Source organism: Ananas comosus, linkage group 18 (assembly GCF_001540865.1).
Source record: "Ananas comosus cultivar F153 linkage group 18, ASM154086v1, whole genome shotgun sequence".
NCBI lineage: Eukaryota > Viridiplantae > Streptophyta > Magnoliopsida > Poales > Bromeliaceae > Ananas > Ananas comosus.
The window spans coordinates 5,325,954-5,388,992 of record NC_033638.1 but is presented as its reverse complement, the minus strand read 5'-3'; the positions used below and the strand labels follow the sequence as shown (position 1 = coordinate 5,388,992).

Here is a 63,039-nt window from a genome sequence, read left to right as displayed (position 1 = left end):
GTTCGAGCGTACGTGCGTCGTAGTAGCCCCGTTGGAGGCCGGGCGAGTGCATGTTTCCTCTTCTTCCGATTTCTCGCCGTCGTGGATTAGCGTTTCAAGGTGGGTTGAAATCTACCAAAATCGTCAGTTTTCCTCCTAAGCCAGAGTTGACAGCATGTATTTTTGATTTCGTATATCATGTTTAGTAGCTCGATTCGTCGATTTGCATTGTTCTTAAATGAAATCTGAATTGGAGCTTTAAATGCTAGTTTTATTATACATGTTGGATTTGGATTTGACTTAATAGAAAACTATAGGTTCTATATTGTCATTTTCTGAAAACTAACAGATTTAGCTTTAGGAGCTGTAGTTGGTTTATATCGCCGCAGTTTGTACGCGGTGGATATACAGAATAGTGTAGAATGAAATTACGCTCGTGCTGAGATACCAAATTTATTTTTACAGTAGTGTATAGACTGTTCCGGACTGTCGGATGCTGTCGCGGTTGCCGGTGGACCCAGATTTATATATTTTGCATCAGATTGTGCCGTAGGCATGTGAGTTATGGTTGTTAGACCAGTTAGACCCTTCTATTTTGACTATAACCTGTGAGAGCCTGATTGAGCTCGGCAGAAATACGCTTGCATTTTCAGTTGGGTAGAGCCCACTAGTCCCACTCCGGAGTCAGGCTTTGTACTTTTGCATTATTGTCGTTGTGTCCTGATTGGACTCGCTCTTCACTGACGACCCAACGTGGTGATAGTTAGTGTAGTTTCGACAGGCGGGACGGGTGTGCTCACAGTCCTTAGTGAGATTGGATCAGAGATTGCATATTTATCTACAGATAGTTAGTTTTGGATCGTGATAGTGTAGTGGCATATAGCTGTAGAATTGTTCCAGCTTTTTTTTTACTATCCTTGAGTATACTTCTGTAGATTTAGTGGGTGAGCCGTTGAGCTCGGTAGTGGTACCCACTAAGGATTACTTTTTTTTGTAGTAGTTCTCACACGCAGTTGTTAGCACCTTTTTGCAAAGACATCTTCTTCGGCTGCTGCTGTTGCTGATTCTGATCGTGAAAAGGGAGTCGCGAGCTAGATCCCTTCCAGTTTTGTTGCTGCTTTAGAGGGGTACCAGCTATAGGTAGTTTTGGATTTTTGGGTCATGTACATACTGATGTTTGATCCTCGCTGGAGCGAGTGATGTTGTATTTGGAGACTATATATGTATAGTGAACCCGATGTTATTTATATATATTTATCGTTCTATTAGTAGCTCTATACTACTAGTTGTAGTTTTATATGATTATAGGTACAGGTACAGCTATCGCTTCATATACAGAAAAAATTTCTTTGTATACGGCGGATTTATCGGCGTGTTCGAAAAAACGAGTAATCGGGGGCGTAATACCAAACAGACAAAAAAATTTTAAAATATTTTAATAAATTTTTTTTTCTCGAAAAATTAATTTTTACGCTTTTCGGACGAACCAAACAGCCCTAATTGATTTACAGGCTGAAAAACTTTTAGTTGAACTCCAGATAAGATAAAAATTACTTTTTAGCTATCATTTATTTTGTAAAATATCGATGGCCTTGGAAATTGTAGTTATTTTATCCTTTTAATTTATTTTATCGGAAGTTTTATACTTGTATATAAAAAGGTTTTTTCTTTTTCTTCTTCAGATTGATTTCGTCACTGTTTAGGCCGATGTCAAATACAATATTTTGTAAAAGTAATGTTAAGAATGCCAATTTAATTTACGATATATCAAACAATAAAAGTAAAAAATTTATGCTCAAAAATGAATTCATCTCTCTCCATTTTCAGAGAGCCAACATCCACTCCTTTTTTAGTTTATTAAAAAAATTTTTTTTCTTCCTTCTAGAGAACTTGATGGGTGGCTATTATAATTCCAAGGGGCTTTAGCTTATATATCCTTTACTACTATCAAAATTTTCAAATTTATCCCTCAATACTCAAAATATTCTTTAAAATCCAACCCCATTAGCAAAATCTAGAGGAAAAAAGAACATTTGAGTAAATTTTTTAAAAGAGGTATATTGGTTATATAGGAGTAAAGAAGATATTTAAAAAATTTTGAAAGCTACATTAGATATTATCCCTTATTCAAAATATTGATTTTATAGAAAAATTAAATTAGAAATAACTAGTACATTCTTTCACGTGCCTGAGGGGATGAAGGGAATTATACTGGATGAAAAATATAATGGAACTAAATAATGGAATAATAAATGAGAAAAAATTTAAAAAATAATATATGTGTGAATCAAAAATAGACCTGCTTACAATACAGGAAGTAGAGGGCTGACTCTGATTAAGTGTTATAAAAAGGCCCAGGAATAATCTTAACAGCAAAAAGTACATATTTTGTTTGTACCATTCTTATAGTGAGATCGCTAAATCTGTCATCCATCATGTATAACACTCAAAATCTTAAGCGATATTGACAACATATTTGATGGTCTCATTGTAGGAAACAACAAGTAATGCCAAGCAATACCGATGCAACGATAACACCAAGGAACAAAAGGTTTATGCAGAGACTCCCTATGGTGAGAAACTAGACGAGCAATACTACTTATACATCCTAAAAGGAGTGTAAATCTTATATCCTCTTAATCCAATGACCAATAATATCTCTGTATTTTATTAACTTTTTTTTAATATTAACAATCCATTAGATTTTGTGAATCTAGGATGGGAAGTGTAAGATCCACACACCCTCTTGTGGAAATATAATTTTCCACCACCTTCAAATACTGCACATTAAATGTCGCATCATCAAATTTTGAGGTGACTAATCTGCAGGACTTTGCGAACTCTCTAATTTAATTCAGCATTTTTGTTTTTCCAAAGTATAACACTTGCTCAAAACAACATTATTTTATATAAAAAAAGTTGATATTTAAGTTGCTTGCATCACTCTATGTTACTTTGGATTTAACCAAAAAAAGCATCATTTTTAGAGAGGGGGAGAGATATAGAGAAAGAGAGAGAGAGATGAATGACTAAAATGTTTTATTCTCGCTTTACTCCAAAATTTTATATGTTGAACTCTTTTTTATTTTATCCCCAAATTACATAGGAGTGGAGCTGTTTTATTATATTTTGCAATTTGTAGACAAAAGTCACTTTTCTGGGGCAAAAAAAAAAAAAAAAAAAAAAAAACAACACCAGTCAAAATACCCCACTTTTACAAAAAGAAAAACTGGGTTGACCAAATAGCTCATTTTTACAAAGTTTCCAAATAAGACTTTAGGGGACGTTTGGACTGACAAAACTAATGTACTGATAGATCCAATGAAGTTTAAGTTTGTTTAATTTAAAGTCAACTTTTTCTTTAGTTGTTTGTACAAAAGTTTTTAATTATTTTGAAAATAAGATTTTACCACCTCTATTGTTTATTTTTCTGAAGCATTAACTATCATACGTATTTTTGGCGTTGCTAGTATTTGTTTTATCATAAATCACAAAATCTTAATATTTTATAAATGTTTAGATACATATTTTATTAAATAATTCTAAATGGATAATATTTTGTAATTTGCCAGATAAGTTAAGAGTTGAGGAAATTAATTTTGCTTTCATATAGGTGAAGTAAAAAATAGAAATAGTCAAAGTGAAATATTATGTGACTTACCATACATGTTTACATTTACGTCAAAACAAACAATAAAAATTAGGGATAACTGCCTGTATACCCTCAAAACTTTAAAAATATTTGCTTTATACCTACTTTTTTTTATTTCAAATATACCCTTCACATGTTCCTCCTTTATTCAAAAATGCCCCATCAGTTACCACCTATTAAGTTATCTTGAGTTAAATGTGAATTAAATGCTTATCAGAGTTAAAAAAAAAATAAAAATCAAAATAGCTCGTTTGCCGTTATAACGTAAGAGTAAACAAGAAAACTTGGTGATGGTAGAAAGAAACATTTGAAAAGACAAAGAATCAAAATATTTCCTTTGTTCCAAACTTAAGGGCAAATAAAAAAAAGTTGGCGATTGTGGAAGGATGTATTTGAAAGGGCAAAATAGTAATTTCACAGAAATAACTGCCGTTGCTAATAGTTTACCAAGAGAATTTAACTCCAAAGATATATTTGAAATAACTTGAAACGTTAAATGACTATTTTTAATATTAGCTTTCTAAGAATGATAAATCAGAGAGTCGAAAACATTTCGAGGTATATAAACAATTGCCGTTAAAATTTATCACTCGGTGCGAAGATACATTTTTCACACCTGACTTCCTTCTTCGATCATTCTCACACCTGACTTCCTCCAATCCAAGCATACAGGTGTGACTTCCTCCAACCCAATCATATGCTCCCAGGTCCCAGCTGTAGCATCATACCACACAACCATGCAACAACCCCACCTCCACCCTACTCCCAAAATATATTTTGCAGTGTAATTGCTTATAAGAAATAAATCGTTCATCAAACCCATCCAAAGACTCTTATTTTTGCTAGTATTATCAACCTTTTTTTAAGTACTAAAAACTATTAAAAATATTTCAAAACCTTGAAATTGAATAGTTTAGCCGCATGATATACACCCTACTTATAATAAGATATAGGGGCAGCATTTTTCATTTTGCAGCCTACACCAGGTGAAGCACTTTATTTAGAGCATTATTTTCTCACATGTCATCTCAATCACCATCTAGATAGGTTGGGGGCAAGAATACACTCCTAATGGAATATATACAGGTTAGCATTTTCCTTTTTCTTTGAATTTGTTATTTAACAAAAAAGAAAAAAATCACTAGAACTCTTGAGGAAAAGAGGCTACAGTAAAGCGGGATTATTCTCAGCTACAAGAGCAGAACAGTCAAAAGTAAAAAAAAAATAAAAATAAAAATAAAAATAAAAAATAAAAAAAAAGAAAAATAAAAAGAAAAAGAAAAAGAAAAATCCAATTTGCTAAAAGGCCTGAAACTATATACTGGGAATAAAACAAATCAAAATCATCAAATTGTGCGTGAAAGCTATTTGTGAGCAAGAATCATCAGGGAGCAGCATGAAAACATGTTCACATAGATTTCGAACAAAGAGATCAATCTTTCTTGAGACAACCCTGCTGTTCTACAAAATAGCTTAATATCAAAACTATGGAAACAGGAAAAAAAAAAACAAAGAGAGAAAGATATAGTAGAAATTCACAGGACAGACTAAATGTTCACTTACAACAAATTTCAAAAACAATCAGCAACCCAACAAAGAGAACTGGTTCACTCAGATCATAACTAAAGACATTTTATGGCAAGGCGAGGGGTCTTCAGCAGCCCGGTGGAAGAGAATGCTGCAGACAGGTCAATGAGAACCTAATAGATAAACCCTATCAACTACTAGAAGGGAGAAACTTTCTATGCTGAAAACGCCAGGATAATGTATACAGCAGAGAGGCGGCGCTAGCAACTTATAATCTTAAGCTCTGCCTTGTCTTGATCATGCGCTTCAGTGCCGCAAGCCAGAAGTTGCACTCGTCCCAGTCACTCGTCGTCAAGAGCACCTGCCGCCAAATTTACATTGGAAGAGTAAGTTACAAGAATGTCTTGGTGAACTAGAGGTTTTAACAAAAGGAAACCTGAAGGAGAATATATATTTGCTGCAGATACATGGCATATATGGTTAGTCTAGAAACAATAGGGTACGCACATTTAATGGTTTAGCCCATGGATTGTATGAGCCAGAAAGAGCAGGAAAATGTTAAATGAATGCTGGAGGGATGCTTGTACTACAGTATTGCGGATTACACATAGAGCAGCAACAAATACTGATTACGGATATATAGAGATACATCAACTACTATTAGCCAAAACAAATCTGGCACAGCATCTATGACAAACATGGGCGAGAAACGAAATCCTAACAAAATCCTATTGAGGAAGTTTAGAATGCAAACATATATAAAAAGTAACTTGTTATATAAAGTCTAGCATAACAATGGTAACTTGGCCGTAAATATATTGTGTGCTTCACATTACATGTCCATAAGTAGCAAACTACACACAGTTTTCAAATGTCAAAAGACAAAGAATAAATAACAACATATTCCCTCCTAAAGTTTCCAGTGTTGTGTCAGAACCCACAATCTATAGGCCAATCAGTTCATTGAAGTGGAGAAGACAGAGTCAGGACGTATCGAATTTAAAAACTTAAAAAACTCTGAATACCCTTGTAGGCTTCATTTCATTCATTCAAGAATCTTGCTAACTATAATCAGTCAGAAAGCGACAGCATAAACAACAGAAATCAGTAAGCATACCTGGAGATGCATTGCAGCAGCAAAATCCCCAGCATCAAGTGCACTGCACAGCTGAATGAGCTTTGATGCAGCATTTGGAGATATGTCCCCACTGTTAAGTTTTGCAAATAATGACCCGATTTTCCTTGAATTATCCTCTATTTCACGCTTTTTAGCTGGATTAGCTTGCGGTCCACCAAGAGCTTTTGAGGTCTCATCATACAGTCTAGTCAACGTAGCAATAACAGGTCTCAGCTCAGCTGTTAAGTAGACAAGCAATTCATGTCAGTAACTTTATTTACTAAAGAAATGCTGGATAAAGAACTACATCATCTAGAGTCACAAAGTGACTAAAATACAATCATCACGACGCGCAAGGTGAAAAACTTTCCTCTTCCCAAACAGTAATCATTACATTTATAACAGCTAATACGATATTTACTCATAAATATCTTACTACAATAGTTCCTGCATAACAGCTAATACAATATCTATCAATAAATATCTCTACTACAATAGTTCCCACACTTTATTACCACTTCAATGGAATATCAAAACCTTAATACATCAGTGAGATAATAAATATTCTACACTGATCTGCAGGAATGCATACAAAAGTAATCATTAATTAAATTTGCTCCGGTCATTTTCTATGAAACAGGCTTTGATCAATATGGAGCAGTTTTGAGGGGCCTCAGCAGGAAGAAGTTCAATATCTTAAGACAAGGTTCTCTGTACCCATCCTGTCACTTTTCTCTACAGCACGCTATGTTGTTTGTCCACCTTATAACAATCTTCTGGTTGACAAAAAAGGAAAAAAATACAAGGGCAGAAATGGCGACAAATTTGCTGATAATACAACAAAGTGCTAACTACAATTTGTGTTTTATATTAGCATTTGATGACATGCTTAGATGTCCACCTTTGACAAGAACACCTCCGTGTTACAGACTAAGTGAACTTTAAGATACAATTACATAGGAAAAAAGGAGAAGCATTGAATTCCAAAGTTGCTCGCGTCTCAAGATGTCTTCACTAATGGAACTGGGGTCCACCAAGTAGATTAAAAAAAATTAAAATTAAAATTAAAAGAAGAAAAGAAAAAAAGAAAAACTCTTATGCCGTAGGTTAGTCTCAGCAGGTAACAACATTAGACAACATTATATATCACAGTAAAACACCATATGTTGAGCAAAAACAGTATGAGCCTATCTGAGCATTTGAAAAGTTACCAGCCACATTTGATGTATCTACTGTCTGCACAGTAGGTGGAGGAGCGGGAGGGGCAGCGACTGGTTGTTGCGGCGATGGCTGAGTCGGACTAGAAGGTTGTGCAGGGCTCAAGCCGGGTCTCTGAGGAAACCCTTGATTGCTAACAGGCATAAATCTAGATACTGGATTAGTTGCAACAGCTTGTGGGAACTTGTGACTAGGAACAGGTCCCGCTAGAGATGCACCAGCACTATGAGGAGCAGATACAGGTGGTCCAGGTTGGTAGGTGGCACTTGTGACTCCCTATTAGCAACATCGATAAATTACATCAACTATGAAAGGGAATAAAAAGGAAACAGCATATACAGTAGATTGCCGGTGATATACACACTGGATAAAGTTGAGCACCCAAGCTGGGTTGCTGATACTGATCCGCATTTTTGAGACTGGGCAAGCTTGAAGGGACAAAGGTTTTTACAGCAGGCTGTGGTGCAGGAGGTGGTACAAAAGTTGGCTGTTGGTAAGAAAAACACAAAATAGAAAAAAAAAAATCAATCCAAGATGTAGCAATGACAGAACAAAACAGAAACAACTACGCTGCAGCGTATTGTAGATAAACAGATAAAACTGATTGCACCATTAATAATATGAAAGAGTGCAAACAGCAGATTATCTTATGTAAACAAAGATAAGTATGCATTGTTATAAGATATAAGAACACATGCACAGAATATCCAAGTTAAAAATCAATCAACTATTTGAAGAAACTTTCTCAAGCATGTACAAGATTGATTTGTTTATTTGGACAATACTGAGTTGCACCCACCTTCCATGGCAGATTTGAACAAGACGTTATAAATTGACTAGGTGTTACGACATATTTAGTATTTTATTCTATATTAGGATATTATATATTACGATATATTTAGAGTAGGATTATATGGTATGATATATGATTATATGGTATGTAATCCTGGTTGTATTATTACTATACTAGGCATTGTTACTATAGCAGACTTATCTCTTGTACTATATAATTCATCAATAGAACCCAAGAGGGTATGCTCTTTACCCTTCTTTCATGGTATCAAAGCGGGAACCCTAATTTGGGGATATCGATGCATAGCCATCATCCACCACAAGTCTCGCCTTCTTCCATAGGTGATTTTTTCTTTTGGTATTCTATCTCTTTTTATCCTTGGGCTTTTATCTCCTCGAGGCTGCTACAGTACCAACACAACAGTACTGATACAGTACCGGCACTACAGTACCAACGCTATAGTGCCGATGCTACAGTATCATCACTACAGTAATTTCAGCCTCTATAGTTTGCTACAGTAATTTCAGACTCTTCGAATTTCTTCTTATCTCGTTGGTGCCACTTCCTGGTATTGTCTGGTTTGATCTCAAGTATCGCCAGTTCATCTCGGGTTCAACTCTGACTCACTTTTCCTCTTTCCTCTGGATTTATGATTACTTGATCATTTTTTTTCGGATTTGTCTCTCTCATGGTGGATTTTTTTTTTCTCTTGGTGGTATCATGTCTTCCTCTTCGGACCTGCCAGTGGTTAACATCAAAACTCTCATACCATTTGAACTCACGAATTCCACATCTGGTGTGGAAGCAAATCTTTTTTAATATTTTGGAGAGTTTTGGTGTTACTTCACATGTGGACGAAACTAGTACTATACCGCCTCACACTATCGAAACTTCTGATAAGAAAACAAGTGCAAATCCGGAATATCAAAATTGGAAAAAGAAAGACACCACTATACTCTCGTGGATTAATGCCACCCTTTCTCTTAGTATATTATAGATGGTCGTTTCTAGTTCTCCTAAAATTGCATATGATGCTTGGAAAACTATTGAAGCATATTTTCTTGATAAAACTGCTTCCACGACTTTCTCTCTAAAGTCCGAATTGCGAAGCATCAAGAAAGGTTCAATGAACATGAGCGATTACATGCAAAAGATTAAATCAATTGGTGATGCTCTAAGCGATTGGTGAAACCGAGTCAGACCATAACTTGGTTATGAGTCTTATGACTGTTCTTCTCAGGTAACCGGAAGAATATAGAAGTTTTGTCAGTGCCCTTAATACACATCGAAATAAGCCCACTTTTGAACAACTTCATCCACTAATAATGCAAGAGAAAACTGAAGTTCAACGTCGTACTAGTTTGACGACATCACCAACCACTTTTACTATCGACGATGCAGCTCTTTATGCAAATCGTGGACGCGGAAGTCGTGGAGGTCGTGGAGGTCGTGGAGGTAGATATCGCGGCGGTCAAGGACATCGCGGTAGATTCAATTCATATCCTGACCGTGGATCTCCTGGAGCCTATTCACATTCTCAACCTAATAATTCTCAACAATCTTATATACTCTGACTCATCAACCTTACATTCTGAATTCTGGCACACAATGTCAAATCTGCGGCAAGTTTAATCATTCTGCTCTTCAGTGCAGACAACGCTTCAATCATTCCCTTGTTGCAGATGATCTCCCTCAAACCTTTGCTGCTATGAACCTTCATGAACTTGGTGAGGAAGTGTGGTATCCAGACACTGGAGCATCTAATCATATGACCGCAACTTCTGATATTCTCTCAACTTCTAAACCTTATAAAGGGCATGAAAAAATTCTTGTTGGTAATGAAAATTTACTTGATATTACTCAAACAGGTGAAACTCAGTTGCATTCCTCCTCTAAATCCTTTGCTTTTAAAAATGCTCTTATTGTTCCTTCTATTAAGAAAAATTTACTTTCCGTATGCCAGTTCTGTCATGATAATAATTCCTTTTTTGGGTTTGACTCTTTTGGTTTTTCTGTGAAGGACAAGGAAACCGGGACGGAGCTTCTTCGATGTTCTAGTTTGGGAACATCACTTTATCCACTCTTTTCTAAAGTAGCAAGTGTCGAAAATAAGCAACCGCTAGCACTGGTCGCATCTAGGGTTAATAGTGATATTTGGCATAGACGGTTAGGCCATCCTAATTTTTCCGTTCTTTCTACATTTCTTAAAAATAATAAAATTGTCTCTGACTCTACTTTAAAATTATCTGTTTGCAATGCTTGTAATACGGGAAAACATGTTAAACTTTCGTTTAATAATTCAGAATCTCAATCTGCTTTTCCCTTTCATATTATTCATTCGGATGAATGGCAATCATCTATTCCCTCACTTTCTGGCTACAAGTATTATGTTATTTTTATTGATGATTACTCTCAGTTCTCTTGGCTTTATCTTTTAAAATCAAAATGCGAAGTTTTTGACAAATTTTTGGAGTTTAAAAGAAAGGTCGAAAACATATTCCATAGCTCGATTAAAATTTTCCAGTCCGACAATGGCACTGAATTTGTAAATGAGAAGTTTTCTACTCTTTGTTCACAAAACGGCATTATTCACAGATTTTCTTGTCCTTATACTCCTCAACAAAATGGTATTGCTGAGAGGAAGCATAAACATTTATCTAACGTTGTTAGAAGCCTACTATTTCACGCTTGCTTACCTCCTCGATTTTGGGACGAGGCTATTCAAGCTGCCGTTTTTCTTGTGAATAGAATTCCATCTCTTACTATTCTGCAAAGATGATCGCCATATGACATTCTGTATGGTTGTGCTTCTCCTGACTTGCAACTTGTTAGAATTTTTGGATGTTTATGTTATCATGATGTACGGGACATTGCTGCTCACAAGCTCTCTTTGGTCACTTCCTCATGTCTTCTCAGGACTTTCTGACAAACATAAAGGATTTCATTGTCTATATCCAAGCACCGGTAAAAGTCTTCATTTCTCGCCATGTTACATTTGTTTAACATGTTTTTCCTTACTCGTGTCTTTCTAAATTTTCTTCTTCCTCCTCTCTTTCCAACTTGCAAATGTTTCAAAATTCTCTCTAATCTGCCTTTACTGGGTAAGTCCTACCACTCTTGATGCGATCTCTGGCTTCACCTTTACACGTCCTCCTCCTGACAATGATTCACACACACCGGTTTCACGGTCTGAGAACTTATCAGTATTTCCTTCCAGCTTGAATTCTAACGCTCCACAGGTTGGTCATGAGAATGTTGCCACTGTTGTTGGTCCATCTGAACTCCGGGTCTATACCAAACGCCATGCCAGCCAGCCTGCTGCTCCTCCATCCACTATTGATGCACCACCTTCATCCGCTTGTGATGCACCATCTTCATCCGCTACTGATGTGCCACCTTCTACCTCTGATAATCCACCTCCTCAGCCTGCTACTATCTCCTTTCATTCATCCCCTGTGGTTCCATTGCCTGCCCGAACCCATTCTATGCTCACTCGCTCCATGACTAAGGATTCTACAGAATCTACTTCCTTACTCGCTTCTGCCCATTCTACTATTCTTACTGAGCCTACCTCTTTTCATGAGGCTTTTCAGGATGCAGATTGGCGTGATGTCATGGCTGAAGAATTTGATGCCTTACTGACTAATGCTACTTGGGATCTTGTTCCTCCTCCTGCGTCTGTTAATCTCATTGATTGTAAGTGGGTATACAAAGTAAAGCAGAAGGCGGATGGTTCTCTTGAGCGTCTCAAGGCTCGACTTGTTGCTCAGGGTTACGACAACGAGGTATTGATTTTGATGAGACTTTTTCTCTCGTTGTCAAGGCGACCACTATTCGTACTGTTCTCTTAGTCGCTCTCTCCTATGGATGGTCTCTTCGACAACTTGATGTGAAGAATATGTTTCTTCATGGCACTCTCTGAAGAAGTTTATAATATATGACACAACCACCAGGCTTTGTGGACCCCTCTCTTCCTCATCATGTGTGTCGTCTCCGCAAGGCAATCTATGGCCTTAAACAAGCACCTCGGGCTTGGTTTCAACAGTTCACTTCATTTCTTTCGAAAATTGGCTTTATCGATAGTACGGCGGACCCCTCGATGTTTGTTTCTCATTCCTCTTCTAGCACTCGTTCTTCTTTTATACGTTGATGATATTATTATCACCAGCAACTCCTCTTCTCTTTTGGAGGCTCTTATTGTCACCTTGCAACGTGAATTTGCTATGAAGGATCTCGGGCCGCTCTATTATTTCTTGGGCATTGAGGTTACTCCGTCTTCTTCTGGTCTTCATCTGACTTAACGTAAATATGCGCATCAACTACTTCAGCACCATGGCTTTCTTGACAGTAAGCCTGTTTCTAGTCCTCTCTCTCCGACCTCTCGCCTCCCGTCTCATGAGGGACGTCCCCTTGACGATCCCTATATCTATCGTCAGCTTGTTGGTGCTCTCCAATATTTAACCTTCACGAGACCGGATATTTCGTATGCTGTCAACACTGTTGCTCAGTATTTGCAGACGCCTCGTGAACCACATATGCAAGCCGTCAAGCATATTCTACGTTACATCCGAAGGACACTAACGTATGGTCTTTTATTTTCTTGATGTGTCAATCCTTCTTTTGTGGCTTTTGCAAATGTTGATTGGGCTGGTTGTCCCGATACACGTTGCTCTACTTTTAGGTATTGCGTTTTTCTTGGGCCCAATCTTATCTCCTGGTCCGCTAAGAAACAACCCACCATTTCTCGCTCCAGTTCTGAAGCGGAGTATCGTGCTGTGGCATACATGCTTGCTAAGACGTTTTGGCTTCGACGTTTACTCCGTGACCTTGATGTGTACTTATAGCGCTCCATCAGCATCTATTGCGATAATCTCAGCACGACTTATTTTGCGGCTAATCCGGTTCTCCATGCTCGGACGAAACATATTGAGCTTGCCTATCAGTTCCTACGTGAGAAAGACGAGTCTGGTGATTGGACTTGGTGCACATCTCTTCTGATAAGCAAATTGCTGATATTTTCACCAAGCCTGTCCCCTACTCGTTTTTCGGTGTTGCGGCTCAATCTTCGCATCCGCCCATTGGATGCTTAGCTTGCAGGGGGATGTTATGACATATTTAGTATTTTATACTATATTAGGATATTATATATTACGACATATTTAGAGTAGGATTATATGGTATGATATAGGATTATATGGTATGTAATACTGATTGTATTGTTACTATATTAGACATTGTTACTATAGTAGGCTTATCTCTTGTACTATATAATTTCATCAATAGAATCCAAGAGGGTATGCTCTTTACCCTTCTTTCACTAGGTCCTAAGATAGCAACCAAGTACAAACCAACTAAAGTTCACAGCACAAAGCTACTCACAGTACAGTACAAGGAAAAACAAGGAAGCAATTCTAGTTGGGCAGAGCTCAAGTAGGAAGAACCTGCGGGGGCTGTTGCATCTGCGAGGGGATAAACATCTGGGTGGGCTGTGCAGGTTGAAACTGCGCAGGATTGCTATATTCCTGGAACTGCTGGTCCTGTTGAACAGGTTGATATCCTCCGTAGGAGCTAAACGATTGTTGGTAGTTGTCCCCATAGGGACTACCAGGAACATTCTGCTGCTGTGGGGTCTGCAAATCATCCATGTTAGATTGCAAGAAAAAGAATCGTGCATAACAGCCAAACTATAGGCAAAATTTATTTTATAGACAGAAATTTTGAATCATGATATAAAAGCAAAACCTGATAATATTGTTGAGAGTGGTCAGCAACACCAACACTGGATTGATCTGCACCGTAAAAAGATCCAGTATGGGTTGCAGGGCTTTCGTAGGCCACACTTTTGGCTGCATATTTATCTGCAAAATATAGTTGTTAACACTTGTAGCAAGATGCAGATATTTGATAAACACATTCAAGCTATTATAGAAATCGACAGCCTTCAAAACATAGCCACTGTAGTTAACTTCTATGTCAAGCATCATATTAAGAAAATCATTTATGTTTATTTTCTCTCAAGTTAGGTTCTCTGAGAATGTGCTGCTTCCACAAGTCCTAATGATCTTATTGCTGGTCAAATTAATCGGACAGCCCTTATCACCAAAAAACAAAATAAGTATCCTACTGTAACTCGAAATTGCAGTTAGAAGTGTACAGGAGTGAGGCTGTAAGGGCCTAAGGGTTAGCCGAACAAGATGCTTTTCTAAGAGATCTTTGTTGTAACATCATTATCATGCACACATTCAGGGCAACTTTACAGATATATTTTTAGAGAAGCAAATGGTATTAGTGAAATACAGTTCTCTAAATAAATATAAATATATATCTGATATTAAAACTTTGTAACTTTTACGTAATTAACACCATATATATGATGACTTTTAGATGTCTCACCACTATCTGTTGAAAGAGCAATTCGATCTCTTAAAATTGCTAGCTCATGGGAAGATTCTTCTGATCCCAAAAGCTTCAAATACTCCATTGCAGTTGTAAGAAGCCCTTGACTAGCCAGCAATTCAGCATAGTTCTCCACGAGTTTAGACAAGGGTGTACTAAATCTCTTATGTCCTGTTGCTAGGGTAAGGATTATAGTCTTCTCCATTAAATCCTGCATAACAACAATAATATTGTTAAACAACTGGTTAAATGTCATTGTGACATATAACAATTGATATTCCAATGTTAAGAATCACCTGTAGAAGGTCAACATACGCCTTTCCTCCACTTCCCGACTTTAGGCTGCGAGACCAAATTTCTACAGTTTTCTCAATATTTCCAGCACAGATATAGCAGAGAGTTGCAGCAAGCGTATTTCCTACAGTCATAAGTCTTGAAGCGAGAGTGTCACAAAGGACAGTCCATTCCTCCCTTGGGGCGAACTGTGTAAAACATAGTGGCAAAAACACCGATTATTACTCAAACACACGGACATTATCATACATGTTCAGCGTTGATGCAGAAAATAAGCAAGCACATATGTTTAAACATTAAAACTGTTTTAGTTCACTAGCTTATTATAAATTCAGAAATATGACAACTTGCTGTACAAAAAGCTTAGAAAGGAGAAAGCATCATGACAATAGCAAATGAATAACTCAATGAATATGAAACAGGAAATGTTGTCAGAAAAACAAAGGGCAAAGGAGCAGAAAGTTTGTGAGGCATTGAAAACACATATTTGCATTCTTCCCCATACAGAATAGTCTAAAAGAATCCTCCCTGAAACACAAAAAATAGCAAAATGCAACATAGAAAATCAGTCAATTTTTGAAGTTAGAAGCTCACAGTGCAAAGAAGAGCAAGAGTTTCTTTCCATGAGCTAAGTGGCCTGGTACTGACAAGGGCCATAAGATCATTATTCACCATTGCAGAAACAACCTGAGTTTCAAAAAATTCCAGCTTGACATTGTAAGTTATGAATACAAATCTGTAACAGATACCTCAACAGAAAAGATCAGTAGCTCTAATATGATAAATTTTCTAACTAAGTCGTAGAAGAGTATCGAACTAATACCAAAGGCTAACCAACTTAAGGAATGACGGGAAAATCACATTGAAAAGAAAATCAGGACTAAAGCAGCAAACCTTTAAATAGGGTGAGATGCTATTCTTAAGATACAGATTGCGAGTGATTTCCCACAATGAGGTCCCCCCAACATGTGCAATTACCAGAGCATCAGCCATTCTATTTGCAGCAATACACTGCATCACTGCTCCTTTATAGTCTCCAATAACCAATGCCCGTTGGATACTATCATCAATGGAAGGATCAGAAGTCACCAGATGTTCTTCAGGCTCGTTCTTAATCTGCCTCCCGTTATTGGAGTCCTTTTCTTCAGTCAAGAAGCTATCATCAGAAGATGGAGGATTGTTAAAGAACTCTTCCCCATTGTCAACCGCAAACTGATCACCGGCCCCATCAGCAAGTGTACCATTATTTAAGCTAAGAGTCTCAGCAAAACTTTTACTTAGATCATCAGATGCATTCTGGGTTCCCTCCTCAGGTACATTGAAACCAAAATGAACAAGTAATTTCGTCCGAGCTGTACCCTCTTCCTCAAACATAACTTTCAAGAAGCCCCAAGTTTCTCTTTCATCCTCAGATCTGTTTAAAAGATTAAAACCACATGAGTAAATAGGAAGGTATATGCCTGAAATCCATAAGTACTCTTTACAGAGACAACATACAGAGATTCCTGTGACTTCCTATCACACAAAGCACGAAGTGAAGTTTTCTCTGCATCTCGTATCACAGCTTCAAACTCAGTTGAACGGCTAACCAAATTATGTTCAGTAACTAAGTTATGCACATAAACCTGGAAGTAGCAACAAATTAGGATATAGAAGAAAACTTCAAAAAGTGCCAGCAATGAAATACGAAGTTTACCTCGGAACTAGAATTTGGTGCACCTGGCGCTGACGGACTGGAATGAAATGAAACAAACTTGCCTCCAAAACCAAAAGACGCACCCGTCGGACATTTCAACCACTTTGGAGCTCTCAATCGTGCTAAAAAAACAGAGATGAATGTTGGTCATAAAAAACAAGTAGACTACGTAAAGGTCAGTGAATATTGCATGAAATGGAAGATAATCAAAAGAAATATGGATAAGTAACCTAAACATCAGCCTACTACAGAAAATAATATCATAACCACAAATAGCAAAAAGAGGAAGTATCGTTGTAGGATATACAGGAAACTGATAAGAAGGTATAGTAGGAAGTCGTCATTATACGTGCAGCCACTAGTGAATAACTGATTCATTGCTCACCTACACTGAAAGTTGATCCTAGTGTTCTGATACATTCATAGACTAAAATGTATTCATAAATTTATACTGTATGCCTTCGTGATTCATGAACCAATTGCACATAATATTTTTAAGACAATTCCCCAAACTTAGAAGAGTTGCAGAAAAATGGTTTAATGTAGTAGCCGGCGACAATTTTTCCAGAAAATTAAGATGATGAAAAGAAGTACTTCAGGACAATCAAAATGTAATTAAACACAGAATTTGCAATCAGGATAACGTAATAAATTTACTTATTTGGAAAGCACAGAAGATTCTGTGTAAATAAAATATAAAATTAAAGATAGTTTAGCTTTTATTTGAATTCAATGATTGCATTGGGAAATAGTAGTCTAAATTATGAAAACTAGAAGAAAATATAGGGTCTATAAAGTGCAACATTAAACCCAAAGAAACAAAGAAGATATAAATTTTCAGCATGGAGACGAGTTTCATAGTAATCTCCGATTAATCATTGATGTGTTCCCTTAAGTTTGTAAAACAAGAGTAAGTCAAACAAGAAATGTGATATCATGTTAAGTAAAGTCATATATATTTGAACATAAAGATGAATATCTGAAAAAAGAGATGTTAGCCTTTATATTCAACAGGAACAGGAAATAGATATAAAACTGGAAAATGACACAAGAATAGTTGATTAACTATTAAAAACAAATTTTCATGAAATCTAGGACAAAAATTATAAATTGAACATCAAATTACAAGAGTCCAACATCAGAAAAAAAGCCTGCTTAGTAGTTATTAAGAAGAATAATCTAAAAAGGTGCATATACACATCTAGCCTACAGTAATTAATGCAACACAAAAGAGAAAATCCATGGAAAGCATGTTATCTAGAGTTATAGTCGTGCTTCTAATCTAAATCCCATTTTTATTTGCATTATCTTTGGGAATAAGAGTCTTTTGTCTACAAAAAAAAAACAAGGCAATCTATCTAAATTGCTGACGTTCAGAAATAAAAGTTATATTGAAGTCATACTGTTGGATAGATATTCTCAATAGAAAGCCTCAAATGCTTCTCCATATTTTGGATCTATGCCAGGTGCCTATAAAGATAAGATGAGGACACGAGGTAGATCGGCAAAGCTTTACAAATTATTTATTTATATAAAACCAAATTTGGACTTGCATTTATCATGGAGATAACTGCAGTGCATGTATAAATTTTATAGATGAAATGTCCTTCAAAGTTCAAATACATCGAATTACCATCATAGTTGATGAAGTGGCTATATGCCAGGGTGATACGGACAAGCAATCAATTGTTGCTTCTGGTCCACTGAACTGCTCTACTACCTTCTGTGATCTATTAGAAAAGAGACTAGATTCTTATAGGATCTTCGATGCAGTACCAAAACTGATGTAGCACTAGAATGAACTACAAGCTATTGTTACCTGGCAATGATTAAACACTAGGCTCTCAACACAGATGCTAATGTTTTCCAATGAATAAGACGATAACGTCATCACATTCAGGTTACTTTAGACCTCTCACAAGATTTGAAAAACTACCTTCTAGAATATCAACTCATCGAGTATAATGTAATAGATATCTAAGAAGTAAAAGATTGTATTTAGAAACTTGAAGACTAAGAGAGCAAATAGAAGTAAAAATTATCAAATAAGAAAAAAAGAAAACATATCTAATTAGACTAAAGGGCTCAAAAAAAAAAAAAGAATTCGGTAGGCCCATAAAGGTATCTCAATTAGAAATTGTGTATAAATGAATTAATGCCAGCTAACTTTCTTATACTGAATTTGTCCTCCATTTGCAAACCTGTCTAGATAAAGCATCGACTACAACTTTAAATCTCTCTGCTTGTATATAGTCAGCCAGGAGGTCAAAACTCAGATTCATTATTGCGTGGACCCCGTCCAACAATCACAAATCCATGACTCAATTTGGGCATCAAAGTGATCTATAACACAAGCTTGTTACTTTTTTTCTTAAAAAATAAGTAATAAGAGGACAGCAGAAAAATCTTAGTTCACGAAGCAAATAGAACCAAAAGCAACCAATGAAATATAGTCAGCATGGCAAACTACCTGGAGCACTAAAGCCTCCCTCTCCAGCTGTATATTGGCTGCAAGCCTGTAACACAAAAAAAATATGGCCAAAAAAATAGTGAGAACAGCAAAACCGTCAATAACATAAACAAAAGCTCCAAATGCTAGTATTTTATGCAAAATTATGACGCAACAAAAGTGCAAGCTTAGCTTAAAATAACACAAATTAGTAAGCTCACGGTGGCTCTAAGACTGCCATCATACACATACTTCCTGCATCTATGAAAGAATTACACAGGGACAACTTAAATCAAATAAGATGATTATGTTTAAAGAAGAATTTTATGGAAACAAATAAATAAAATGCTATTTAGGCTAACTGTGACCTTGACTTCGTTGATTCTCACTTACTAAGAGAAAGTCCCTTTCGGAGTTCTATATCTTTAAGTTCATCAAGGATAAAGTGAGTTTGTGTTTGTTGTTGCCTTGGGCTCATAAAAGTTCCTCAAGAATGAAGTGAGTTTGTGTTTGTTGTTGCTTGGGCCCATAAAAGTTCCTCAAGGATGAAGTTTGTGTTTGTTGTCACCTTGTTATGCTGTGTATTTGTTTACCAATCATCATGAAGTTCCACTAAAACCGGAATGGTCTTAATTGTCTGCATTCAAAAAGCATTTAGCTGATGCTTCTTCAACAGCTCCTCTCATACATCGCTGAACAACTACTCACAGTCAAACAAGGCCTAAGTTTTTTATAACCGAAGGTAGTGTCATTACTGAAAATATACTAGACTACTGTTGCAGTTCAACTTAAAATTAAAAGAAGTCCTGATATGCTCTACATCAGTTCTCAAAAATAATATATATCCATTTTGAACAAGCGTCTTCCAATTTTTCTCCCAGTAGATAGTTTATCAAAAAGTGTCGTATTTGTTTGAACAAATAATATTTTAGATTCCTGTTACAAGAATCTTATCTACGTGCCAGTTTTGTAAGTCAAAATACCTTGAAATGTACTTCAAGAACTTTACTAGCATTGAATAAGATAATTAACAACTTCATCTAATTGACAATCAAGGATCACCGTGCCAGTTTGCACGGGCCTGCCAAGGCGTGCAGGTGCTGTGCTGTGCCGACATGCCGTGCAGAAGGCACACTTTGTGCTTGATGGCACGACAATCCCTGCTGACAATACAACTTTCGAAGAAGCTTTTCCAACACAGTTTCACATTGGCTATGGAAAAAAAATCAACTAACAGTGTGGGCAATCACAAAGAGATCAATTCAACTCTACAATACAGACACGATCAGTTTGTCATATTGCAAGGAAGGTCTTGACAAACAAGTACCCAAAAGATAGCAACTGTGATAAAGAAAGCAATTCATAAACATTGATCTATGGAAATCTCTCAATGCAGCCTATCACAAAAGCAAAAGTCAGATATACATGCGACTAAAACTATTATTTCAATCTTGTAATAACATTATACCTCACAAGTGAAAATATGGAACTGATTATTACCTCAATATTGTAAATCCCGATTTTCACATCAAAGGAAGACGCTGATATGACTCCTGGTATTTTTGGGTACCAGTGAACATCAAAATTCCAGTTGGTGCTTGCTGGCAGTTCAGATACAATCTGAGAAACAACAAACAAGAAACAAAGATGTCAGATCTATTTTTAGAATCAAACTATATAGTATCCTCAACAATTACATAGTAAGTCTATTAGAAAAGAACTTCACTTCAGCTATTGTTTTCATACCTCCCCATTTACTGTATCCCAGCAAATAGTTCTGTTGTCCTTAGCACATGTAAGCAAAAATGAACTGTCATAAGGGCACCATGACATGGCAATCACACCTGGTTAAAACAAGAACAGAAAAAAACAATACAAGTGTAAGATCTTCAGGCATAGAAGTTGACAGGCATGTACAATTAGATAATTGGGGAAAAAGTATGAAAGCATCCAAATAGCTTACAGTAGCTATCAAGAAAGGAAAGCAACATTTTAAAGGAAAAGCCGTCCATAAACATAAGGTATATAAAGAGTTGATGCCACTTTTGCCAAGCATTTGCTTCCGCTTTCAACTACAACCATCCTAGTGGATGGTTCGGCAAACAGAGAATTCTAGAGTTTCTACTCTGGCGGGAAGTCGAAATGGGAGTCTAAACTAAGAAAGTAGTAGATCCAAATTGCAGCTTTTATTCTGGCTACAGAGAGCAGCAATTGAGTGGATTTAATATATCAAACAACACTTCATTAAAAAAAAAACACCACACCCTTCGGTGGTGCGAGGTAGGCCATCAGAGAACAAAGATGAAGGTACCATCCATCCACTAACAGATTCTACACATAAGTAATGTTCTAAAAAGCGGGCTATGCAGCTGCATATGCGACTGCATATGCAGTTTGGACCATAAATGGCACCGCATATGTAGTATGTGCTGCAATATGCGGTCGGACCACATATGCAACCCATATGCGGCTGCAACAGCGGCCACATATGCGGCAGTACTTAGAAAAGCCCAAAGCGCAACTAGGCGCAAGGGGCTGTTAGAGCCAGGCGAAAGGCGCAGGTGCGCGCCTTAGAGAGGTAAGTCGCTCACTTCCATTAAATATTGAAATAAACAAGAAGCTCTTTACTATACTAACAATAATTAAGTGGTACTAAATACTCTTTAACACCATATTATCACAACAAAAATTCTATAACTAACCAAATAATCATGTTTTCGGAAGGAAAAGATGAAGAGAAGAATAGAAACCAAACAACATATATGATAATGTTAAAAAACAAAATAACACACGTAAAAGTAAAGAACAAAATACCTTTTTGTCTCCAAAAAAAGACTAGCATAAAGATAACTAGTAATTCACAAACATATAGGAAACTTTGATGTCAAAAACATATACTTATAAGCACAAGATCATAAAAAAGGAACATGCATAAAAATTTAAGGGTTTCAGATCCGAGGTGAGGGAAGAAGCAGAAGGGGGAGAATGGAAGAGCAGAGATGCAAGATAGAGAGCGGCAGGAAGCAGGGAGCGAAGAGAGCGAGATGCAGCGGAGATGAGCAATTTTAAGGTTTCAGATCATATTAGTTTAGGGTTTTGATTTTTCTTAGTTGTTTAAACACATTAGACCAATAAATATATGGATCCAAATCCATTAGAGCCATATACATCTAGATCCAAACCCGGCAGGATTCATATACATCTAGATCCAAATCCATTGAGCGCGCCTTGCTCCCAGCTCTAGGCGCGTGCCTAGGCAATGTCACGCGCTTATCACTGATATGCAGTAACTTTTTTTTCCTTGGGATTGAAATATAGTGTTGAGTATGATTAATAATTACACATATACATATGACTATTTTAACATGATTTAATTAATAATAATGCATATAAATGCAATTATCTTAATATAAATATAACCTAACTATCTCTTCTGATTTTAATAGGTGTTATTCCTAATATATCTAATAGTTATGTTTATAAATATTGGTGAATAATTTTGTAGTTGTTAGATATTATTATACTAGATTTTTCTTAAGTGTTAGCCTGTTACAGTGTTTGAAAAGGCGCGAGGCGCAAAAAGGCGCAAGACTCTCCTGGAGCCTAGGCGCGAGGCGCACTGCGAGACGCGCGCCTCAAGAAGGCGAGACGCACAGTAATTTAATTTGATATTCTACGTTAAAAAACTCCAAAATAACTATACAAAACTAAAATAACTATAAAAAAGCAAAGAAAACACATGCACATAGGTTCTCAAGTTAAAAAAAATATATTTCGACTTTCAACTTAAAAGTGATTGTGGTGCCAATGTTTTCATTTGGCTTCAAGAAGGAGAAGAGGGCGGTAAAAGGAGAGAGTGGTAGGAGGAGAGGGCGATAGATTGATTTCATTAGGGTTTTTTTAGGTTTCTTTTAGATTCTTTTACTAATCTTATCGGGCTAAAACATAAAATTTATATCTGAAACCCAATAACCCAAAAACTTTAATCCAAAATTCAAAAAATATTAAATATGCCGAGGCGTGAGCCTTATGTGCGGCTCGCGCCTCGCCTGAGGCGCGTGCCTCAACAATAGCGCCTCGCCTCGCTATTGCTGAGGCGCGGAGGCCCGCGCCTCGCGCCTAGGCTCTGAGGCGCGCGCCTCAGGCGCGCCTTTTCAAACACTGGCCTGTTATATGATGGGAATGATAATTTATTGAAAAATTATAATATTCGTAGCCGTTTAGCATACTTCTTTTTAGAACATTGATTTTTAGTTTGACATTTTTTATGATTTTCCATCGAAATTCTATTTATTTCTCTATTTGATAATTAAGAGTAAATTGATAATTGTTAGTTGAGTGATACATGTGTGCATTTGAGGTCCTTCACTTGAAATTAATTATTTTAGTTTGTGAATTCTGAATTATTACTATAGCTATTTAGCTTTGTTAGGAAGCATTTACATATATCTTTAATACCTATAAATATTTTTTAAATATTTTCATAGCTGGACAGCATATACGTTCGCATATCTACCGCATATGTGCTATGCGGTGGATAACTGCATGTGCGATATGCGGTAGATAACCACATGGATACCACATAATGCATTTTTGAAAATTGCTCATAAGTGAAGAATGGACACATTGACATAGAAAGCAGGTAGTTTTATGGTTTCATGAAACAAATGGTAATAAATCAGGAGTGGAGGATTATAAGATGATAAAACATAGACTCTTTGAGGATACAAACAGATGCTCACTAAGGGCCTTCTAGGTATCTGCTCACAAAAGACCTTCTAGGTAGAACTTCCCCTAAATCAAATCCAGCTCAAGCTAATTTAACAAGTCAATTTATAAACTAAGCTAAGATCGGAGTTAAGAACTTTAACTTAGGGCATGTTTGGTTGTCTGAAAGTGGCAAAAGTGAAAAAAGTCACTTTTGCAAAAACAATGTTTACAAAAGTGACTTTTCAGTTCGATTGTTTGGTTGGCCATAAAGTGAAACATGAAAACTATAGTTTTGTAATTTTAATTCTTTAATTATATTTAAAAAGGTGAAAATATAAACAAACAACTTATACTCGTAATTTAAATTAAAAATTTTAAATTAGAATTCAAAATTTCTATTTTAAAATTTAAATTTAAACTTAAACTGAGTTAAATTTACAATTAAAATTTAAGACAAATTAAATTTATAATTTGAATTTAAAGTTTAAGTAAAAACTCATAACTGAAATTAAATTCTAAAATAAAAGTTCAACATATAAATTAGAACATTTATTCAAATTTGAATTCATAATTTAAATTTATAATTTGAATCTTATTTTAATTTACTTTTTAATCTCAAAATTTTGAATTCAAATATGAATTCACAATTTGAATTAATATTTAAATTAAAATTAAAATTTGAGTTTAATTCACAATTCAAACTGAACATTTGAATTCATAATTCGAATTTAAAGTTCAAATTGAAACTCATTATTGAAATTAAATATAAATAGCACATTTGAATTTGAATTTGAATTACGACTTAAAAATACAAATTTTAAATTCAAATTTTAGTCAATAATTTGAATTTATAGTTAGATCAATTTGAATTCAAAGTTCAATTGAAGTTCTTAGCTAAAAATAATTTGAATAAAATTTAAATTTAAATTCTAGAATTCAAATTTAAATAAAAATAAATATTTAAATATTTAAATTTAAATATAAAGTCACNTTTAAATGAAAATAAAGATTTTAAATTTTAAATTTAAATATAAAGTCACAAATTTGAATTTAAAAATTTTATGTTGAATTTGAATTTACAAACAAAATTCAGAATGTGATCTAAATTTAAATTCTAGAATTCAAATTTAAATAAAAATAAAAATTTAAATATAAAGTCACAAATTTGAATTTTAAAATTTTTTGTTGAATTTGAATTTACAAATAAAATTCAGAATGTGATCATGATTTTAATTCAAATTTAAAGTGAAATTCGACTTTAAAAATAAATTTAAAGATTAAAGTTAAGACCAAATATACCCTCTTAGCTAAACTCTCCATTTTCGATGACTTCCAAATTTTTTGAGCCGAAGTCAAAAAAGTAAAATTTAGTTATAATTCACTTTATCGGCCCACTTTTGTAAAATGACTTTCATATTCACTCCCGCAAATCAAACAACCAATAACATGTCACTTTTCAAAAGTGCTACGTTCGGTGCTTCACTTTCGGCCAACCAAATATGCCCTTAACGAAAAAGTAGGGTTGAGTTGTCATTTATGAGTTAGTCATTTAACTTAAATGACTCTTGGGAAGGTTAAACTATATGTTTTAGACTTAAATCAACTATACTCAATCATATAAACCCTTCTATTTTCCTAAACAATTCTTACCAAAGCAGCCAATGATTTTACGTCACCAGGGATATTTTCCAACCCAATCACTTCATTCATTACAATTTGCTTCGGCAAACATAATTATACACACTTTATCTTTTCTCAACATTACATAATCTACCAGCAGCATCAACAAGAGTGTCAAAAAGGTAACACTATGCTGCTTAATGATGAATTTCCAATTATCTAGAAATAGGAAAGGTAGATATTTTCCAGCTTTATCCTATAAAGCTAGCTCGATAAGTCCAATGTTGTACTTTCTCCCTATCATTATCTTCACACCTTATAGCTTCCATTTTAATTTTGATTCAATACCTTCAACCAAGGTTTAAAGTGTCGTGGCAAGGGAGCGTGCCGCTGTCTGCCTGGCACGATACGGCACCGACACACTTCCGTACCGACATATGATACGCTTGCGTGCCGATGGATACACATGACCTCCGACTAGCACGCTTTGGCACGAACTTATTTCAGTTTTTTTTATTCCAATAAGCTCTTATAATGTTATTTTGAAAGATTTAATCAAAGAATTATGAATATTTGCTATGTATAGCATATTATACTCATCAATTAACATATTTATAACCTTTTTTGTATGTAAAATACAACTATACCTGATGCAGAATAAAAATTTTTATAGGTTAGAATTTTTAAAATACAAAGACATTTTTTTTCTTTCTTTCTTTTGACAATATTACAGTCTTTCTTTTATAAAATACAAAAAAATAATTTTTAATATTACTTTAAAAATTATTTTAAAAAGTATTTGAAAAAAATATTTTTAAATTAAATATTTCAAAAAATGAGTAGATCTATCAAAAAAATTAAGCGATAAATTATATGACAAATAAATTAAATAAATTTAAGTATCAATTGATTTAATTTAACTTTTAATTTTATCAGTACTTTTCAATCTTCTAAAGCAAAAATAAAATTTTATATTTGATGTGCCTCAAAATTTGTTTATTGAGTTCAATTTTGCTCCTCTAATTTGGCAAAAGTTTCGTGGTGTGACCAATTTTGATAAAATAATTTGTAAAGAAAAAATAAATGTCTGTGGTGGAAACGGACGGCCCGAGCTCATAACTCACCACCAACATCCGAGGGCGGTGCGAGGGGCAAAGTCCCCCGCGGTATGGATCGAATATGTAAATTAAAAATTTGCTCGTATATTGATAAACAAGAAAAATTAAATTATAATATTTTTGACTTGCCTAACAAGTAGATCTTCGATTTGCAATGTCTTTGGGGGGAGTATGGGGTACCCAGAATGCTTCGGATACCCAAAAAAATAAAACAAAAAGAAAAAAAATAAAAAACAAAAAAAAGCAAAAAAAAGGAACCAGTTGTGCCGGCACGGCACTGTGCTTCGGCGCACTGTGCTTCGGCACACTGCGTCGAGTCGCTCTGCCTCGTGCAGGCACGCCCCGTGCCGTACGGCACGGGGCGGCACTTTGATCCTTGCCTTCAACAAGTTTTGCCTTCAACAAGTAAGTTTCTCACGCAATTTGCTACTGTCCTAGGAAATACAGTGAATTTCCTTCAACACTCAACGAAGAAGCAGGCTCTTAAAGACTGCTTCAATTTACCAGCTTCTAAACCTTAAGCTTTGGGTAAGATTTGCTAACCCATAAAACTAACTCTATGTAATGTCCAAACAATGAAAAAGCGATACTTAGATCTAAGTCCTAAACAATGTATCACCTTATTCCTGCATTTGTCCTCCCGAACCTATCACTTGACCTGGTACTTGATTTACTTGTGCTAACACGGCATCAATATTAGCCTGAATTTGAATTAAAGAAAAGCATTTGTGAATTTATCTTGTAGCCCAAAGACGATAATTAAATTTATCGATAAAAGCTTGAATTTATTAATTCTTCTACTAATATTGCTGAATTCACTTTTAAGTTCTTGCCTTTGCAACTTCGATTGCAACATAATACAGCAGGCTTGTGGTGATTGTTTCTCATAGGGATTTTTCATAGGGATTTTCAGTCTAAGAATGGCCAAAATTTACTCGAACACAAGTTAAAATTCTTTTCAAATATGTGTATTCTAGTGAGGCGGTGAGAGTACAACAGGCAACAAGCACAAAATATGTACATGTTCCCAAATGAAAGAATGGTCAGAAAAGGTCATGTTAGTAGCGACTAGCGACTAGCAAGTTCAGAACATATTAAACCTCACATCCACCAAAAGCGGCTGAAAAGCAAAAACAGTTGCCATCCACCCATTATAAGTAAGAGTGTTTAGAAAACAAACCTTTTGTATGGCCCACAAATTCTCTTAAAGGTGATATTGTTTTCCTAACATCCCAAACCTGTGATAACAGATGAAAGTAATCAACTTAGCGATAACTGTAGACATTAAATGACTAATCCTTTGCTAAAGGTTCAATTGGAATTTCCAAAGCCCTCAAATAGTAAACTGGCCCACATATCCCGGTTTAATTATTTCAAAAAATTATAGTTATCATTGCTCAAAAGAAAGCAAACAACTGAGCCATTAAAGTTTTTAGTAAAAATGTTAATGTTGACAAATTGCAGATGAAGATCTTGTACAGCGAGAATATTAAAGGATGAAAAACTATGAAGCACTACTCTCAAAGAAGGCACGAAGCATTACTCTTAGAGAAGGCGAACTGTCATCATCAGATGCAATAATTAGTTGTGTGGAAATATCAGGATTCCATTGCAGAACAGAACATCTCCTTCTATTCGAGTCTGAAAAGCTGGTAGACAGAAAATAGCTCAACATTAGTCATCAGCATTAAGGACTTAAATGAAAGTAACAAAAACAGTGTACACAGTAAGCATAGAACTTGCCTCGTCACAGGTTTCTGTTGTCTTAAATCCCAAACAACTGCAAATTCAAATTCAAAGAATTGAAAGAGGGAAGAAATATTGTAAAAGACGCCTCTTCATCTGAATGAGAATATGAGGAGACAGAAAAGGATGATTAAAAAAGGAAAGGCATCCCTCACCAGTCATCCCATTGTAAGAAGTGGATGCAAGTATGTGCTGGAACTTGGGATTCCAAGATACAAAAGAGACTTCCGTCTGAGAACCGGAGCCAACACTCTGCATAAAAAAAAAACCCAAGATTAAAAAAAAATAACTACCTAAAGAAAATTTCCCAAAATATGAATTTTGATAAATAAGATTATCCATCAATAAATGATAAAACAGACAAAGCAAATCATGCACAGAGACGAAGAGTTTATCTACACATACAGTGATCAATAGACAATAGTCTTGCATTAATCAAAATTTTGCAATGATGATGGGTACAACAGCACTTGTCAGCTATGCACACACTTTTCATGATGGAATGCCACATGCCAATGAATCAAAACACATGAATAGGTTTGTACTGAATGTATGAGCAGCCTACTAACACACCAGTGTGCTTCGACAAGTAACTCAGTAGTCACCGATAACAGATCAGATAATAAAACATTGTTGTAAAATTATTTATAACTTGACTATTTTTCGAACCTTATTAGAGTTGTTTTATTAATTGCTAATTTCACAGCCGAAGATATTAGTGGTGGAGTACACACTCTAAAGTACACCTCAATTAAAGAGCCCTTGCTGTCCCACGCACTAGCTTTTACAGTGCAGATCAGATCTAGCATTTGTGTTGGGAAATACAAAGAAGAATCGCTAATCGCTAATATATATTAATTACAAGTTAAAAATGGCAAAGTTTCCTTAGAGTTTTGTGGTTAATTCTTAGCTCATGTTGGCAGATGCCTTGTTCACATGCCCATCAGATTTCCCAGTTATGAGCCACGCCATGCTTAAGTTGTATACAAAGGCACTAAGAACTGAACAATTCTTACATGTGAGCGTACACTTGCTATTGACAACCACGTATGTCGATTACTGAGTGCTAGATCATGCAAATTACTCGTAAACATACCTTGAGGGAAGGAAAGAGATTTGGTTCAGGAGGATTTGCCAGATCCCAGATGCAAAGCTCCCCTTCATCAGCCCCCGAGGCGAGCAAGTTCGGCGAAAGCACGCTGAACTCCAAACCCCTCACCTGCAGAACCCCAATAAAACGCATAAAGGAAGACCAAAACTAAACTGACTTAGCACACAGTCATCTGATTCGATGGGTATCGTCGCTACCGGTCCGGTGTGCTTCTCCAGCCGTGCGACAAAAGCACCTTCTTGATCCTGTGAACTGCAAATGAATTGTACCTTTTTAAGATCACCGAATATCAGTGCATCAAGAAACATCATAATTTGCGGGCAGAAAACTCAGATCTCAGTTACAACCGATGTTCTGCAACAGATCGAGTAGATCGATCCGTCGGAACTGCGAAACCTGGCGTCATATCCGGCGGCGGTAGTGACCTACAGGCGGTGGGTCAGAAAGTACCTGATAAGCTTGAGCGGATTCCAGAGGCCGATGCTGCCGTCGCCGAGGCCGCCGGCGACGAGGCCGAGGGAGTAGTCGGCGGAGGCGGCGGGCTTGGACCAGGAGAGGCGGTTGAAGCGCTCGGCGCTGGGGCAGGAGGCGACGAGGGGGAGATCGAGGGCGTCGGACTGGAAGTCGAGCTTGAAGATCTCGAGGTTGGCGGAGGAGCTGAAGGACAGATCGACCGCCCCCGCCATCGTGCCCGCCGCCAGGTACGGCGCGTCCGGCGCGAACGCCGCCAGCGCCGACCGCTGTGCGCTCTTGATGCACGCCATCGGCAGATCCCGATCCCAGATCTAGGGTTTCTTCGATCCGTACACGGCTTTCGCAACGGAGGAGATGGGGCTGTCGATCGCGAGAGGAGAGAGTTGGACGAAAATGACTCGCCCTGGCTGTTGCTATAGAGTATAGAGTATGGGTGGATTGAATCGGCCTGCGGTGCTCTGCGTTTTCTCTCTGCCCCCCCTACGGACACACTCTAATACGAGTCCTGAGTTCGGTTACGAACGGGTGCGGCGCTGCCTCATTTGGCTTTCTGGGGCTGATGCGTCATCGTGGCCGCTGACGTCCTTAGGGTCGCCATTGGGCGGTGGCGATCTCGCGTTGGACAATTAATACAAAAATAAAAATAATAATAATAATATATGGTAACTAGTATAGTGAAGCATGAGATACGGCACGTCGATAATAAAAAAATATTAATAAGTTATAGTTTTACGAATTTTTTAAACAAATACATAAGGTGAGTTATAGGAAGCAATAGCGCGTTATTTAGACAATAGGATGAGAAAATTTTCACATCAATATCAGAACAGAACCGACCATCAGCATTTACGCCATTCTATATCTCGAGAGAGGTAAGAAAACTCGCACGTAGATATTGCGTAGCAACTGATGAGAGCTGACGTCGATATTAATAGATGAAACCATCTCTGCGGTCAAATGCAAGTTGCCGAAAATTACATGGCGGGCGTATGTTTTAGTATAATCGTATGTTTTAGCTTAGTTAATAGACACATAGTTTTATCAAATAATGCATATTAGTGTAGTTACCCGCGTAATGCAGCGGATAGATATTATCGAAATAATTTTTTTATTATTATTGATTATTGATAATAGTCTGAAATTATACATATACAAAAAAAAATACAGTGAGGAAATGAAGAAAGAAACAAAGAGAGGCATAGAAAAAAGAAATGGCAAAAGATATGAGAGTTATACATTCATATATCTATATTATATATAATATAGGACCCGCGCCACGCTTCGTGGCAGCTTAGTAAAAAGTTGATTAAATACTAACTTTTTATTCAAGATCCAAAAACATTCTGAAAATATATATAAAAAGGAAAAAAAATATAAGCGTTGCCATAATTTTGTTAAAAATTTATTTAAATAGTATATGATCAATCTGCTGAAACTTACCTAAGTATGATTTATTACTCTTGTAGAGTGTTGAGCAGTTTTGTTGAATCTTCTATAACTTTTGCATCAAAATAAATTATGCCAAAAACTTACCTAAGTATGATTCATTACTCTTGTGGAGTGTTGAGCAGTTTTGTTGAATCTTCTATAACTTTTGCATTGCATCAAAATAAATTATGGTAAAACACTCTCTAACTTCGGAGAAAACTTTATAGCCATAATAAGTGAAAAATTTAAGAAATAAAGACTTTTAGTATTTAAACAAATATTGAAAAGTTGAAGGGGGCCATGGCCACCTTGGACCTCTATATAACTTCGTCCCTATATATTTTTGTGCTTATACAGTAATACAATCGAGTACGGACAATTATTATAATCATTATTTTGATTAACAAAATATTAAAAAGAGCAAATTATGACTAAAGAGCAGGATAATTTGATCAACTAACAAAATAGCAGAGTTAATTAAAAAGAAAAAATAGGTAATGTGGACATGCAAAGCAAAAGTAGTGCAAAAAAAAAATAATATATTCAATCTTTTCATTTTACCATAAAACTAATAAAATTAAGAATTTAGAGGATCACAAAGTTGTTTTAAGACTTACGGTAGCATGGAAATAAGAAAACAACAAACAGACGAAAACAATCGTACAAAATCATCGTCAGCTTCATGTAAAGAAAAGAATATCGGTAATTAAAATAGACAATAAAGTTTCTAATTAAAGCACATCAAAAGTAAAAAAATAGTATAAAAAAGGAAATATATTCAATCTTTTCAGGAGCACAAAATTGTATTAGTGCTTACAGCAGTACGGAAGTAAGGCAATAGTAAACAGATGTAGAACAACTGCATTAAATCATAGCCAGTTTACTGAAAAAAAAACATGTACATATTTAGAAAATCCTAATAGACAATAAAAATCTAATTAAAGTACATACAAAGTAAAAGCAACATAAAAATAGACAATATATTATATCTTTTCAGGAGCATAGAGTTGCATTAAGATATACAGTAAAACAGAGTAAGACAACAGTAAATAAACGTAGAACAACCGCACTAAATTGAGGTCAGTTACCTGAGTCAAAATAACACAATTAATTAACAATAAAAAAAAGGTAAAAAGATATCCAATACAAAATTGTGTAAAATAACTAATACATTCAGGGCATGTTTGGTTCGCCTATTTTTCACTCCAGAATCGGAATCGGAATGGACGAATCCGTTTGTCCGTGTTTGGTATGCGGGATTTCCATTCCGATTCCGATTTCCGGGTGAATAGGAATCCTCCCAATTACTGCTTTCTTCAATCCGACTTAGGAGGTCGGATTGAAAATTAAATCCGAACGGAATAGATTTGTTCAGATTAAATTTAACTTTTCAAAGCTTATTCTTTTAATTAAAACATAAGATTAAATTTAAAAATTATATTTATAAATTTAAATTTTAATTGAACTTAAATTAAAAATTAAAATTCAATCAAGCATTTTGAATCTAATTTAAATTTTAATTTTAATTTAAAATTTAAATTTTTATTCAAATTTTATTCAAAATTTAGATTAAATTTATGAATTTAAATTGCAATTTAAGTGTGACGCACTGGACCTTTGCAAATTGTAAGGTTCGAGTGTTTGTTTCGTGTTCTGAGCCTTTCCACACTTCGTGGAGGGTCGTTGACAGTGTTCCGACCCATGGTTCGAACTCCGAGATTGGAGGTTTAAAACCTAGCACCAAAATCTGAAAAGTCAGATTTTTTGTCAGCTCTCGGGTAGCATTAGCAGGGCTGTGTACCGGTACGGGGCTGATGGCTGTACCGGTACGCGCTGATGGCTGTATCGGTACGCAGACGAATTTTGTGCAAACCCGAGGCTCGAGTTTGGCTGTTTCGCAGGTGTTGTACCGGTACGCGAGCCCGTGTACCGGTACACAGTGCAGTGCGAGCAGTTTTCAGGCAGGGGTGTTTTTGTAATTATTACAACACCTATATATGTTACCCCAGCCCCCTTAGACAGGGTTTTGAGCCTCGACCAGTGGAGAACAAGGTGAGAACTCCCCCTCTTGAGTTCTTTTCCATTTTTTAATGAATTTTTGTGGGTTTTGATCTCCTCCCCTTTGCTCTTCTTTGCTTCTTGTTGGATTCCTCTATAGGAGAAGCTTGGATTTCAGGATTGGAGCTTGATTGAGGATCAAACTTCAACCCTAGAGGGCTTTGAGCTTGATTTGGAGCGTTTTGAGAGGTTAGTAACATATATTCTCCTTTTGATACATGTTTTGATGGATTTTGCTAGAGGAAACCCTAGATTTTGGATTTTAGGGTTAGGATTGGGGATTTTAGATTTGTAGCTTCTAGAACCAAATTGATTGGTTTAGAACTTTGATTTAGGTTGGATTTGAAGAACTCAAGCTCCCTTTTGGAGATCGAGAGAGATTCCTTCGCGTACGGTGGGTTTCTTCACCTTAGCTTAGATAGCTTAATGTTTGAGCTTAACTTTGTTCGTAAGGTCCGTTTAACTCTCATTTCTATGCCTTTAGGGTGCTAGGAGAGTAGCGGACAACTTCGTCGGAGGTTACGACACGCCGCGAAGACTTTGGTGGGTTTGGCTTCATTGAAATGGGAGGAAATGCCTCCTATGTGGTTAAATATTTTCGTATACTATAATTACATGCATATTCATGTTAAATGAAAATTATATAAATTGTAGAACGCTTAAAACCCCTATGTTATGCATCATGAACAAAATTGACTCTATGTTGTAGACATAAGCATATGCATTGTTAGTATGCATGAGTTTAATGTTCTATTGAATGATGTAAGATCATGTTTCTTGTGTGGAAAATGATTTGAATAACAAGCTTAGACTTATTTGTAACGACTCAGCCCACTAGCAATAATAACTCGTTGGGCCCAACCACCGGCCCAAAATGCTTAAGTGCAGTTATTATTACTAGTGTCTAAGTCTCTTATAAAGACAATAACAACCCCATTCCCATCCGATTCACAGACTCCCCTCGTTAAGGCCCTGACGTCCTCGTCAGTCCAATCACACACACAGCCCAAGATCACCAGGCGATGTAAGACTCGTCTCGCTAGCCCGTCATCCAGACCCTGGCTCAGCCGAGACTCGCCACACATGTCCAGCTGGTGAACCGGCTCTGATACCAAATGTAACGACCCCAGCCCACTAGCAACAATAACTCGTTGGACCCAAACCACCAGCCCAAAATGCTTAAGCCTAGTTATTATTACTAGTGTCTAAGTCTCTTATAAACCCAATGACAATCTCATTCCCATCCGATGTGGGATTATTGGGGTGTCACAGAAATGTAACGACCCAGCCCACGAGCAATAATAACTCGTTGGGCCCAAACCATCAGCCCAAAATGCTTAAGCCCAGTTATTATTACTAGTGTCAAAGTCTCTTATAAACCCAATGACAACCCGATTCCCATCCGATGTGGGATTATTGGGGTGTCACAGACTCCCCCCGTTAAGGCCCTAACGTCCTCGTCAGTCCAAACACACACACAGCCCAAGATCACCAGGCGATGTGAGACTCGTCTCGCTAGCCCGTCATCCAGACCCTGGCTCAGCCGAGACTCGCCACACATGTCCAGCTGGTGAACCGGCTCTGATACCAAATGTAACGATGGCCAGCACAACTAGCATAATAATCGTTGGGCCCAACACCGCGCCAACAATGCTTAAACTGTCCAGTTATTTATTACTAGTGTCTAAGTGCTCTTTTATAAAGACAATGACAACCCCATTCCCATCCAATGTGGGACTATTGGGGTGTCACTTATTATTCATATTGGGACATAGTAAGCAAAAGTGTCATAAAGGGGCACTTGAACTAGAAAATTACTATTGAACTTCAACTTAGAGACATGATGATAGGCCACTGAAAATCTACTATATCACATATTTTAGACATGACGACATAGAGATGGGCCATTGAGACAGTTACTATATCCGTGTTTTAGACACGATGACATAGAGGCAGGCCTTTGGGACATGTGCCTGTATTCCGAATTTTAGATCCGATGAAACAGTGATGAACCACTGGACCTGAGACGGACTATTCGCTTGCATGTCATTGTGCTCATTCGCACATACTTGTGAGGGTCGCTCCCTACAAGTCGGCACTCCGGAGATAGCCATCGCGACATATGCTCGCCCGTGCGGGATTGGGCGCCAAAATGGGATGCCGTGGGGGAGGCTCATTCCTAGAGTGGGGATGTTGACTACCACGGGGCCATTGTTGGCACGGCGCAGGCCGGACTACCTACGGGTAGCTTCCACAGGATTGGGTTACTGGTGATATATTGTACCTTTTTGGACATTGAATAGAATAGTAAACAATGACATCTTTACTATTTTCATTGTGGATATTGGGTTAGTTGCATACTTATGCATTTACATGTTGGATACTCTCGTGCACATACTTGTAGTAGTTGCTTTCTTACTTATGCAAATTCATGCTAAGTAGAGATCATGTGATAGATTATTACTTATGCAAATCCATGCTAAGTAGAGATCACGTGGTAGAATATTACTGATGAAAGTAGTGACTTCATGCTATATTGAGTTCCATTTCAGTGAGTTATTTGTTCATATTATTCTTACCTGCCTTACTTACCTTACTTGCTCAGTTTGGGCCTAGTGGTGCATTTCACTGAAGTCAGTAATTGCCCACTGAGAACTATTAATTAATAGTTCTCACGCCCTCTGTTTTATGTTTTCTTTTCAGAGCTCTCTGCACCGGCGGAGGCACAGGACCGCGGCAAGGGGATCGCTAGCTAGATAGCGAGGACTTACTATTACTCTTAGGTGGTTTTTCCTCTTTTTATGTTTTAGGAGAGCGAGAGATTTTGTTTACCATGTATAGAGACCACCTATGTATTCTTTTAGTTCTTGTAATTGGATCTTTGGTTGTACTACTTTATAGTTTATTTAGTGATTTTAGCTCTCTACTCTTCACATTGCTTTAATCCATAGATGATATATATTGCTCTGATACTTCTAGTTGTTTTCTTTTATTGTCTCATTTATCGTTTTGTTTTAGACGTCTTATATGTTTTAAACATATGGCGGGTCTGTGCACGTGCCGGGCGGGCTTCCGCTGAGCCCCGGAATGTGACAGATTAATTTGGTATCAGAGCCCAGGGTTGAGTCTTAGGAGATCTAGTAAACCTTAGGCCGGTTGGACTATAGGAAATAGGCTCGTAAGAGTCGAGGTCTATTTGACTTGTGAGCGAAAGTATCATGATTAGGTATCTTGGTAACTCTAAAAAGTTAGAGTTGATTGAAGTGTATAGCTCCTAACTTCGCGGAGGGTTAAGTTGGCGGCCGACAATATAACATCGGGAGTTAGTGGTGAAGAACATTTCGTTACTTTCGCATGATTTGGGCATTGTCTATTTGAGCGGGGATGCGATAGAGTGGGTTTTACTAACTTACGCTTTTATGATGTTGTAGTGACGATGCCGATTACACGCTCTCAATCTGCTGGAGCTGATAATGCGGCAAACCTGGAGGAGGTCGAGACCTCCGCTACCTCTGTGAGTTGAGGAGCCAGCTTGCGACCCTTACTGATCTCGTGGCTTAGCAGGCGGCGGCAGCCCAACAGCAGGCCGATGCGGCACGCCGACAGGAGGCGGGGATAAAGCGCCTGGAGGACCTTCTTCTGCAGCAGGCGGCAGCTTCCAGGGAGACCCAGGCCCCTACACCGCCAGCACCAGTTGTGGACGTCGCGCAGAGAGCGCCGTCCCCTGCGCCCAGCTCGTCGCGTACGGCGTCCGTGGCCGCGCCTCAGGAGGAGGGTTTTGCGGTGCCACCTATTCAGGCACCCCCGATTGGAGATGTTTTCCCCATGATGGTTGAGGGGGCGGAGCGGGACCGACTGATGGAGCGCCTCAACGAGTTCAGGAGGTGCGGTCCCCGGATCTTCGACGGCGAGAAGGTCCACCATTGGATCGTGGAAAAGTGGTTGATACATATGGAGAAGCTCTTCCGCAACACCTTCGTGGAGGAGAGAGATCGAGTTTGGCTCGCCACTCACCATCTGGACGGCGAGGCCTATCGCTGGTGGTTGGATCTTCAGGAGAACCCCAGCACCGATTTGGCGGCTATTACATGGAAGAAGTTTAAGGAGCTTCTGTTGGCGCACTACTTCCCGACCAGGGTCAAGAGGAAGATGGAGCAGGACCTGCGCAGCTTGCGCCAGGGAGATCGCACTGTGGCCGAGTAGGAGAGGGAGTTTTCTCGGTTTCTTCACTGCGTGTCTTTCGTCGTACGGGACGACGAGGACAAGGCCCGCATCTTCGAGTGGGGGTTGCGACCGTCGATCTTCCGGTTCGTGCAATCCTCTAACCTCCAAACCTACCGGGAGGTGGTGGATCGCGCGCTCATCGTGGAGAGCGGCACGGCAGAGATGCAGGAGCGGCAAGAGGGCTTGGACAGGAGTAAGGCCAAGAGGCCTGCAGTGGAGGATGCGAGCCAGACGCACTCTAGGAGGCCGCCGAAACACCCTAGGAGCCAGCAGCGTGGGCGCGGCCCGACAGCGCAGCGAGGAGGTCCTGATCGACGCCGACCTCCCCAGTGCATGATCTGCGGTGGTCCTCACACTCCACCACAGTGTCCACAGCGGGGCGGAAGGTGCTACTTGTGTGGCCAGGAGGGCCACTTCCAGACTGAGTGCCCGAAGAGATCGTCACCGGCACCATCGACTGCATCGGCACCGGCTCTACCAGCCGCCAGCAAGGGGAATCCATCGGCGCAGTACTAGCCTGGGCGGCCACCCGTCTAGCGCCAGAGCGAGGGTTCTCGACAGGCCCCGAGTGGGCGTATGTATGCCGCTCAGACCGAGGAGGCGGCAGCAGCCGAGGATGTGGTCGCAGGTATCATTTTACTTGATGGCATTAGAGTTCGTGCATTATTTGATACCGGTGCATCGCATTTATTCATAGATCGGCTGTTTGCCGAGTTGCATGGCATCCCTATGCTTTCTTTGTTGCATCCGGGACGTGTAGTTGTCCCCGACCACTCCTTGGATATTAGAGAGTATTGCCCCAGTTGCCCTATTCGGGTAGGAGATTGGATTATGCCCGTGGACTTGCTAGTCTTGCGTAAGCTGGGGGAGTTTGATGTGGTCTTAGGCATGGATTGGTTAACCAAGTATTACACCACGATTGATTGCAAGAATCGCACGGTTACTTTTAGAGAACCGGGGCAAGTTGAGGTGATATTTAGAGGATGCCAGAGTTCGCTTTTTGCGATGACGATCAGCTCGTCTCGAGCTAGGCAGCTAATCGGCAGAGGTTGTATAGCCTACTTGGCTAGTGTTGTGTTGAGGGGCGAGGGTGATATCCCTAGGATTTAGGATATTCCGGTGGTGCGGGAGTTTTGTGACGTGTTTCCAGTTGAGCTACCGGGTATGCCACCTGATAGGGAGATCGAGTTTGTGGTAGACCTCGTCCCTGGGACTACTCCAATCTCGAAGGCACCCTATAGGATGGCATCGGCGGAGCTGAAGGAGCTGAGGACACAATTACATGACCTTCTGGATAAAGGCTTCATTCAACCGAGCGTCTCACCTTGGGGAGCACCAGTTTTGTTCGTCAAGAAAAAGGACGGATCACTTCGCCTATGCGTAGACTATCGTGAACTTAATAAAGTCACGATCAAGAATAAGTATTCATTGCCGAGGATCGACGACTTGTTTGACTAGCTTCAGGGATCGTGTGTGTATTCTAAGATCGATTTGCTGTCGGAATACCACCAGTTAAAGATCAAACCCGAGGATGTATCGAAGACGGCTTTCAGAACACGGTATAGACATTATGAGTTCACTGTTATGCCGTTTGGGCTTACTAATGCCCCGGCAGCTTTTATGAATCTAATGAACCATATTTTTAAGCCATATCTAGACAGATTCGTTGTGGTGTTTGTCGACGATATTTTAGTTTATTCCCGAAGTGATGCAGATCACGAGGAACATTTGAGGCTTGTACTTCAGGTACTTCGGGAAAGGGAGCTCTATGCCAAGCTGAAAAAGTACGAATTTTGACTTCGAGAGGTAGCTTTTCTTGGATATTTGATTTCAGGATCGGGTATAGCTGTGGATCCTAAGAAGATTGAAGTAATCAAGGATTGGCCGAGACCGACGAGCGTCACGGAGATTCGGAGTTTCTTTGGATTGGCCGGGTACTACCGGAGATTTGTTGAGGGGTTCGCCAAGCTGTCTACTCCCCTCACGAGGCTCACGCATAAAGGAGTCAAGTTCATTTGGAATGATACATGCGAGAGAAGCTTCCAAGAGTTGAAGTAAAGATTGACGACCGCCCCGATCCTAACCCTGCCAATGGCTGGAGCAGGGTATGTGGTTTATAGTGATGCTTCACTTAATAGATTAGGTTGTGTGTTGATACAGGATGGCAAGGTGATCGCGTATGCTTCGTGCCAACTAAAGGAATATGAAAAGAACTATCCGACGCATGATTTGGAATTGGCGGCCGTAGTTTTCGCATTGAAGCTATGGCGCCACTATCTTTATGGCGAGCGATGTGAAGTATACACGGATTACAAGAGCTTAAAATACCTGTTTACTCAGAAGGAGTTGAATTTGAGACAGCGCAGGTGGTTGGAGCTGCTAAAGGATTACGACCTGACGATTCTATACCACCCGGGCAAGGTTAACGTGGTGGCTGATGCGCTAAATAGGAAATCGACAGAAAACTTAGCGATGCATGTTGTGACTCAACCGCAGTTGATCGAGCAGATGAAGCGGTTGGAGTTGGAGGTAGTGACTCCGGACACGCCTTTGAGGTTGATGACGTTGGTGGTGCAACCTACACTTTTCGATCGAATTAAAGAAAAGCAAACTTCCAATATGGAGTTGCAAAAGATTAAAGGTAAAATGGTTAATGGTTGCACCGGCGATTTTCTTGTGGATGACCAAGGGTTGATGCGTTTCCGTGGACAGATTTGTGTACAGGCGAATTTGGAAATTAAAGAGGATATTCTTCAAGAAGCGCACCGAGCGCCCTACACTATACATCCGGGAGGCACCAAGAAGTACAAGGACTTGAAGTTGCTTTATTGGTGGCCCGGGATGAAAAAGAATGTTGGCGAGTTTGTAGCTCGTTGTCTAACTTGCCAACAAGTAAAGGCTGAGCACCGAGTTCCCACGGGAAAACTTTAGATTTGTCTATCCTCGTGTGGAAGTGGGAGAAGATCACCATAGATTTCGTGACTGGATCGCCCCGCTCTCAGGCCGGGCATGATGCTATTTGGGTGATCGTGGATAGGTTGACGAAGTCGGCGCACTTTGTACCTATTCATACTACTTGGACTGGGGAGAAGCTCGCACAAGTGTACCTTGATGAGATTGTATGACTTCATGGAGTGCCCACGTCGATTGTATCAGATCGAGACACCCGGTTTGTGTCTCACTTTTGGAGGAGTCTACAGGACGCCCTAGGCACTCGACTGGATTTTAGCACTGCTTTCCACCCTCAGAGTGATGGGCAGTCGGAGCTCACCATACAGACTTTAGAGGATATGCTCCGAGCTTGTGTGATAAACTTTTAGGGAGGATGGTTGCAGCATCTACCTATGGCGGAGTTTGCTTATAACAATAGTTATCAAGCAAGCATCAAGATGGCACCGTTCAAAGCACTTTATGGACGGAAGTGTAGATCGCCACTTCATTGGAGTGAGGTTGGCGAGAGATTGGCCTTGGGACCAGATGTGCTCCAGAAAGCTGAGGATAAAGTTCGAATTGCTCGGGAGCGACATTTGACAGCGCAGAGTAGACAGAGGAGCTACGCCGACCGTCGACGGCGAGACTTAGAGTTTCAAGTTGGAGACTATGTTTTCTTGAAAGTCTCGCCGACTAGAGAGATTAAGAGATTCGGAATTCGGGGTAAGTTGAGCCCCCGTTTCATTCGACCGTATGAGATTTTGGAACGTGTAGGCCCGGTAGCATATCGACTTGCCCTACCACCGAATCTATCGGGCGTGCACAACGTCTTTCATGTGTCGGTCCTTCAGAGATACATTCATGATCCATCTCACGTTTTGGATGCTTTACCAGTGGAGCTGCCTGAGGATTTGAGCTTCGAGGAGCAACTAGTGAAGATTTTGGCTCGCAAGGTGAAGAAGCTGCGGAATCGGGATATTCCGTATGTGAAGGTCCTTTGGAGCAACCACGGGGAGCGAGAGGCCACGTGGGAGCTTGAGAGCGCCTTGCTTGAGCGTTATCCTTATCTTTTTCAGATAGAGTCTTGAGGTACGTTGCTTTCGAGTTTCGCGAACGAAACTCCTTTTTAGGAGGGGTGAATGTGACGCACTGGACCTTTTCAAATTGCAAGGTTCGAGTGTTTGTTTCGTGTTCTGAGCCTTTCCACACTTCGTGGAGGGTCGTTGACAGTGTTGCGACCCATGGTTCGAACCCCGAGATTGGAGGTTTAAAACCTAGCACCAAAATTCAAAAATTCGGATTTTTGGTCAGCTCTCGGATAGCATCAGCAGGGCTGTGTACCGGTACGGGGCTGATGGCTGTACCGGTATGCGCTGATGGTTGTACCGGTACGGGGCTGGTGTACCGGTACACAGACGGATTTCGTGCAAACCCGAGGCTCGTGTTTGGCTGTTTCGCAGGTGTTGTACCGGTACGCGAGCCCGTGTACCGGTACACAGTGCAGTGCGAGCAGTTTTCGGGCAGGGTTGTTTTTGCAATTGTTACAACACCTATATATGTTACCCCAGCCCCTTTAGACAAGGTTTTGAGCCCTAGACCAGTGGAGAACAAGGTGAGAACTCCCCCTCTTGAGTTCTTTTCCATTTTTTGATGGATTTTTGTGGGTTTTGATCTTTTTCCCTTTGCTCTTCTTTGCTTCTTGTTGGATTCCTCCATGGGAGAAGCTTGGATTTCGGGATTGGATCTTGATTGAGGATCAAACTTCAACCCTAGAGGACTTTGAGCTTGATTTGGAGCGTCTTGAGAGGTTAGTAACATGTATTCTCCTTTTGATACATGTTTTGATAGATTTTGCCAGTGGAAACCCTAGATTTTGGATTTTAGGGTTAGGATTGGGGATTTTGGATTTGTAGCTTCTAGAACCAAATTGATTGGTTTAGAACTTTGATTTAGGTTGGATTTGAAGGACTCAAGCTCCCTTTTGGAGATCGAGAGAGATTCCTTTGCGTACGGTGGGTTTCTTCACCTTAGCTTAGATAGCTTAATGTTTGAGCTTAACTTTGTTCGTAAGGTCCGTTTAACTCTCATTTCTATGCCTTTAGGGTGCTAGGAGAGTAGCGGGCAACTTCGTCGGAGGTTATGACACGCCGCGAAGACTTTGGTGGGTTTAGCTTCATTGAAATGGGAGGAAATGCCTCCTATGTGGTTAAATATTTTCGTATACTATAATTACATGTATATTCATGTTAAATGAAAATTATATGAATTGTAGAACGCTTAAAACCCCTATGTTATGCATCATGAACAAAATTGACTCTATGTTGTAGACAGAAGCATATGCATTGCTAGTATGCATGAGTTTAATGTTCTATTGAATGATGTAAGATCATGTTTCTTGTGTGGAAAATGATTTGAATAACAAGCTTTTAGACTTATTATTCATATTGGGACATAGTAAGCAAAAGTGTCATAAAGGGGCACTTGAACTAGAAAATTGTTGAACTTCAACTTAGAGACATGATGATAGGCCACTGAAAATCTACTATATTCCATATTTTAGATATGACGAGATAGAGATAGGCCATTGAGACAGTTACTATATTCCGTGTTTTAGACACGATGACATAGAGGCAGGCCTTTGGGACATGTGCTGTATTCCGGATTTTAGATCCGATGAAACAGTGATGAACCACTGGGACTTGAGACGGACTTATTCGCTTGCATGTCATTATGCTCATTCGCACATACTTGTGAGGGTCGCTCCCTACAAGTCGGCACTCCGGAGATAGCCATCGCGACATATGCTTGCCCGTGCGGGATTGGGCGCCAAAATGGGATGCCGTGGGGGAGGCTCATTCCTAGAGTGGGGATGTTGACTACCACGGGGCCATTGTTGGCACGGCGCAGGCCGGACTACCTACGGGTAGCTTCCACAGGATTGGGTTACTGGTGATATATTGTACCTTTTTGGACATTGAATAGAATAGTAAACAATGACATCTTTACTATTTTCATTGTGGATATTGGGTTAGTTGCATACTTATGCATTTACATGTTGGATACTCTCGTGCACATACTTGTAGTAGTTGCTTTCTTACTTATGCAAATTCATGCTAAGTAGAGATCATGTGATAGATTATTACTTATGCAAATCCATGCTAAGTAGAGATCACGTGGTAGAATATTACTGATGAAAGTAGTGACTTCATGCTATATTGAGTTCCATTTCAGTGAGTTATTTGTTCATATTATTCTTACCTGCCTTACTTACCTTACTTGCTCAGTTTGGGCCTAGTGGTGCATTTCACTGAAGTCAGTAATTGCCCACTGGGAACTATTAATTAATAGTTCTCACGCCTTCTGTTTTATGTTTTCTTTTCAGAGCCCTCTGCACCGGCGGAGGCACGGGATCGCTAGGTAGATAGCGAGGACTTACTGTTACTCTTAGGTGGTTTTCCCTCTTTTTATGTTTTGGGAGAGCGAGAGATTTTGTTTACCATGTATAGAGACCACCTATGTACTCTTTTAGTTCTTTTATTTGAATCTTTGATTGTACTACTTGATGGTTTATTTAGTGATTTTAGCTCTCTACTTTTCACATTGATTTAGTCCCTAGATGATGTATATTGCTCTGATACTTCTAGTTGTTTTCTTTTATTGTCTCATTTATCGTTTTGTTTTAGACACCTTATATGTTTTAGACGTATGGCGGGTCTGTGCACGTGCCGGGCGGGCTTCCGCTGAGCCCCGGGGCGTGACATTAAGTTATAATTTTAAGTTTGAATTTAAATAAATCGAAATTTAGTTTTATATTTTGAATTATTCATTCAATTTTAATTTTTAATTTTTTTAACAAATATATTTAAAATTTTGACATCATTTTAAAATTTTGACGTAAATTTTTAATATTTAATTTTCAGTTTGAATTTAAACTAATATATTATTAACTTAAAATTGACATATTAATTTGATTACGTTTTCGATATTTATCTAAACCAAACACCGATAATGGGAATGGTTATTCCGATTCTGATTCAAGTGACGAAACAAACATAATGAGATAATAAATTATTCTGATTTCATTTCCAGCTTATTTTCATTCCGATTCCGATACTAATTCCGACTTCAAACCAAACACACCCTCAATCTTTTCATGTAAGCAGAAAAAATCACTAAAATTAAGAGTTTTACAGGAGTACAGAGCTGCATTAGGACTTACAGTAATATAGAAGCAAGGGAATAGTAAATAGATGTAGAACAACCGCACTAAATTATCATCAGTTTTCTAGGACAAAAAGAACATCGTTAATCAAAAGAAGAAAAAATAGTCAATGTAGACATTCAAAGCAAAGGCTGTGTAAAAATAGGTAATATATCCTTTTCGTGTAAGCAGAAAATCACTAAAATAAGAGCTTACAGGAGTAGAGAGTTGCATTACGACTTAGGGACCGTTTGGTTGCATGCAGTTGCAACTACACTACAGTTGTAACTACATGTAAATACGAATTTTGTGTTTGGTTTGATGTATTTAACTCCAACTGCTGCAGTAGGAACTGCAGGAGGAGGCCCAAATGCAGCAGTTCGAACTACGCCCAAATTGGCCGCAGTTCCAATTGCAGCAGTTGGAGAGAGTAACTTTATATAAAAAGTATGCTTACCTCCTCAATATTTTTTAAACAAAAATTATTTTTCTTTTTGACATTGGAGGTAATCTCACCATCATATATATAAAATGATAAAATTTTAAAAATTATTTTTCAACTATATGTAACCAAACAAATTATTTATACTTACAGCGCTTTCTACTACATCCAGCCAAACAAGATTCATGTAGTTGTAACTGCTGTATTTTCAACTGCATGCATCTCTAACTACACTATATTTATAATTACATCTAACCAAATGGCCCCTTACAGTGGCACGGAAGCAAGGCAACAACAGAAGACGTAGAATAACCATACTAAATCATCATCAGTTTCGTGAGAAAAAAATATATACTTAATTGAAAAGGAAAAAAAAATAGTTAATGCGAGATGCAGTCAAACAGAGTAGCAACTAAATCTAGATTGAAAAAGTTTAAAGCTTTGGCAGAGAAATTGAAAATGGAAAGCAGCAGAAGAACTTCATGCCTTACCAGCTGAAAAAGAATTGGAGTATTAGATGTAGAGGAAAAGGATGTTAGAGATGTTAATATATAGCCACCAAGGTGGAAGCAAATAGACAGGCGTACAAGGAACTGAAAGCATATGATACGCCATGAATACAACAGAGGAAACGACGAGCAGGGTATAGGAAACAACACTGCAAAACACTTCAGCTATCGAGGACAGATCACAGAATATTGAGATTCACAAAGTGGATTAATCTAGCACAGAAAATGGCGATGAAGGAAGAGAAAATAGAAATAGAAGATATAGCAATGAGGAGAGAGAGAACGACAATGTATAGCGCCCTAATTTCCATTGGGAGGATGCTTCGATTCAACAAAAAAAGGCTCAAGGAAGAAGAAGAAGATCAACGATTCGGTTCAAGAAAGGAAAGAACCCAGTTCAATACAGAGTGCATTGCCAGGGAGCCTGGTGGGCCGGTTTGGTTACCAACGAAACAGTTCATCCAATACAGAGTGTATTACCAGGTGGCCAGGTCGGTCGGTTCGGTTACAAACGTGTCGGCTCAATAAAGGGAAAAACCTGGTTCAACACAGACTATATTGACAGGTGGCTAGGTAGGCTAGTTTGGGATTGGATGGGTCGATTGTCAACAAATCAGTTCAATAAAGGGAAGAACCTAATTCAACACAAAGTGTATTGGCGGGGTCGTCAGGGGTGCCCTGGTTCAATTCAAGGAAAGAAAGAGAAAAACATATGGAGCGATTGTATTCAAAAAAAGAAGAGAGAACCAGGTAGGCCGGTTCAGCCCAATGCAGAAATTATTGGCAGTAAGGATGTCAATGGGTACGAATATCCAAAATTTTATCCGAATCCGAACCCGAACAGAATGGATTTACTTGATGCTAAACGGATATGGTTTTGGATATGGATATCAAAAATAAAAACCCGACCGATATGGACTCGGATATAGATTTTGACTATAACCGACCCAAACCTGATCCGAATCCAAATATCTTTTACATTATATATAATATGTATATAAAATTTGAAGTTATATTTGAATTTGTATTTTAAAATTAGATTTAATGTAATATGTTTTAAAATATGGAAAAAAGAAATAATTGTTTCGGGTTCGAATCTTCGGGTTTAGGTTTCGGATTTTTGGTCGAGTTCGGGTTTGGATATGGATTTTTAAAATCCGTCGGGTTCGGGTTTTGGGTTTGGAGTTGGGTTCGGGATCATGTTTTTGAAAATTCACCCTGAATCCGACCCATTGACATCCTTAATTGGCTAGTGGCGTCCATATTGAACAATGAAGAAAATGTTGCCATATGACAAGCTTTTTAGAGATTAATATATAGGTATAGAGGTATAGATATGTTAGGGATTTTAGTGTTGGCATATTCGTGACAAGTCGAGACAAGTAGTGTCGGAGTCTTGAAGAGTTTGAGACATGAAAAGTTCTAGATGAAGACTCGATGTAATATACTGAAACTTCGGTAGCTTATATCGAACTTTAGTCAAATTCACCAAAGTATGCGAGAGAGATAGTTGGACAAAGTTCTTTTGGCATTCCAACAATGTTGGAAGGGTCAAAGTTGAGTTCCAAGTGAGTTAAAAAGGTTTTAGCATTACTCGGCGCGAAATGGAGTCGAAACGATGCAAAACTAAAATTCTGGAACATTGTTAACCGGTGACTATTTCAAGGAGTATGGGTACCATGCTGCAGACCGAGAGCAGCAGCTCTCGGGTTTGCCTCTGTCAAGGTTATTAACCGGTGATTGTCTTGGGAGTACCGGTACCATGCATCAAACTGAGAGACAGCAGCTCTCGGGTTTGGGCTGTTGCGCAGGGGCGTACCGGTGACTAATTCCCCTTGTATCGGTACCCCATGCTACGAATAGCAGGTGGAGTCTGCTGCAAATAAAAAGAAAAGGAGGGCTTGGTTGCAATTATTGCAGCTTATAAAATATCCCACATCCCTCCCCTCTCTCTTTCACAGCCACAACACACCTCTCACTCATTTCTCTCCCTCTCTCTCTCTAGAAACTCCCTCCCAAGGTGAAAGGAGGTGATCAAGAGGAGGATTGGAGGAGATTTTGGAGCTTGTGTAGGATCTTGGGCTCTCCAACAAGGTGGACCTTGGAGTGCTTTGGGTTAAGGTGAGGGTTCTTGTAAGAATGGAACTAGGGTTTGGTTTTATACCCTAAACCTTTTGGTTTTGGTCTTCTTACATAAATAGAACCTTGTTGAGGCCATGAAACCCATGAAAATCCAAGTTTCTTCATGGTGCTCTCATGGTGGATTTCTAGGGTTTGCTTTAGATGTCCTAGTAATGGTTCAAATGACCTAGAAATGATTTTAGAAGGATTCTTAGATGGTTCTAAGCTTGTTTTTGCTTAGCTCTAAGATCAAACCAAGGAATGTTGCTATATGGTATTGTTAGGGCACCAAAATTAGGGCTTTTGCCCTAGGTTGGTTCCAAGGTAAATTGACCTTTTAGAAGCCAAATTGAGGATATTTTCGATGCGTTGGGAGACTCGGTTCGTCGATCCGACGAGTCTACACAAAGTTATGGGGAAAAAGCCTAATTTGGCTTCGTTTTGCCGTTGGCGAGAGAATAGGCATCCAAAAATCACAAGATTTGAACCGTAGCACCTTTACAACCATACGAGGTGGGTGGTGCTTTTCGGAATCGATGAATTTTCTTTTATGTCTAAAGTGTCATTTCTTGAGCATAGGTTTATATGATCATTATGCATTGTAAGGTGAAATGAGAGCATGTGGTTATATGTTATTGCATTTTGTGAGTACAAATGCATGTGAGATGTTGTAAACTAGTGAGAACTTGAGAAAACCCTATGTATGCATGAATGATGACAAGAATCTAGAAAAGGTAAAGAACATAGTTGAGGACAATGACATTATGACATATGGATTTGGTGGCATTACTAAATGATAATAATGCATGAGAATGAGTCAAAGAACACTTAGTGTGTGTGGCATTAGTAAACAAGTGAATGCTAGAATTGGACTCTTAGTTGAGTGGCATCAATGAGTTGAATGCTAGAGTTGACCACTTAGTGTGGCATTAATGAGAATAGTGAATGCATGAAAAGAGTTAAAGAACACTTAGTGTGTGTGGCACCATGAAAGTTAAAGAATGCAAGTAAAGAAAGATAGTTGACATTATGACATAACAACCTTAAACTTAAGGGTCATATGAGCATTGCATCCTTATAGAGAAGGATTGGATTGAACTTAGAAATCCTTAAAGTTAAGGATAGATTACACTCGCCTATAAGTCTTCGCTTGAGGGAGGTCGCTCTCCCTCAAGCGATGAGCTCCGGAGTTGTCATCACTGGGAAGGAAGCTCAGGGCTCGATAATAGGGATTTGAGTTGGTGAGTCCGGTCCCGTCAGGAGGAAGCTTAGAGCCCAATTTGAGGGACTTGTGGGCGAAACCTACGGGTTAGCCACGAGATTGAGTAATGAAAAGTGAACTTGCATTCATCATGAGCATTCAATTGAGCATAATCATTGATTATATTGTTCAGGCATATTAGCTGCATTTGTTTAGTCGGTTACTATCTATTTATTCTTCTATTATGCCTGATTTAGACCTAGTGGGAAAGTCGGCAAGGTCGGCAGCCGAACACACTGGGAACTTTGTTGTAGTTCTCATCCCACTTTTTCCACAAAGCCGGAACCGAGTGCGCCGGCGGACGATCGCAGTAAAGGTATCGCGCAATAAACAGAGACCACCAGAGTCACTTTTATATTTTTGTTTAGTTGCATACCTTTATATATCATCTTTTGTATTTTGATGATTATAGATGTTTAAAGCAAAGAATACAAATGTATTAAAGAGGTTTATTGATGTTAAATGTAAAGCCCTATTTTGAAGGACATGTGAGTGGAGAATTATTATCTCAGAATCGGTATTTTGGGATCGGATATCCTGGTCGCGGGACTGTTTTTGTTCGCAGGTTATAGGATGGTGTTGATCCAGGAAAGTTTTGGTCCGTAGATTTTGGGTTGGTATGTTTTCCCTCGTCTTGTCCGAGTGGAACCGCAGTCCCATTCTTCCCTTTCAGAGGTTGATCTGTCCAAATTCAAGAAAATGTAATTGACCAGTACTCAAAGGTGATACCGAAGTGGTAGAGTAATATCCGAATTCGATTTCGGTGGGTACGTGGTTAAGTTTCGGGGATGAAACTTCTTTTAAGGGGGGGATAATGTAAGAACTGAGATTTTGGCAGTGTAGCTAAATCCTCTGTTGACGATATTTTTGTGTGTAATTTAATTACATAAGCGCTCGTCAAGTTTCAAGAAAAAACGAGTTAGAACGGAGAAGTTACGCGATCATTAGTTTTCATTTAAAGTGAATAGTAACCCGATTTTCCGGAGAGGCCATGGAGTAGAGTTGGCTTCTGGGCGTATCGGACTCTGTTCATAGCAATCCAATACCTCGTTTTGAACGGTTCGACTATTCTCGACCCAATGGCACTGACGGATTTGGGTTCTGATGCACGGTTGTCGAGAAAAAGGGGTTCGATTGGTTTTACATGTACAAATGTATGAGGTTACATGGTGGAATGTAAAGAGGGTTAGTTTCGTTGCAAATCGGAGACCAAATCAGACGAAACAAGATGCCAGATTCATTGCCCCAGTCGTGTTGAACGCGCTGGCGTGACCCGATCGGAAATCCGACGGACGGATCTTCAGGAATTGCAAATTGTTCGTAGAGGGATCGAAATCGGCAAAACGGTAAAATCGCGGAAACCTCAATATTTTATGCGCCGTTTTGCGCGAATTCGAACGTTGAGGGACAAGCGTGCAAATGTCATGTACTGGCAGGGGGCCTAGCTGAAAATATAGGTCTATGGTGGACTTTTCTGCAATTATACATATGGTATAAATAGGGTTTTAAGGTTCACCATGGAAACCCCAACCCTAATTCGCCCCCCCAGCTGACCTAGTCCAAAATATAGGTCTATGGTGGGCTTTTCTGTAATTATACATATGGCATAAATAGGGTTTTAGGGTTCACCATGGAAACCCTAACCCTAATTCGCCTCCCAGCTGACCTAGTCCACCCTAGCCGCCCCAGCTGAGCCCTGCCCTGCCTGTGCGCACGCCCGTCCGCCGGCAAGTAGCTCCGGCCGCCGGAAAATCACTGCAGCACCTCCCTCTTTCCCCTCTCGGCCACCTTCACCTTCCTCTCTGCCGAAGGAGGTTAGAAAGCTGTCTCAACCCCCTGGAAGTGTTCCCCTCGGCTGAGGTCCTTCACCGGCGCCGTTTTCGTCGGTCTTCGTCGTCCCCGTTCGCCACCGGAGCATCTTGTGCAAACTGCGGCCAAACCGAGCCACCCAGGTCGAACTAACCTGGACTCGAGACTTGCGCGTAGTGGATGCCCTAGATCGGCCACCCTGAGCTCGTCAGGCCTTCGGCGACCCCCGGCGCGTTTTCCCGCCNGCGCGCCGCCAGCCGTCGCTCTTCCATCCTGCAGCTGCCCAAATTTGGTGCCGGCAGAGGCCGAGCCATCTTAGCCACCGCTCGTCGCCGCCACCCATAGCGGGGCGTACCTTCTCTCCCTCGGCTTCCAGCGACGGGTTGTCACCGTCTCGAGCTCCTCCGATCGCCGCCTTGCCGTCGCGGACCTGTAGAACCCCAGAGCAAGCCGCAGCTTGATCTCCTCCGTCGCGCCACCGGCCGCCTCTCGCCGCTGGCCAGCAGGTGCCCCAGACCCCACCGACCGACCGCACCCTTCCCCGGCCGGATCGGCCGCCGTCCAGCCGTCGGCGACCAACCCTAGCTCCCACTGCTCAGGTAAGATTGTCTTTTAGTCTCCATCACACTATTTGGGGTTTCGGTCACCTTTTCGGTGATCCGAAGGCACCCCGACGATTGTGGGAGTGAGCACGATCATCTTCGCTTCGTGCTGAACACTGTGCTAACCTCCGTTAGGGTTAAAGATGCCATGGTTGGTGTATTAGACGCGATCTTAGGGCTTAGGGCTGTTTTGCTGATTTTTGCGTCGCTCGTGCGCATGCCACATTGGTCGGCAGTGCTCCGAAAGGTGAGCACGGCCTTCGGCACGCTATGACCCATCAACAGCTGTCTTGGCTTAGCTGATTGACCTCTGGTTTGCGTGGACAGACCATAAAAGCCCAGAAATCACATAAAATAATATGATTTTATGTAGCTGGGAGGGCTTTTATGCAATTATTATGATTGGGGTCGCTGTTGGCAACGTGTGGGCTGAAGGTAACCTCTGGACTGATCGTCCAAGGCCCCAAGCCTTTGCGGAAATCGAAAAGTGATTTTCGGAGCGTTTTTTGGCCAAATCCGCCGACGAAACGCGTTTTCGATTCGGAATTCGTCCGACGGTGCCTCATGGTTGATCGTTGTGTCACTAAGTCTAGTTGGCTGGTCAACCGTGTCGTTTCGGGGGTTCGGAAACGACGGGTGAGCGACGGTAGGTTCCGGTGTCGAAATTGACACTTCCGTGAACCCGGATCGGAACGATTAGCTGACGATAATCGTTTTGATGCGAGGCCTTGTGTTTGCTGCCAAGTTCCATAGATAATAATGCTTAGTGGCAGCGAGCGACTCATATCATGAGTCGGGGAGTTCCGGGACAGTGCGTGGGTCTCGGCGAAGTCCTAGTGCGGTTTTCGAGACTTCCGGCGTGTTCGGCAATCGGTTTTGGGAAACCGATTCCCGTGGTTTCGTTAGTGGGGATTGTGAGTTAGCATTTGGTGTTAGTGGGTTAGGTTCTAACCCAGTGGACCCTTCGTAGGTTTGGTTGCTTCGTCTCCGCAGTTGAGATATCCTTGCCGACACATACAGGTGGGTACTTCGATCCGAAGTCGGTACAGTGGTGCACGCTCGGTGAAATTCTTCTACCCCTGTTCTCCTTTTGCTATTATCGCATTATATATTGAGCTTTGTACCCCGTTGTTTCTATTATACTCTACTCACTGTTTGCATGATCAATATCCTGAATAGGAGTAGAGTAGTTCTATCTACATGTGATATCTGTTCAGCCTAGCATCTCACTATGTTCCTTGATGCTCTACGTAGTATTTTGCATATCTCGTATCATGTTTAGAGTAGAGCAGCTTTGTTATATCCGTGACCCGGTTGGTCGGTTCTCGTACTTTGTATCTATGACCTGGTTGGTCGATTCTCGTACTTCGTATCAGTGACTTTGTTGGTCGGTTGGATTATTGGATGACCTTACAGTCGGTTTACCCTGAGGGGTTGGATTGTCGTCTAGTTGCCGATATTTGACTATTGAGCATATCAGCATCGATCGCCACTGCTCGTACGCATTTTACGAACACCAGCGGTCTGATCCACCGCAAGAAGGTGTTCTTTTCCGGAAAAGTGGTTGGGTGTGCCAACCCGTAAGCCCAAGAGGGGTTATATGCTTTCAGCCTGAGGTGTTGCAGACCAATATGGCTTGTTTCTGTTTATATGTGTCACGCCCCGAGCTCCGCCAATTTGGTCAGATTCGGGCACGCCGACAGGCCGCCGAACGGACAGAGCTTTCCCTATACGTCCTAGGCGTCACAATCCATATAATGCAACAGAAGAGGTCCCAACCAGGAACAGCATTCAAACATAGATTGCATAAGTATCAAAGACATAAAAGGCTAACTATGCTATTACAAGCATTCATCTTACAGATTTTACATTTACAAAATTTTATAAGCCTTTAAATTATTACAATTTATACAAATTTGATACAAGTTTGTTTCTTTCACACTTATACTCTGAGCTAGACTGCTTCTGGGTACTGCTATCTCTGGTCTCGGTGGTAGGGCGCTATCTATGAAGCTACGCCCTGTCCTCGCGCCGTCGCGCCGCTCACGTGCTAACCTGTACCCCCAAAACAACACGGGGGTGAGAACTATATAAATATAGTTCCCAGTGGGTACGGCCACCCAAGAGAAGAGCTCGACCCACCAGATCCAAAGGAGGCATTGAAACATGTTAGTCCAACAGATAATCATAATAATTTATGCAGATATTAAACATGTATGCCTCACAATATGCAATATGTAAATCATGCAACAATATAAAAGTAGATCTATTGATTCTACTCTTTATTCTTAACCATTCTTTATTCATTAGCATTCTTTATCGCTAATCATTCTTTACTCTTAGCATTCTTTAGCAAGTGTTATTCTTCGACATTAGCCGTTCTTTACTCTTTAGTTTTCACTCTTTATTCTTTATTCTTTATTCTTTAGTAAGGGGCCACATTAAGCTCATTTTTCATTCTTTTTTAAGGTTACTTTACCTTAGTCAACTATGCCACTCGACTCGGTCTTGAGTCAATCATCCGCGGAGTACCGCGTCAAGTCAGGCTCGAGGTGAAGGATGTCTCACAAGAACCTCAGCCTTAAGTCCACGCGACACTAGGTCCATCACAGGGAGAGGAGAACCGTCGATCCCCGTGACCCTAAGTCGCTCAAGCTTAACGGGCGAGGAGAACCGTCAAACCCGTTGAGCTTATACCGGGAGAGGAGAACCGTCGATCCCGTTGAATCACTACCGGGCGAGGAGAACCGTCGATCCCGTAGTTCTGATTCACTTGTTTTCTGGCATACCGGGAGAGGAGAACCGTCGATCCCGTTGAATCACTACCGGGAGAGGAGAACCGTCGATCCCGTAGTTCTGATTCTATTTTGCCAACAGCACCACTTATATGGATTCCGGAACCCACTTTCACAACTTAAGGGTTTAATCACTTACCCTATGCTGACGACCTTCCAAGGTCTATATCATTCAATTTCTAGTGGTCCTACTACCACTATAATTCATAACTTAGTTCAATTTTACTAAGTGTCACTACACCTCATAACCTAGGTTCATTTACACTAGGTTTCATGTTCTATCACCGAGATTTCGACTCTAGGTTTACTAATTCAACCTATATTTAATAACACTAGGTTTATTCCATATCCAACCTATGTTTAATAACACTAGGTTCATGCCACTCGATCTATTTATTATCCTAGTTATCCACGTCTAGAATTATAGTTTATACGTTTCATGTTCAATTTACATGACTTTAGTCTATGTATCAACATTCATATATCATTTATCATTCATATGTTCATATACCGACATTCCTATGCATTTAGCATGAACTACAATGCATTCGTATGCATCTAGTATGTTTGTCATATGACAATCATCATATATCATCTAGCATGAGATTCACATTCATAAGTATTTATTCATATGTCTCTAGCATTCACTTTCATACATGTTTAATCTTATGCAACTAGCATTCATATTCATATGTCGATTATCATAATATGTCAACAATCATATATGCTCTAACATCTATGTATTATCCTAGTTGTCCATATCTAGGATTATTGCTTACACAATCTTATTTGTAACTGTCGGATTCTCTAATCAATTTAGAGTTATCGACCCATATTCTGCTTGTATGATTCTAACAGGCTCACATTATGTTCATATTCATGCATCATCGGGTATTATCCACAAGATATTGACATGCATATTCTAATGGTAGATAACAATGATTGATACAATACGATTTAAGCTTTCATATTATTACTCACAATCTACCACTATACATGTATGCGTCAAAATAATTATACTTTACTTTGGCATGGAAGTGACCTAATCACTTCGGTAAAGCACAATCCACCTTTACTTGATATTGGAATGCCAAAATTCCACTTCCCGTACTTTACGAATGATCACAATCCTTGCTCGCAATAACTTAGGCTAAAAGGAGGTTTTCCTCGTTAGCGTGCCGTAGACTCGTCGAAACGTCGATCCGAGTTTTCCAACGCATTCGCTTTACCCCCAATTAGGTTGACAGGTGATCAATTCCGAGCTAAGCTTCCGAACCTACAAGTTAGCATTATCGGGTTTAGGTTCAACATAAAGCTCTTCTCTAGTCTTCATGGCAGCATATGCCTTAGTCTTCAACAAACCCAAGTCTTAACCAGAAATTATAGGTTAATTCACCTTAATTCCCCATGAACCTCAAACAAATTAGTTTAGAGGATTTTACATCAACCTCTTAATTAAAATTTGCATGATAGCTTCTTTAATTCCCAACTATTAAAGTGTACACATAGTACTAGTACATATGAAGCCTTTTTCCAGGTTACATAACAAAAACAAGCTTCAGATTTCCAGAACTCCAATAACTCAAGAACATGAACCCACTATTTAAGAGTATAAGAAATTAGCTTTCTGTCATGATCACTCCTACCTACTTCACATCACCCCAGACTTCATATAACCATATATACAACTAATCCAAGCTTACATGCAGGTTGTTAACATGCACATCTAAATTCTTTAGCAAAAGAACAGCATATTATTACCTTGCTCTGGAATTACCTAACAGCCCAAACCCAATCCGCATGGCAGCCACAACAATCCGAAAGTCACGGAAAAATCCGTCGACGAAACGCTCGCAAAATCGGCTCCTAAATCACATAGAAATCGATTTCTAAATTTCAATTTTAGCATAGATTCAACATAGATCCATCAAAATGACCTCTCCGAACATCCACTATCAAGAATCCACCAAAAAATCTGGTTTGAAATTATAATAATATTATAATACTAACCCGAATGTCGAAATGCTAAAAATCCGATGCGCGGCGTTTCGATCGGCTCGACAAACGACAAACGGCACCAAAATTTGTTACTTTCTTCTTCTTCTTCTCTCTATTCCCTTTTCTCTTCCTTTCACTCTCTCTCTCATGCGTACAGGGAGAGGATAAGAATGGAAGTCCCCTGGCAGCCTAGTGGAAGTCCTTGTAAGCAATGTAACAATTGCCTTTAGGTCCACAAATCATCAATTATTATCACTTAGTCCAATTCTAGTCTGATACATTTAATTGGAGCCCTTCTGAATGTCCATTTGCGCTCAAATTTGACAGGCATGTTCGGTTTTACTTAATAAGTCCAAAGAAATTTTAACATTTCAGTTCCGACCCCGTTTGGTCACTGCGAACTGTCCCGAACTGTAATCTTTATCAGATAACTTTCGGATGCTATTTCTCTCTCTACAAGTGTCAGAATAATATAAAACTTCAAATCTAGCCTCATAAAAATATTTCTGACATGTCCTCCAGTTTTCATAATTTTCTGACACTGTGCATTTTCTGCTAATTTATCAGTCCCGTTCTTTACAGAAAATTCTAAATTTTCTGTTTTCACTCCGATTCCAACACGAGTCATTCCAGACTTATATTTTACACCCTTAAGTCCAATAAAATATTATCTCACACCATTTTTATATTATTTTGCTCACTTTAATTCTTTTAATCAAAGTTAGCATCGGAAATCCGAAAATTCTCTTTACATTTCGTTTCGCGCCCAATTTGCGCCGAAACACTTATTTATCTCCAGAATTCATTCACACGCATCACAAATCACTCGAGGATGATGTCCAACTAGCTCAATCCTCACTTTGATCCCCTAGATCAAAGTTGACATCGTAACTCCAAGATGCCATATATTACAATATGCTTTCAGCCTGAGGTGTTGCGGACCAATATGGCTTGTTTCTGTTTAAAGCAGTTGTGGCATGGGCCTGAGGTGTTGCGTACCAATACGGCCATTCCAGATTGGGTACTTTGGACTCGTTGTCCGTTGATGCATACATACAATAGCGGTAGTTGTCATTTTATATGTATATACATGTTCATTTATTATCGTTGCTACTGTATTTCATTTACCCATATTGTTGCTATCCTCCTTTGTTGGTGCGTATCCTCGCCTCCGTCGGCTTGCGGTACCTACTGGGAGGGGAGACATGTTTACATGTTTTCATCCCTCGCCCCAATTACAGGTAACGTCATAGGTCTGAGTGGGACGGTTCGTGAGGAGCGCGTCTAGTGATCGTTAGAGCCATCGTCCCGTCATTGGTTAAACTTCTATCTCAGTTCTCCAAATAAATGACTTACATTATTATTATGGTTCAGTTTTATTATCACATGTGAATAATTGAGATTTCAGTTGGTTTTATAAATATAATAACGCTTTTGGATTTCTATAAAGTGGAAATGGTTCTCTATTCCTCGTGGTAGCGTTTTGTGGCAAATTTAATAGCCACAAAATCAAACAAATTCGTCATAAAAGGTCTTTTGTGGCGAAACTGATTTTGCCACAGCTTCGCCACAATAGGACCGCTACAAAAGGTTTTAATGGCCAAAATAAAAGTCGCCACAAATTCTTCTATGAATTTGCAGCGATATAATTCGCCTCAATACTTCTAACATCCGCCACAATTAGTTACCATATGGCTACAGATATTGATTAAAATAATAATAAAATACCTAATATTTTGTGAGAAAATTATTTTTGGTCACAATTGGCATTGTATAATTTATGGCAAATTTTAATACCAGCTACAAATAGCATTGAATTTATTATGACAAAATTTATTTGTTGGCCACACATGATGTCAGATATTTTGTGGCAAAATGCAATATCGGCCACAATTTTAGTTGCAACTATAGTGGCGAAATTAAGTACTTGGCTACAAATAGTGTCGTACAAATTATGGCGAAATTATGTATGGTTACAAATAATATTATACTTGCTGTTGAGCCGATCTGACGCGGACAGTTGGCACACCCGGCCTAGGCAGGAGTCACAGTCTTGATGTGAGCCGGGAGTATGAAGAAAAATATGAACCGCCACGCCAGCATAAAGTTATAACAACTGCGTGCAGTTGTGGGCGGTTTTGATCAGCCAATGTGGGTCCGGAATACTAGGAAATAGTGGCTAATCGTGCAATAACTGTATCAGGGGCGATAGGATAAATAGGTCGATGATACCCTGAAAATGGGTCTTTGCCCCTGCGAACAAAAGACCACCCTTATTTTCCTGCATCTTTCTTTCCTGCATTTACCGCTTTTCATAGGAGTAGGTCCTGCAACTTAGCATCCTGGAGTCTGTCTGCCCTTTGGGCATCACTCCGCTGTAGACTAAACCTCTTCTCTCCTGTACTTTCCCCGTTCTACTTCAATAGAAGGCAGTGTTCGGCTCTTCAGGCCGACTAGTTTCTGTGCTGTATTAGCCATTCGGCTCATTTCTTGGTCAAAATTCTGGCTTCTCCTGTGCATTCGGTTCATCCGGCCAAACAGAAGAGAGAATAGAGTTTACGGACATGGTTGATTGGATCCCTCATCGACCGAATCGCTTGATAGATCAAAGGGCGCAGACTTTGAGGGTCATCATTCGCAGCCGTTCATTATCCCGACGCGTATCCCGAGGACGGGAAACAACGGCTTTCAACAATTTTTTGGCACGCCCGGTGGGACTCTAATATAAGGTAAATTTACATTTTATATAAAGTATGGCTGATGATAATGCCATGAATCTCCGTAATAGTGCTATTCCTAGAAATTCTGGGAGTGAACAGCCTAGTAATTCAGAGAATGTTGTAGAGCGCCAAGCAGTCTTACCTGCTGAAAGTGAGACCAGTGGTCAATCTGGCCAACAAGAGACTAGACTGGCTCAAGCGTTTGGACAAATGACTCGGGTCCTGCAAGTTTTGGACCAAAATAGTCATGCAAGTACTGCACGGCTGGATGCCGTATTGGCCGCAATCACGGCCTCTAATGAGAATATAGCCCGAATAGGGCAATTGTTGACTCGGAATGATCAGCCAACATTAGGTTTACAAACATCTATGATGGCACCAGTGTTACAAAATCATGCAACAGCAGTGATTGGCCAGCCCCAATACCAGGGGGCACAATATCAAGCGACTTATAGACCGGCTGTAGTTAATGCCGGTCAAAAGCCAGAGATAGCTTGGGGGCTGCCACCGCCTCCACCGGTAGCAGTGTACCAGCCCCAAAATGTAGGGGCTAGGGGGCAGTCTCCAAATGCACAAGGGGTTAATCCTTTGGTGCAGAATCTCGGTGCGCCACAGCCACCGAACCCAGCACTAGCGCAAGCCCCTTTACAGGGGATTAATAACGAGATTTATGCGCAAATAGAAAAAGCTATCCAGAATACTTTCGGAGTAGGTGCAAGGCCGGCAATGCGGCCCGTATTCAGGTCACCATACCCTGCAAATATAGATATAGAACACCCATATCCGGCAAATTGGAAGATGCCGAAGTTTGACAAGTTTTCCGGCAGCAAGACCGAAAATACGGTCGAGCACATCGCGCGGTTTACAGCTCAGTGCCGTGAGGCCGCGGCAGATTCGTTTTTAAAGTTGAGGTTATTTAATACCTCATTGACTAAGACGGCTTTCACTTGGTACACGAGTTTACCTGCTAACTCCGTCCGAGACTGGAACGAGTTAGAAGGTAAATTTCATGAACAGTTTTATAAAACAGAGCCAGAATTATCAGCTGCGGATTTGGCTCAATTCAAACAAAGAACAGAAGAATCGGTTGATGAATATTTGAATCGATTTAAAACTGCTCGAAGCCGTTGTTTCGTAAGAATGCCGGAATTGGAATTTGCCAAAATGGCATTCAACGGCATGCATTTTAAAATTAAAGATCATTTTGAGGATAAAGTCTTTTCAAATCTTCTTGATTTGGGAGTTCAAGTTGCCCAATACAAGCAATTTCGAAAATGTAACAATGAAGATCGGCCCAGATGGAGCCGAAAGAAAGATTGGAGCAAAAAAAAGGAGAAAAATATCTTTTTCCTTGAAGAATCTTCGGCTCATGAAGAGCCGAATTCGTCTGAAGAGAATGAGGATTCGGCTGATGAAGCCGAAATTTGCGCTGCCGAGATGGTGAGAAATAATCAACCCTATAAATGTGCTTTGTTAAAACCCGCCAAGTCAAGAGAGGCGAAAGCATATGTGTCTGCATTTAGTTATTCGTTTGATATAGCAAAGACCGATCTGATTTTTGATCGGTTGCTAAAGGATGGACGAATTAAACTACAAGAGGGCCAAACTATACCTCCTGTAGAAGAATTAAAACGCAGAAGATATTGTATGTGGCACCATTCATGGAGCCATAAAACTAGTGAGTGTACTGCTTTCAAAAGGCAGATACAAAAAGAGATAAACGAAGGTCGGCTCATCTTTACCGACCAAGAAAACAAAAATATGAAAATTGATAAGAATCCTTTTCCATCACAGGTCAACGCCGTGAACATGAAAGGAAAAGGAAAAGCGGCTGCAAAAAGGCAGATCCAAGAAGAAATAGACGAGGAAAGAAAATGAAAATAAGATAATTGACGAAAGTTCGTTTCCTTTTCAGGTCAATATAGTGAATATTAAAGTGAAAGAGACTGCGGACTAGGTGACCGCAGATAACGTGGCACATGCCTAAAAACATCTTCGGCTTTGCATAAGGTGCAAGGCCGAAATGACGAAGAAAGATTGGGAAGCCATCGTCAATGCCAAGAAAAGAGGCAACGAGTAGAATGAGTTGATGGCGTTCCCTGAGGAATGGGATGACATTCCTGATGGTGAAGATCGAGAAGAAGAAGGCTCAGACGAGGCCTCCAATGATACTTAACCAAAAGTCAAATCGGTTCAACGCAAATAAGACATGTTGATGCAGAAGATTCTGCATGATTATTACAACAACAGGCGCGGCGAGCGTCAAAGCCGATGGGACTACCAGGGTAGACCCTTCGGCACCAAGCCAAGAATTCCTGGATATTGGCCACACTGGCAGTATCAAACGAGGCCGAGACGAGAACCAGAATTCGAGGGAATGACCGAAGGAGACATAGAATTCCTCGGTCGGAGACTAGTCAACGAACTCGGCATTCAGCCTTGGCCGAGACCTTGGGAGAGAAGAGAAATTTTGAAAAACCATTTGAAGTCGGTAAAGGTACCGGCGAATATGCCAGTGGATGAATGGCACGAAGTTGAAGTCAAACCATCGGCCAGGTGGCAAGGGCCGATGTTAACAAAAACTCAAAAGCGTCGGCAGCAGAGGATGCAAGCCGAGGCAAGACAACACTACGAAGAAGCGAAAGGAATGAGGCTCAACGTATGGAGGCGTCCTAATGAGCAAGCACACCCTTTTCGCCTAATGAAAAATGACCACGAGGCAAGTGGCTCATCACCTGTCCCTTGGATAAAGTCAAAAGTAGAACGGCGAACTGAGGCCTAGTCCGAAGAAAAGATGACCATAAGAGAACTAGAAGATAAAATAGCCTCCCTTGAAACGATTATTAAGAGAGAACGATGGCCTCCTAAGGAAAGAGAGGTCCGCATGGAGAGTGACTCTTCAGCCAAAATGGCCGAGTCGAAAGAGAAGAAATAGAGAATTAAGGAAAAATCGGCTGACGAGTCACCAGCTGAGGTGAATATGGTATATGCCTTACCTCAATCTTTCAAGGCAGAGTTTGTCGAGTATGAAGAGTTCAAAGACGAGAAGGAATACGGGCATAAAGTAGCCCAGTTGAAATTGGAAGATGTTCAACCGGCCGATGGAGTGGTTTTCGAGAAACCATCGGCTATGCAGACAAGATTCATAAGGCCTCTCTTTATAAAGGCCTTAATCGAGGGTCGGCCGGTAGGCCGAGTTATGGTAGATGGTAGTGCCATGGTCAATGTGATGTCTACTTTTTTTTTCAAGAAGCTGGGCAAAGATGAGGATGAGTTGAAGCCCACTGACTCAATCATGACCGACTTCACCGAAAACGGTCAACAAGCTCGAGGAGTACTCACCACCGAACTCACGGTAGGCTCCAAAACTTTGAAAACTGCGTTTTTCGTGGTGGATGCAGATAGCTAATACAATTTATTACTTGGACAAGATTGGATACATTCGAATGAGTGTGTACCCTCTACACTCCACGGAAAATTGTTCCTGTGGATAGAAGACAAGGTAGAAGAAATCCGTACCGAAGGACGGCCCCAAATGATAGATGTCAACATGAAAGACATCGGCCACACCAATTGGGCCGATGCAGATCCAGATCAGATTTCTTTTGTCAGAGTAACAGAGGAGGGGATTCAATTAATCCTTTCCAAAGATGTCAATGGTATGGTGGTTGATGAAGAGCCAGCAAGATGGTTAAAATGGAGTCCGAAAAATTGAGAATAGAGGCTTGTCAAGAGCCTCGACAGGATAAGCCAATCAACAAGATCGGCTATGAGGATGATTCGGCTGCCATAGGCGATGTGTTAACACTTGATGACTTGGCTAATAAAGCTGAAGAAGTTATAATAGATTCGGTTTACAGGGCCGAAGAAGAAAGTCAAATGAAGTCGGTCACCGAGACCGACAAATTACACGAAATGAATAGGCAAGCGAACGAATTGAATCTAGAAGAATTGCCTATTAAAGTCAGTGAGAAAAAGTTGGAGACCCAAGACCTGCTGATTGAAGTAAATTTGGGATCCGACGAAAATAAGAGACCGAC

General features: G+C 39.7%; 1 protein-coding gene and 1 long non-coding RNA gene across 5 annotated transcripts; both read right to left on the bottom strand.

Moving 5' to 3' along the window:
* LOC109723869 (protein transport protein SEC31 homolog B) lies at positions 5,022 to 30,369 on the bottom strand. The gene is made up of 22 exons (XM_020252357.1): positions 29,877 to 30,369; positions 29,624 to 29,678; positions 29,412 to 29,534; positions 28,471 to 28,567; positions 28,313 to 28,349; positions 28,113 to 28,218; positions 27,750 to 27,807; positions 20,868 to 20,965; positions 20,622 to 20,741; positions 19,143 to 19,188; positions 16,673 to 16,794; positions 16,474 to 16,601; positions 15,871 to 16,390; positions 15,571 to 15,663; positions 14,979 to 15,164; positions 14,680 to 14,893; positions 14,029 to 14,144; positions 13,728 to 13,916; positions 7,858 to 7,980; positions 7,487 to 7,769; positions 6,276 to 6,514; positions 5,022 to 5,519 (listed from the first exon to the last, which is right to left on the bottom strand). The coding sequence occupies exons 1-22, from the start codon at positions 30,188 to 30,190 to the stop codon at positions 5,427 to 5,429; spliced, it is 3,360 nt and encodes a 1,119-aa protein (XP_020107946.1). The 5' UTR covers positions 30,191 to 30,369; the 3' UTR covers positions 5,022 to 5,426.
* Positions 53,341 to 56,622, bottom strand: LOC109724367. Of its 4 annotated transcripts, none has more exons than XR_002219913.1 (4): positions 56,292 to 56,622; positions 56,043 to 56,147; positions 55,307 to 55,557; positions 53,341 to 53,572 (listed from the first exon to the last, which is right to left on the bottom strand). It is a non-coding gene; the product is annotated as an uncharacterized LOC109724367 (long non-coding RNA). The 4 variants fall into 4 exon arrangements; XR_002219911.1 differs by having other exon boundaries at positions 53,341 to 53,541; positions 56,292 to 56,621; XR_002219912.1 differs by lacking the exon at positions 53,341 to 53,572 and adding an exon at positions 53,582 to 53,618.

Bases quoted from the DNA above. Each gene is read 5' to 3' on its own strand.
- LOC109723869 (XM_020252357.1), bottom strand. From the start codon at position 30,190: ATGGCGTGCATCAAGAGCGCACAGCGGTCGGCGCTGGCGGCGTTCGCG. The intron at 16,795-19,142 runs GTAGTTTGCCAT...CTGTTTTTTTAG, and splicing joins GGGAGGCTTTAGTGCTCCAG to CACGATTGAGAGCTCCAAAG. The intron at 5,520-6,275 runs GTATGCTTACTG...ATTTGGCGGCAG, and splicing joins CTGCTGCAATGCATCTCCAG to GTGCTCTTGACGACGAGTGA.